We start from the raw sequence: 58,862 nt of genomic DNA, 5'->3' as shown, positions 1-58,862 counted from the left end.
TACCCTAGGTCAAGGTCTTTTGCTAGAGTGTGTGCGTGACTGTATCCGATCTATGATTAGTAAAGTTAGAAAATTTCTAAGGAAAGTCTACTATTATACCATAGCATGTTTTCACATTTAAGCACAAGTTCATTACTCCCATTTACTTAACACTTAATTAATTAGTTTTTTAAACATTGCTACGAAGGGAGCCAGCTTGTCACAACTACCATCCCACATTCTAGATGAATATGAGCATACCTTCCATCCCACACGCTAGTCAGGCAGAGTCACCATGTGACTACTTTCATTCACTCATATACCTATGGCTGCCATTTATTAAAATGCGGTATCCAGGCAATGCTATGGCAAAGAGGAGTGTCCCTCTAAAGTTATGCCGAAGCATTTATTCGAAATTAAACATAATTCACAAACATAAGAGAATTTAATTGAACAATTAATTTCATTCACAATAATACACACTAAGGCATTCAAGCTTTCGTTCCATAAAAAATTCTAAAATTCCTAAGCATAGAGACATACAGTCGTGCAAAAATTAAGAGGACAAACAACCAAGTCATAAAACAAATCCTATCCAACTCCAAAGTCATGTACATTTAGTTCACATTATCCATAAAGAAAAAATATCATCATCGGGCTTCATCAACTTATTCCAACAAATTGTCCTAAATCCTACTAATGCTATGGCAAAATAATTCAGCTAACCCTATCATGCAACTGACCTAATAAAAAAATACATCCCCCAAACTTGAGGGTGCATTGGCCTCAATGCAATAAAATAAAGTAAAAACTAAACTACATGCTATGAAATGCTATGCAAGGTACCTCAGCTTAACTACTATGATGGTGGTGTTATGGCGGCGGTGTTGCGCGTGGTGTGTTGCCTCAACGGGGGCGGGCTCAGTTCTAAGTTTGAAACAGGCTCAACGGGTAAGATTTGAACTCGGGTAGGTTCCTCAGCGGTTGGGCTCTCTATATGCCATGTGGACCTCTTCAGGCGATGTTTGGTCTAACGCACCAAGGATTGTTACAATATTTCTAGCTGCTCGGACATATCTCCATGGGGCTCCTCGGTGGTAGTAAATGCCGGCAGGGATTGCTCTGGTTCCTCTTGAGTTGGCGGCTGAAGGTCTTGTTCTAGCTCTTCTTCCTCGGGCTCTAGGTTGGTCTGGTCATTATCTTGCAGTTCAGGCGTCGAAGCATTAGGAAATGCCAATGCATTTTCATCATCTAGCAAGATGGACTTAGGGAAAGCAGGTAGATCTTGGACCAACTGGGAGAACAATTCCTTAAAGTACAATTGAATAACAACATTTTTTTTATTTATATAAGTAAAAAAGATACGGAGATCACTCGATAAAGCATTCAGTTGTTATCTCATCTGCCTTGAAGACTCAGTAACAACAACCAATTTTGCTACGACATTTTCCCTTGCATCGATTTCTATAGTGACTTCAGGCTTATCCTCATCAAACCTTAACAGCATTGTCAACATGTCTATTGTGATTCCCTTCAAGCCCGAGATGATTTAATCATAGCCAACTTTTATGACCTGTTTCTTTTGGCATAGTGTCATGATAAGGTTTAGAAAAAGAAGAGTACTAGCTGATCTCTTTAAACATACATGGGCTCCATTGACAATTATCTTCCCTACATCAATAGGGCGTCTCGTGAAGATCAAATGCAACAACATCATTTGAGGTAATAAGAAAACGGTGTTGTGAGCTGAAAGCATCAGTTTATGCTTCAAAAAATGATTCCACAATTTCGTCTTGGGTTGAAGCCTCTCTCGATTCATTGATCGACGATTTGCTTAAGTGTTGTTCCCCTCTGAGTTAGCAAAACATAGGTCTTCCTCAACATCAAGATGTGTCTCAAAATCAGTGTCCTCCTCAAATATTGTGTGATGATCAAAACCCTTTGGAATTTTGAAATATCGGTTAATGGCAGTAGACGAAAATTGAATGTATTTACTTCTTACATAAATTGAACGTTGGGCTTGGAGATGATGGCATAGAACTCTCGAACAAGGGAAACGTTGATGTTGTCGAGATACCAAACAAACTTTTCCCATTTATTCCAGTGGACAACGTCCATGACATCCAACCCAAAGCCACCATCGGAGAAGGTGAAGCCTTGTTCAAAGAAGACCTTACAATTCTTAATAGCTTGAAACTGCTATTTCGCTTCATCGACTTTGAAGAGTTGAGGAAAAAGTGTGATATAACCTAGTGGACGAGAATGTACCATCGCTGTTTGAATGGACAAAGAAGGAAAAAAAAAGCTTGGAGCTTTGGGTTGTTATGGACAAAGAAGAGTGAAGAAGATGAAGAGTTGAAAGGTACAAAGGAAAAGAGAGAGTAATATAAAAAATGGTAGGGAGGGGGTTTTAATGAAGATGATCAATTTAGTTTTTTTTCTTAAAAGTTCAAGATGCTCGCTCTCTGGGAATGCTGCGACAATCATCCATGTTCTCCCTCTGCTTCGTCGATCTCCACATCACCAGTAAAAGCACAACCTTCCCCGTAATATAGCACAATTTACAAATAAAAATGCCACGACAAATCCAAACCGTCAAATGCAATTAAATGATCCTAAATGTACCTAAATGAACCTATATGAGCTCTAAGACAACCAATAACTTAATTAAAAAACTCTAAATGTAGCCTTTTTATGGAGTTATCAGTATCCACTATAAACAGTATAAATCCCTACTTTCCCAAACTTTAAACTCGATAGTCTTCCAAAGAGAATCTCAAAATCGGTATTGTTAGAATATTCTCAGATTCATCTTCGGTAAATATGGGTGTGATTAGGTCCAAATTCCAATGGTTTGTTTCCCCATCAATCAGTTCAGACACCTTATTTACTAAAGTATCAAAGGGGAACTAAGCCTTGAGCTCATGAAATCGCTGCTTGGTAAATATTTAGCTCAAAGAATCCTACTAACTAACGAGGAATGATTTGATACTAGTCTCTAGCCCTGCTTCGTCTATAGGGATATGTTAAATTTAGCAATACCGTGAAAGTCAAGACCACCCGCCTCCTTTAACATAGATAATTGCTACCATCCGTACTATTGGATACCCCATTTTTTTATGACTGTTGCTACGACTTAAACTTTCCTTTATATTCAGAAAAACACCCTTCTTGTTCCTTCCCACAATTGTTGGGTGTCCCAGATACTTTATCGGGGTTGATGAACTCTCGACTAAGTATTCGGTACACTTCTCTAAAGTTCTCATTGATAACATTTGAACTGAAGAATAACCCAAAATTCTCAAAATTAATAACTTATTCAGGAATTTCTCCATACACTCGAAGGTGCTCTTTTAGAGTAGCTGCCGTCGAAGCCAAAGCTTCACCAAAAATCAAGTTGTCGTTTACACAGAGGAGACGAGAAATCTTTGCAGCATATTAGTTAATTTGAATAGCCTGAAGACCCTTTTGCTTGCCGTAATAAAGAGGAGAGTCCCTCACTACACAGTAAAAACAAATAAGGACTCAACGAATCGCCTTGTCGAAGCCCTTTATAGGCAGTAAAACTCAGACCAACCAAGTCGTTCACAATGACTGAATAAGAGATATAGCACACATATCGTTTTATCTTATCATTCCAAAACGACAAGAATCTCAAACGCATCATTATTTTCCAAAAAAATTACATTCGACTCCGTCATAAGCCTTGCTCATATCCAGCTTTAAATCAAAATTGCCCTTTCACCCTCTCGTTTCTTAAGGAAAGATTGAATCAACTTATAAGTTGTTATTATGCTATCTTAAATTAACATGTATGCCATAAAAGCACTTTACACTTTGTCGATACAATATCCAACAAACCCCGTAAACAAAAGATAAACATCTTTTAAATGATATTGTAAATTACATTACAAAGGCTAATAGAATGAAATTGGCACAGTTTGTTTGAGGATTCAACTTTTAGGATGAGTACAATGTGCGTGTGATTAATCTCCCTAAACTCGAAGCGACCCTGAATAATTATGAGGTAATAATCTGTTACATCTTTCCCTATTATTGACCAAAATCTATTATAGAGTAGAGCTCCCAAACCTCTTCTCACGAAGATCCGAAGAGGACTTAAAGATTTAACTGCTGCTACTACCTCTTCTTGCGTAAATTCACGTAACAAAGCCTCATTCATATCTTGTGTTATCTTCGGTAATACACCCTCCATAATTTTAGGATCAATCGGGAAAGAAGAAGAGGTGAACAACTCTTCAAAGTAACATCGAGCTATAGCTTATATGCCCAAGTCATCCTCAACATGAGTTCCATCTTTATTTTACAAAGAAGAGATCTTATTTCTCCGTTTATGTTGGGATGTGTAACGATGAAAGAACAATTATATTTTAGAGTGCTAGTCTGAAAAGGTGGAAAAGATTTGAAGAGGCAGCACGTCAATTGCACATTTCAACAGCAAACAAGTTGTGTTTATGTTAGAACACGATGGAATTCTACCTTTCTTATGCTCCAAACAGCTTTGCCTTACAATGATGTTTTTCCTCGATGTGTGCAATTACATTGTGATCCTTTGTACAAGTATTTGTCAACTGATGATGATTGGACTTTTGCATCGATGATTTATGATAAACTTAAGATATTTTATGAGATCACCGAATATTTGTTTTCCGAGTATTTGCAAGATTAGGGTAGCATTGAATTAATGGGTTGCACATAGTAATATCACCATTTCATGAATGACAAAATGCATGTTGGAAAAGTTTGAGAAATATTGGAGAGATATGAATGGTATTATGGGAGTTGCCACACTTTTAGACCCAAGGTACAAAACAAATTTATTGGAGTATTATTTTGAGAAAATTTATGGGCTTACTGCCGAATATGAAGTTGAAAGAATTGTGCAACTATGTCGGGATTTGGTCACAGAGTATCAAGAAAGATTGATGTCCTCAAAGGATAAACCTCAATCCTTTAATGGTGCATCACTAGATAGTGTTCCAGTTGATTTGGGAAGCCCAAGTGATTTTGATGCTTATGTTTCAAGGAAGAAACAAAAGACATTAAAAGTCAAATCTAAGTTAGATCGATACTTGGAAGTGGATGTTATTCCTAAGACGTCGGACTTTGATATATTGACTTGGTGGACGACAATCAAGCCACAATTTCCTATCACGCAAGCTATTGCTAGAAATATTTATGTTATTCTGGTTTTTACTGTTGCTTCATAGTCTACTTTTAGTACCGGAGCGAGATTGGTGAATGCACAATGTAATAGACTTCATCATTCAACTATACAAGCTTTGGCATGTTGTAAAAATTGGTTATAGGCAGAAGAATGTACATACTTTACTTTTGACTTAATAGATTTATCGATTATTTTTTATTACTTTTGGTTTATGTGTTTGATTATTATTTCTTACTAGATTTTACTTTCATTTATGTTTTAGGATCAAATTCAAACAAAGGAAGCTTTTATGAAGATTGTAAACTCGAGAAAGATGAGATAACGATAATTAATAATTTTATATTTATTATTTTTATTATAATCTTGTTTTTATATAATGATGTATAAATTTATTTTATAGGATTTGAGTGGTTAGATAAGATTGAAGAATACGAAGCCGGTGATAATGAAGGATTTTTTTCATCGGACGTTTATATTTATGCCTAGTGTATTAAAATTTATGTTTGAACTTTAGCTTATTAAACTATATTATGGATTGTAATTTTAATTATGGATTAGTAGCTTTAACTATTAAGTATTTGAACTCGTTTTTTTTTGGTTAGATTTGTGTTTTCAACTTCTTTCTATTTTTTTTATTTTTGAATAAAAAATTAAACCGGGTTGGGTTCGGGTCGGGTGAATTTTTTATTTCAGGTCGGGTTGCGTTTCGGGTGGAGGAGTTAAATTTTTCAAGTTGGGTCAGGTGTGTCAAAAATCTGACCTGACCAGACCCATGGCCATCTCTACGTTTAAGGTGTTTGGGTACATTTACATTTGCATATTATTTGTGCCATGAATATTATTTGTACTTTAGAGATACACTAAACTTAATAGTTTACAACCCGTAGTTTCTCTTTCATAAACTAGTACTTAGGCCTACTTCCAGAGTTGCATCGCTTTTCAGATTAAATTATTACATACATTATAAAATTTTATTCAGTTTTTTTAGATTTTATTCTTATATTCATTTGATAATTATCATTATTTATTATTATTATAATTATTTTTGGACTGTTTTTGTATGACTTTGTGGATATTTATCATTTATATCGATTTTTTTTCGAACACTTATATTGAAGTTTGAAATTGAGGAATGCCTTAAGTTTTTTATACATGGTAGTTTTAATATTTAAGCCAATCACGTATTTCTTGAGTGACTAGTTATGTAGTAGATTCTCTGGAACCGATCTATTTCTTCTAGGTATGGGGATTACAACTAACATTTTATTTTAAGTAAAAAGACTATTAATGTTTGATTGAATAGTTAATTTAACTTTTTTTAGAGCATTATGACCCTCAATATTTCATTTTGTGAGTAAATGGTCCCTATTTGGGAACATTAATTATTTATTTAACTATGGTGTCAAAAAATCATTTATTAACTAATTGCTTTCATTTGCAATATAGATCCTTTTACACTAAAATAAAATATTAAAGGTTAAAATATTCTAAAAGTATATAAATTAAAATAATTATTTAATCAAATATTAAAAATATTTTTTAACATTATACTCTCTATTTTCCTAACGGCAAACTTGCATAGGATTCTCAGAAGATAATCAAAACAAAAGTAAACTTCCAGTTCGGAGGCAAAGACAAAAACTTCACATGCAAATTGAGGAAAACATAGAGCGCGTCATGAACCAACACTAATTATTTTATTTTTAAAAAAGAAGAAGAAGAAAATATCCAATATTTGGAAGCCAACCTCCTGCGAATGCAACGCACCACCGCAAAATCCTTTTATGAAAAATAGTAATAAACTATGATGGGGACCGACCATCATATCTTAATCCAACGGTCGAAATTTATCCTTTTACCTTATGATAAAGATAAAGCTGGAACAAACAGATCTTGTGCTCGTTACTTATCCACGTTCTGTGACAGCTGTGAACAACGTGAGACCAATAACGTTGCTCGGTTCTGCCACGTCATCTTCATGATGATCGTTGGCTCCCGTGACCCCACACCATGTCTTTTGTTGTTGGACTAGAGTTGTACACCGATCCAAATTAAGATAATAAATCTCAATGAAATCTGAATTATTGTCTGAAATCTAATATTTGGTCTTTCCACTTCCGGTTTGAGAGCAAGGGGAGAAGTTTCATGTTCTCCAACAGAGCATTGTTTTTCAATTATTTAGGCATGTAAATGAACCGAATGCACACAAACGGAGATATATTTATGTTTGTTCATTTAATAAATAAATGAATATAAACGAACAATTTTTTTTTTGTTCATGTTCGTTCATTAAGGAATATAGCTTGTTCATGTTCGTTCATTTAATAAATAAACGAACACGAACATAAACGAGCACGGACATAAATGAACACGGACATAAACGTTGGAGACCCTACCTTCCATTGTTCTTTCATGAAAAATAGTCGACAATGCAAATCAACCAAATCTACAATGATAAATAGCGTAAAAGCTGATTAGCAGTGATGAAATGTTTGAAGATATCAGATATTTCAATCGATCTTTTAAAGATGTTAAGTGATTCACACAACTTTAATTTAACGCTATAACATTTATCTTAGTGGTCCATGACTACATATGAACAATCATTTTCCACTACGTTATTCTAATAAATTCGCCGGCTAAAAGTTTTGTGACATCAATGTTAGGCTTTAGTGAGATTTGTTAATAATGGTCATTTCCATTGGCAGAGTAGAAAATTTAACAGCATGGAGATTTCGAACGGTACAAATTGGACTACAAGGCAATAACATAGATTCGAAGTCCCTCTTATGCTACATATCTAACTGATATTATTGCTAAACCACCATTCAAAATTTTAACGTACCTAAAGTCTACTCAACAACTAAAGGTCACACAATAACTATGAAAACAAAAGTTCATTGTCAAAGTGTATTTTCTACTTATTAATGTGTTCTTCCTAGAAAAACCATTACTTCCATAATAACTTTACATATCAACTATTAAGCCAAATAAAACAGAGAAAGAGATGAAAAACAAACCTGTAAAACTTCAGATTGCACTATAATATAACTTGTTTTGAAGCTTTCACCGATCGTCTCCACTCTCTAGTGAACACTAGGGTTTGGGAAAAAAGAGGGGAAATGAATATATGTGCGAGGTGCCTCACAGGTTAACATATTAGATTTAATCTCCAAATAAAATTGGGTTAATTATGGAGTTGGTCATTAGAATATCAGATTAATTAATATTTTTAAGATACTTACAAATTGGTCACCAAAATTGATTTGAGAAGATTGGGTTAAACATAAATGAACGAACATAACCGAATGTTCACGAACGTAAATGAACGAATGGGACCTATGTTCGTGTTCGTTCATTTAATTAAACGAACAAAAAATCTTGTTCATGTTCGTTCATTTAATAAATAAACGCACATAAACGAACTTCCAGCCGCATGGTTCATGAACGGTTCATTTAACGTTCAGTTCATTTATAGGCCTACAATTATTGTGTAGGTTGCGAAATGACATTTATGGGTCTTTGGAGTAAAACGGCTTTGCTTAAGGGGGTAATTAAGGACAAATTTAGGTGTTAAAAGGATATCAATGCCCACTTAATTAATTAAGATTAAGATGGGATTCTAACGCTCAACCTGTGGTTGGTGAGTTAGGTCATTAGGGGCTAATCTTCCTCAACCCGTTACCAACACTATTCCATTTTCATTTATTCTTTTTGCACTTTCTACGATTTAAATCTAACTTCAAATCTCTAATTTATAATTGAATTTTATCTTGTTAATGTTTAACATATATTTAATTAGAGAACTCATTAAGTGATATCAATGATCGAAATGAGTGTTATTCTCTCGAGAGATCCTGAGTTCAAGCAATTATGTCTGTGGGTATGTGTACGTTGTCAGGGAATAAAAAAATATTATAAACAAATAATATTTTATAATCATTTTAGGCTATTTAAAAAGTATACTTAATTATGCCTTAATTATGTTATGCTCAATTTTTTTTGATTCAATTAAGATGATTACAAAATAGTATACGTTCTAAATACTCTCAATAATTTAACAATGAACGCTCAATTCATCTTGTTGCAACTTGCTGATGTTCGAACCCGTGACCTCTAGGAATAACAATGATTCTTTTATATACAGAGATAAATTAATTCGTACATCTTATACTCAAATTATATAAATAAGATTAAGAATTTGGTAATATTAAAAAGAAAGATCATTCAATACAATAAACTCTTAAACATCACAATGCATCAAATCTGTATATTTTTTTGTCACTCCTTGACAGCCTAGTTTCCCTAGATTATTTCACAGTAAGTAAGAGTCAAAGAAAACGTTTTCATCATTAACCAAGTTTTGAATGCTCGTGAGTTGTAAGATTCTTGGTAATATTATTTTGATAAATCATTTTGAAACGTAATAAAATAAAGAAGTGTGTTTAGAGGATGAATCACACTTGCACAAAAATTAAATTATTTGTTGGGATTGAGTTTTGGAAAAAAATATAATTTAGACTAATTTAATTGTAGGAGTAAATTTAAAAGAAATAATTTCATTAATATTTTTCGTTACGACACTCTAATAGATTTTAATTTCTAAAAGTTTAGGTTAAAGGTGGTTCCTTCAGTCCAGGAGCAGGACATACTAAAGATCAAATTGGGATTTATATAAGAATTTACAGATTGTCCTCCAAGAATAACGGTGGTAGGAGATGATATAATGTAAATTAAGTATTTATTTACATGTCATTAAAAAAATTGTTCCATGTCACCTTTCTTTCATTCTTCGTACTTTGCAAAATAAAATATTAACAAAGTGTATATTATTAATAAAAAATAAAATATTAACAAAGTGTATATTATTAATATAAATCATAAATTATCTTATAATCACTCTAAATTATTAAAAAAATAAATAAAAAGATGAAATTATGTTTGAGGAACGAATACAATTTTATTATTATGTTTTAATAATAAATACAAAATAAGTTAAAAGTTGGAGGAGAGGCCCCCTGCCTCTATTTGTCCCTTAGTTACATCCTACTCGATTGACAATTTAAAATAACCAAATATACTGATTTTATTTTTAAATAATAATAATTTCATTTTTTAATATAATCAAAACAAAATATTATTTTTAAAAAAGTACATCTAAGATTAAATAATTTGATTATTCAACGTGAAGAGAGGGAGTGGGGATGTCGGAGCTTGTTATGCTCAAAACTGACCAAAGCTGAAGATTGGACTGCACATTCATTGATTGTACCATACCACATTGCCGTTCAACATGTTACGTTGTTGCCTCAACCTTCCCCACCCCTTTCTCACCATCTATCCTTCACTCTTGTCTTGTCATTTTCTTATTCAATGCTTTCAATTTTATTGTCAAACATTCATTTATGAATCCCTTTTCACCACTTATTACTAGATTTGGTAATTTGAAAAATATGACACATCTAATAAATATAACAATTATGTATTAAATTCAATTGATACTCGTACCATTACTACTTTTTTTCTTATTTCAGTTCTAAGGTTTCGTCCTGACTAATCTGGACCGACCCTGGTCACACATGACTTTGACAGGTGAATCTCTCAGTATAAATTTTCTGCATATACAAAAACTCGAATCTGAAAGTGATAACAAGCTGCTTACTACTTAAACTAACACCGTTTATATACCATTACTATCTCATGCATGTTTGGTATACAAAGTAAAATTCTAATATATTAAATGTTTTGTATATATAGTCTTAATTTGATGGATATCATTGTTATTATAAACACACATGATGATGTAGATTCAAATATTTAAATATATTTTTTAATTTATGAATTAATTTTTTAGAATATTAAGATATTATATAAAAATAGGTACATATTTACGTGATAAACATATTAAAAAAACATGAAACATGGAATGCATAATATTTTACTAGATTTGTTTCGAATGCTAAAAGGTAAAATTGTTTATTGAAAGTTTGGATAAACATTTATCTATTACGAGCTATGTAGTGAAAATTGGATATCTTAATTGTTACAAAACCAAAGAGATGATATAAGAAAATAAATAAGATCTGTAGAATGGAGTCTGAAAACGGGGTAACAATGGAGGAAGATATAATCGTCATTGAAAAAACAGAAGTTGAAGAATCCGCTGCAGAAGAAAAGAAAGAGGAACCCAGTGCTGACACTAATGGTGAGGGGCCCTCAAATCTGAAGGAAGATTCAAAGCAGCAGGGAAAAAAATCTCAAGGCAAGGCAAACAAAACTCCTGCAAATGTCTCAAAGATCTCAGAAACCTCAAAGGTACCATTTTTCATCCATTCAAGCTGTTCTATTGGTGTTGATCACTCATATAATTTCTTATAGCTTAGAGTATTTGTCCATTTCGATGTGTAGGAGCATAGTAATGTGAGTGGTGGTAATGCAAAGAACATTAAGGTGACAAAGGATAAACCTCATCTGAGAAATGCAGTTCCAGTTACTCGTACTCCGAGGCCTGTGCTGTCCCAAAGTCATTCATTTCCTGCTAGAAGAGTCCATGGGGATGCTCTTGTGAAGAGCATTGATGGATATAAGGAGAAAGTTGACCCCAAACATGGCCAGGAAAAAAACTCTAAAGCCCATGTCTCTTCTTCCAATGGATCAGGTCTTTTATTGTCTCGTTTGAGTCATCCCAACAGGCGCGGATCCCTCCATGTCGACTCAAAGAACGTGAATGGCGCTGGAACTACTTCTAGAAGGGATACTTTAGCATCTTTGCCTGGCAATGAGCAAGCTGTGGTATGAATGTGGGATATCATCAATTTCTATTTTCATTTCTACTTTTTCACTTTCTAAATGTCTCTTTCTGTTTTATCTTTGTGTTTACTTATCAGCCTGCAGAATCTGGTCATGGTAATGCGGCTGCTAAGCCCTCTTCATCGTCCGAGTAAGTCTTAGTTGCCATATCATCACTCAGATGCACACTATTTAACCTCTTCTACTTTGGTTGTATTGCATATTTATTTTAATGCATTTATATTCAGGGTAAATTTGGTTAAAACTTGGATGCAGAATAGATCCCTTTGTTCCTTTGAACACCCCAACTCCATTGCAATTAATAAAAAAACGAGCTCGGGGTTGGCAAAACAGAGAGGGAAACAATTATATACTTATTTAATTATGCTGTGACCAAATCTTGTATGATTGCAGATCAGCGGATTCAAAGCCGATAACAGCTGCAGCGCTGAGCAAAGAGGACGAGGATGCTCATTCCACTACTTCGTACTGTCATTATTTTTAACTTCCATTTGCCATGCTAGTCATTTTGTTAATTCCTCTTCTTTTATTGATATGTCTGACTTTTTATCGTGACTATTAGCAGTGCCACTTCTCGTAGCACTAGGAGGAGTAGTGGTCCAGGATTCACCTTTAGATTGGAGGAACGTACTGAAAAGCGGAAGGAGGTTGGAAATATGGACCAATCTGTTATTTTCCGGTCACATTAACTTTATAAATGATTGTTCATGAACTTCTCCTGCAGTTTCTTTCGAAGCTAGAAGAGAAGATCCATGCGAAGGAAGTTGAAAAGAATAACCTGCAGGCAAAATCAAGGGTCTCGACCATAGCTTTATAGCTATGGCCTATTGCTTGAATGATCATATTTTTCTATTCTATCAACTAGTTATGGTTTCCAAGTTTTCCACTTCAATTCATTCTATCTCCGTGCCGTTTCATTAATTTTTAGGTTTGTCGCATCCTGCAGGAGAACCAGGAGGCAGAAATCAAGCAATTAAGGAAGAGTTTGACTTTTAAAGCTACACCAATGCCGAGTTTCTACAAAGAACCTCCTCCAAAAGTTGAACTAAAGAAGGTAATTTGATGACTATTGCTAATACATTTATTCTCTTCAAAGCCACATTATCCTTAGGATATTTGAGATATGCCTATTTTTCTTATCATATCGATTGATGATTTTTTTGTAGTATGATGTTGATAATTGTGATACCTATTCCAAAAACTTTGAATTGTTTTACCACTATTAGGGCAGTAAACGAGCCAGTCGAGCTCGAGTATTGCTGAACTCAACTCGGAAACTTTAAAATAGAACTCGATTTGGCTTGAAATCTCGCGAGTCTAAAATTTTCAAACTCGACTCGAACTTGAAATCATGAATTGAAGCTCGAAAAAGATTGAAATAAAAAAAAATCTTAAATCTAACTCGGTTGAAGCTCAAACTCAAACCTGAACCATAAGCACATGAAAACCTTATACTGTATTTTTTTTAAAACATCAACACATAAATGTTAATATTATCAATAATTTTTTTTTTAAAAAAAATAAAATTTTAATATATTATTTTTTTCGAGTTACTCGAGAGCTTTTCGAGTCAAGTGTCAAGTAGTTCGTTTCGGCTCGCTAAGAACTCAAGTTGAGTTCGAACTCGAGTCTAGTCCATTCGAGTGGAGTATTTATCGAGTTTTGATCGAGTCGAACTCGAGTATCTTACTATCTGTCTCGTCTCGTTTACAGCTCAAACCACTATACCATGAATGATTAGGAACTACAACTTTCTCAATTATCGTTTATTGGTTTTCTTTTGACGATTGCGAAAACGACTGGTGTGTAGATAGAAACTGCTGTAGGTGAAGAAAATACTTGGATCCTGCAGGCTGTTTACTGGGATTTTAAGAGTTCTATGTTTGATTCAAGTTAATGCTCTGGGATTATTAGGTGGCTTTTTGCTTGAACAAGAGAACTTTTTGTCAGTTAAGGTTTTATGCTTCTACTTATCCTTAACACATTGGTAAAATGATGCATTATCCCAGTAAAACTCGAGTGCTTTATCTTTTGATCGAGCACTTCAACACAATCAATGTAGTTATGTGTAATAAGGGCGGATAACGAAGGATAATGGGCAGATGAACATATCGGTACACTTGTAGAAATGGATCAAGTTTATTTATTTTACAGCATTATATAGTTCTCTCTTAATTTATTGTTCTATCTTCCGTTCATCTCTACTCCAATTATCTGATATCTACTGTAATTTTCACAGATACCTACTACACGTGCAATATCCCCAAAGCTTGGGAGGCACAAGGGCGGCGCTGCTGAAACCAACTCTTCTAAATATACTTTCTTGCATCTTAAGCAGTACCACATGGTTACCTTAATCATCAAGTAACTTCTAAATATGAATTTTAACGCCAATTTACACTTAACAAGCATTAGATACCCGAATTCTATTACATCAAGCAATACCACACGGTTACCTTATTCAAACAAAGATGGTATACTTAGAATCATAAAACTAGAACACTTATAATTTGCTATTATATAATGTAACAAAATGTATCCCAACGATACATTATTGACACACACAGATACTCGAATTCTATCTCATCATCAAAAACACACAAAAATCATCACCCATCCGTCTCATCTGGATCGTAATCTAAATATACAACATCTTTTATCTCGCCAAACATTAAAGTCTATTCAAATCTAGTACAAAAATGTTGTGTAATCTATGACATGCTAAATATATCCGAGACTTAACTAAATGAAAAAGGGTTCAATTTCATAATCATCATTTCAAGTAGCATATCATCGTTTTCAGAGCATAACATAAAATAACCTTACCAATTCCACAAAATTGTTATCTGAAGTGCTCTATGTGAGCCAAAGCATATAGTTTACCATAATTATACATAACAACCTGTTGAAAAAACAAAATAAGGTGAATTCATTGATGAAATTAATAATTGAATTAAATTCTTATCTTTTAAATAATGTAAATTAAAATATATGTATTATCTCTTTAAATTTGAATATTAATATGATAATTATATCCTTTTGAATATTTCAAATTAAAAGGTATTTATTATCTATTTAAATGTAAATATTAAAAATATGACTACATCTTTTTAGTTATTTTAAATTAAAAATATCATCTTCAGAATTTGAATATTAAAGGATAATTATCTTTAGTAAATCTCTTATGAAAATCTTGTATAAATATTGTGCTAACCTTCTAGGTTAAACACAATTCATAATTCAAGAACTTGAAACATTTTGAAAATTCTTTTTCTCTTCTTCTAATTTTTTCAGATGATAGGCGAACTTAAGGTATAGTTGACGATCTCAACAATGGTGCTACTATACGCTGATCATTTAGTAGTTGTATCTTGGGAGACAAACGAACTACGATTTCGAGCACCTATCGATCATAGAGCCTATCATCACATCAAATTAAATTGTTTTGATAAAATAATCAATTTCATTCATATGTGGGTGGAAAAAATGAGTTGAATTCATTTTTGAATTTAATAATGAGATTAAATTTATATCTTTTGAATATTAATAGTATAATTATATTTTTTTGAATATTCTAAATTAAAATGTATTTATCATCTCTTTAAATTTGAATATCAAAAAGATATTTTTCTGTATCCTTTGAATATGTCAAATAAAAAGATGTTATCTCTTTAGAATTGGAATATTAAAGGATAACTATCTTTAATAAATATATATGAAATTCGTATAGAAATGGTCATGAGAATACGAAGGATTTCAATTATTTATTATATGTCATGAAATTTATCACAAACAACACTACGAAGTTCAAAAAAAATTATAACAAATAATCTAGATCTCCTAATTTTCTAACACCTATATTTTCTTAATTTTTAATAGAGAAAATCGCCTCAGTGACCAAAAAAAAGTTATAATATACGATTTTAACCAACTTTTTTTGGATTTGCCAAAATGACCAACAAAATCGCAACGCGAAATAAAAATCGCAACGCGATCCCCAGAATCGCAAATCAGTTTCCAAAATCGCAACGCGATTCTTGAAAATCGCAATGCGATAGTACAAATTCGCATTGCGATTTTCCAAAATCGCAACGCGAATATGAAAATCGCAACGCGAACACATAAATCGCAACGCGTATCCGTAAATCGCAACGTGTATCCGTTAATCGCAACGCGTATCCGTAAATCGCAACGATAATACATAAAATCGCAACGCGTATCCGTAAATCGCAACGCGATATTTAAAGCGCCATTATAATCGCTACGCGTATTTTATTTTCAAATTACAAAAACGAATATTAAGACAAAATCCCGTAATCGCAACTCATAACCTAAAACCTAAAATCACAACTCAGTCCCATCTCCATCTCTCACTCTCTACGGCGAAGAAATCCGTCCTTATCTCCGAAGATTTCCGTCCCCATCTCCGGCGAAATCCCTCACAACCATTCACGGTCAGAAATCCCTCACAATATTCAGAAATGGAAAATCAACCTCCGAGGGTTAGTTTTTTTAATTATTTTTATTTTGAAATGTTTGCATTATTGTAGGTTTTTCATATTGAAACTGATGATAAGTTTACTGGTCATTTCAATAATAGATTAACCATTTCACTTAGATTTCATTTCGCGTTACGATTCTGTCGTTGCGATTTTCATTTCGCGTTGCTATTCTCTCGTTGCGATTTTCAAGTTAGTATTTGTCTTTGTCTTTGTTCTGTCTTTTGGTTGAAGTAATGCAATCCATTCAAGTTTCAATTTGCAGAAGAGTCGCAACGAGATAAATGAAAATCGCAACGAGAGAATGACTGTCGCAACGAGAGAAATGAAAATCGCAACGAGAGAATCGCAACGCGAAATGAAAATCGCAACGAGAGAATCGCAACGCGAAACCAAAATCGCATTGCGATTTTCATTTCGCGTTGCGATTCTCTCGTTGCGATTTTCATTTCGCGTTGCGATTCTCTCGTTGCGATTTTCATTTCGCGTTGCGATTCTCTCGTTGCGATTTTCATTTCAACCAAAAGACAAAACAGTGTTGCAAATTTTAGTTTCAAGAATAAACTACTACTTTTTATGTTTATTGTTTTTGGTATATCTTCACAGTGTAGATTTTGGTATATCTAACTTGGTATGTTTATTGTTTTTGTAGAAATTTTTTTCGGCTCAATTGACCTTGAGAAATAAAGTCAGCCTGGCCACTACAATTGCTTCGAAGCTTTCACCTGCTCAAAGACAATTGTTTGAGGAAACCTGCTTCGGGCCATGGCTGAGAGTACAACATCCGGGTGGAGATGCTAATTTGACCCATTTGTGGCTTCAGACCATGACATCAAATCTACCCGACAGTATACAACGTGGTGAGGAAGAGATATGGTTTCATTTTCCACCAGCGTATACTTGTTTTGGGCGGAAGGAGTTCTGCTTAATCACTGGTCTACGATTCGGACACGATGATATAGGCCGGTACACTCGTCATATCGCCCGCCCATCATGGTTATCCCGGGTTTTTCCGGATGAGTCAATGGAGAAGCCGAACCTACATGTCGACGACCTGAAGAAATTGTTTAATAAGAAAGCTGGTTTCACTCGGATGGATGACGTCGATGTTGTCCGAGTATGCCTTCTACTACTTGTGTATGCCGGCTTTTTAGGCAGAGAGGCCAGACAACCTATTCATCGGGAGCTAATAATATTGGTAGAGGACCTCTCGTATGCTTGGCGTTGGAGCGTTTGACGACGGGAAGCATCAAGTATCTACCTCCCACCGATAGAGATAGAGCTGCAGTAGGCTTGTGGTTTCGGCATTATATGGCTAAATCGATATATACGAGACGCTGCCTACCTGCATCCGCGTTATAAAAATGTCCATAAACAATTGGTAAGTTTATATACTTTTGGTTTGAAAATGTTTGGTTAAGTACCTAGAATTCAATAATTTGCTGTTTGTAGGTTTTAGATGTGTAGAAAGTGTTGTTTGAGCAAATGTTTGGTTTCTGCAGGTTAATCTCAGAAGTGAACTGCGTGAAAATGATGTATGGCTGCAAAAGTTGATTCAATAGTTTAATTGATTGTTTTTTGATTGTTTAATTGATTTGTAAAAGTTGATTCAATAGTAGATGATCGGAAATAAGAATTATTGCTTATTTTTTGATTGTTTAATTGATTTGTAAAAGATGATTTGTAAAAGTTGATTTGTGTAATTGATGCGAATATAATTCTTATTTGTGCTTGTTTAATTGATTGAAATGTAATGGTTGATTTTGTTGATTTCAATCTGCATTATGTTGAAGGCAAAATTGACTATCGCAATGCGAAATGAAAATCGCAATGCGAAATGAAAATCGCAACGAGAGAATCGCAATGCGAAATGAAAATCGCAATGCGGAAATGAAAATCGCAACGGGAGAATCGCAATGCGATTTTAATTTCGCATTGCGATTCTCTCGTTGCGATTTTCATTTCGCATTGCGATTTTCATTTCGCATTGCGATTCTCTCGTTGCGATTTTCATTTCGCATTGCGATTTTCATTTCGCATTGCGATTCTCTCGTTGCGATTTTCATTTCCGCATTGCGATTTTCATTTCGCATTGCGATTCTCTCGTTGCGATTGTAATTTCCGTGTTGCGATAGTCAAATGCATGCCTAATAGTGATAACAACTGAATAACAAGAGTTGGTTAAGTCAAAATGGTTGGCCTGAGTCATTAATTCAACTGAAAATGTTAAAAGTTCACACATAAAATCCACATAATACAACGTTTGCATTTAAAATCACCTAAGTTAACAGTCCCAAAAGGTGAAGCCAATTGTGATTGGGATTTTAAAGATGATTGCCTTTTGCTTGACACCATATGAGCTTTGGATTTTGATGAGGATCCATATTTTGGTAGAGGAAAAGATGATTTTGATGGCACTGGTGATCCACATGTCAACCTTGTATGACCACTTTCCTTGCACCGACTACATGTCGATCTCTTCTTCTCTTCACCCTTAGACGGTATACGATCGTGACTTTTTGGTCGGCCAGGTAGCCTTCTGTCCATGGCTGGTGGCAAAACTGTTTGTAAGTCATCTGGTATGTCCCACTCAGAAGGATGTGGAATAGGGTAGACAATCTCGGCATAAGTCTGTCGATAAACTTCTGTAGTGTAGCAATCCATAGCGTATGCGCTTGAATCATCTTGGTTTAAATGAAGAGAAACTTTTATAACATGGCCACACGGATAACCAGATGTTTGCCATTTCATACAACTACACGTCTTTGCATTTAGATCGACTAGCCCATTTAAGTTATTATCCAGTACTTGAAACAAAGTGTTTGAACATGGTTCAACTCTCCATGACGTTGACTTCACAACACGTTTCGTTATCTTTTTTCAGTCCATGGTGTAACACGATGTTCCAATGTTCCTGTAAATTTAAATAAACAATACTTAGTAAAATATATAAATATGATAAGTTACGAATTCAAAGAAATAATACCTGCATGGTTTCTTTTCTTGTAGTACCACTGTTGAATAGAGGCTCGAAAAAACTCCATTAACATAGTAATGGGTAATTTCCGGGAATGACGACTTAGAGCGTTGATTGATTCTGCACTATTAGACGTCATGAAACCATATCTTGCTCCAAGTTGATGTACTCTTGACCATCTTTCAAACCCGACATCTTCTAGTGTTTGAGCACACTGAGGCAAAACACGTCTTAAACAATTTATATGCTTATTGAAATCCACTTCCCGATAAGCTTTTACAGCCTTCCAGTATGTCCATTTGTGCTTTTTTATACCAGCAGACCTTGATTTTAGATTTCTATACAAATGAACACCACAAAGTCCATGAAAAGCATCTGGGAAACACCTTCTAACAGCGTTGTCAATTGAGTTTGCCCTATCGGATATGATTGTCAGATTGCTAATAGGACCTATGCAATCCCTAAGATGCCCCATAAACCATGTCCATGAATCAGAGGTTTCAGATTTGCCAACCCCGTAAGCTATTGGCAATATCCCATTGTTAGCATCCATGGCTACTGCTAATAAGTTTACTCCAAGGTATCGACCTTTCAAATGTGCTCCGTCAACTATAATAACTGGGCGCATGCAAGTAATAAACGAACGAATCTACAAAATAATATACACAAGAAATATAATCATTTAAATGTGAAATGCATGTAACTAACAAAATGAGTCAACAAAATTATATTGATTTACTAACCGTAGCACCAATGGCGATAAACAACAACTCAAAGCGTCCATCTCTATCTGTTTTGATATGAGTTACCGACCCAGGATTTTTCAGCTTTAAATTGTGACAATAAGCCGGCAGTTAGGCAAACGATGCTTCTGGCGACCCCCTCAACAATTCCAAGGCATAACATTTGGCTCTCCAAGCTTGAGAATATGATATACTAATCTTGAACCGAGCATTCATGTCAGTCATAATTTCATGTCCCCGATATACCCTGCCATTCAAAAACATTAACTCAGCCAGAAAACCACCCAACACCTTTTTGTTTGCCTGTCTATGGTGAGGAAAAACTTGGGTTCTTGAACATGTATGTTTATCAATAAAAGTCCTAACTTGAAACATTTCGCAATCTTTTATTCTCTTTGCAATCATACGCCACATACAGTTTTTGTCAATCATACACCTTGTTTCGAAACGATCTTTGCTTGATTTGTTAACTTTTAGTTGATAGCCATCTTCCACACATTTCGTATACAAAGCTATCTTCAAGTCTTTATTTGTATCAAAACAATCATCTTTCTTGATACGAATAACTTTTGTGTAACAATCAACTGCTTTCTTTACCAACTCTTCTTCCGGTATCTGAAGTAATTCTGGCATATTCCAGTTATACGCCCGTGGCATTTTCTTTTCTTCGGGGATTTTTTCTTCTTCTTTTTCTTCTTCAGGATTATATGAATTACAGAATGGATGTTCAACATGTTCATTCACAGTCGTAACTTCCTCCTCATTATCATCAACAATACATTCTTCGGCAACGGCTGTTTCATCATCAAAATTCGGGTATTGACCAATATCAAAATCATTACACGCAGGGTCTGTTTCTTCTTCTGAAACATCATCAAAATCCGTGTATTGACCAATATCAAAGTCCGGATATTGACCAAGACCAAATTTCGAATACTGACTAGTACTCACAATTTTTTCTGTTAGCTCATCATCGTCTAACTGGTCAATACGAAAACCGGAATTTGGTGCTGAAAGTTGATTGGGATTTGGATTAGAGAAAGGTTGTGGGTTTTGAGAAAAACTTAGTTGATTACTACCCGCTACTGACCCAACAATACTACTTCTAGGTTCAACAACATACAATGTAACATCATCTTGTGAAACACTAATGTAAGCAATGAATCGTTCAACATCTTCATTGTCGGTTAACAAATAAACTTTACCATTTCTCTGATAAGATAGCCTAAATCCACTTAGGGGCTCTAAATTCAATTTATTTGAAACACGTAGCATTAGAGTTTCATAAGTTAACTTTTGTAAAGACAATTTTAGTTGAAGATTCATGGGTAAAGGCATATATTGTAAAACACCATGAACATTATCCCATGACCCTCCAAAACACAAATCTATCCAAACATGATCAACATTAGATGATTTCATGGTTGTAAATTAATTTACTAAACAGACGAGCTGCGAAACTAAAACCTGTTGCCGGATTGGGAAGGATGTCGTTGGATATAGGAACGGATGTCGCCGGAGAGAGTGATAGATGGAGATGGAATGAGTTGCGATTTAGGGATTTAGTTTATGATTTCAGTGTTATATACCCAAAATTTCAGTGTTGTGATTTACAGATTCTCGTTGCGATTTACGGATTATCGTTGCGATTTACAGATTCTCGTTGCGATTTACGGATTATCGTTGCGATTTACAGATTCTCGTTGCGATTTACGGATTATCGTTGCGATTTACGGATACGCGTTGCGATTTTATGTATTATCGTTGCGATTTACGGATACGCGTTGCGATTAACGGATACACGTTGCGATTTACGGATACGCGTTGCGATTTATGTGTTCGCGTTGCGATTTTCATATTCGCGTTGCGATTTTGTAAAATCGCAATGCGAATTTGTACTATCGCATTGCGATTTTCAAGAATCGCGTTGCGATTTTGGAAACTGATTTGCGATTCTGGGGATCGCGTTGCGATTTTTATTTCGCGTTGCGATTTTGTTGGTCATTTTGGCAAATCCAAAAAAAGTTGGTTAAAATCGTATATTATAACTTTTTTTTGGTCACTGAGGCGATTTTCTCTTTTTAATATCACCCAAGTAAAATCCACCATCACTACTCAATGGTCTAATCATACAAATAATCCTTCAAATTTATCATTCTTTCACTTGGGCACCAAAAAATCAATGTTCAGACTTTAGCCCCTAAACCTTTAATGTTTAACATTTAGTCCTTAATATAAACCTAATCAAATCATAATTTAACTGAACTAAACTATCTCCATTAGACACACATTCAAAAGCTTACAAAAATTAAATAAATTTTCAAAAAATATTTTTAAAACTTTTCTGAAACAATTTTTTGATTAACCTCGAGTGGGTACAATTTTTTTTTATTAATTCTGAACCAGTTTTAAATATTATAATGTGACGACCGAAAACCAGCAATAAATGACCGTGGGATGATAGAAAATAACCAGGAAAAAGAGAGAAAATGAGCAAGCAAAAATATAGAGAACTTGACTAATCACGAGTCGAGAGCAATTCAACTTTTATTATCATCATCAACAAAATCCATTTTCAATTTTTTCCCATTCATTTCCAGATATCAGAAAATCCGAAAGTGGAGTTATTTATATCCAGATATCAGAAAATGAGCAACAAATGGTCCAAAAAAGATTTTTTTTTATCTTCTCCATCGACAATTAGAAGGACTTCTCCAAAATCCACTTCCGTAAAACTTTTTCAACATCTCTTTTTCCAGTTCCTTGACAGCTTTCTGACTCTCTTCCGAGCTATCCACCCTCTCCACAGTCTGAATCTGAAAATCCCTATCATCATCGCATCCGCAACCACAACCGCCCTTCCGGTTGCACGGCTCAACCGACCCCTTTTTCCTCAACTTTCGCTGCTGCACCTTACTGATAGCACGGCTGCATATCCCTGCGGGGATCTTGTAAATCGCTAAAACTAAAACCTTGGCTGTCTCCAAAGGGAAACAGCAGCAAATAACCGCACACTCAGCTGTCGCCCTCCGACAAACCTCCCCGAAAGCGGAGGAGCTCCTTCTGCAGCGGACGATGGAGCAGGAGAGGGAACGGAGTGACGGCCATGAACGCCTTCGTGGAACTGAAGTTTGGTTCATGAGGATATATTATATGGTTGGAATTTGGAAATTAATTGATGAATAAAAAGGTAGGCGGAATCATTTTGCTTTATATATATTTGAAATGACAAGTTTCAGTTATGATTTTGTTTTGCTTGTCATGCAGTTATAGTTAACAAGAGCATATCACCATTCTGTCGAATCTCAACAACCCACAAGGATGTAAGAACTAAATAAACAAATAAACTGCAGTTTTTGCTGCATGAACGTAAGATTTTACCCTAAACTGATATGGTTTTGATTCCTTATCAACCGCCAAACCATAATGCATTGAACCATTTATGTTATAATCATAAGAAAGATAATCGTAAAACCGGAAAGTTTGGTACTTAGATGATCAATCATAAGACAGAATAGTGATTATCCTGTAGGCTAGCTCCGACAGACGATTCACAAGAGAAAATTCGCCCAAAAACCAGAGAAAAAGTCTATAAGGTTTAATAAAATATTATAAAATCAAAACTATCCAAAAAGCAGTCCACAAGCTGGACTGTTATAGCAAAAAAATCGTCTTTATTCGAATTTTGCCAAAAATAGCAAAATCCCGAAAATCACTCTAAATTGAAATTCGAAATAAAATAAGCAATCTCTCAAAAATCCGGCCTAAATCGGATTTAAATTGACTTCCTAATTAACAATCGAAATATTACCATAAATAGTAAAAAATAACTAAATCTAGTGATTCGGAGGAAAAAATTGGCAGAATTTGAGGTTGAAAAAAAGGCCACATGGAGCGTAGCTCAAATGTAGAGAGCGTGCGCGTCGAAAAGAGCTTTCCGGATTGGGGTCTTATGCGCGATTCTGACACCTGTAGCCAAAGTTATGGCCAAAAGACTGAAACATACTCAAAACGACCCCAATGAGGAACATGTCACAATCAATTCCCGCCTTTGCGCTGATCTGCCAACTCATGGTATCTCAGTGCCATCAACGTGCAATCTGACAGCTCAGCATCATCTGTCTCGGATCCCCCTACATCACTTTTTGAGTTATTTGAATTCTGTTAAAAAATAACTTAGATTCAGTTCAAGCATCGTGAAATTCAAACAAATTGAATTCAAGTATTTTAATGTATAATTAGAATGGTCCGTCAGTTTACTTGAGCATTCCCTGATTTTATTTTGTTTATTTATTAGCCATTTATCTTTAAATTAGACCTCAAGCTTAAGTGTAAATAATTGAACTAGGATTTTTTAAATTTATAGAATAAATAAACTTGATCATACAACTTTAATATTTAAAAAGCTAAATATAAAAAATATTAAAAAAATTATATTATTAAATTATTTAAAAATCAAATTTAGTCGATACATAGAGTTAATAATAATCATCCGAATCACCAAGGTTTCAGGTTCAAGTCTTTGTGTATGCAGAAAATCCCCGCTGGGAGACTTATCCACCAAAATCAGGTGTGCAACTCGGGTCGGTCTAGATTAATCAGGGCTAAGCCTTGGAACTGAAGGGCAAATAATAAATAATAATAATAATCATCCTAACCAAATTAAATTTTAGTCGATATCTTAAAGTTAATACAATATATAGAGGGTAAAGTACACAAATGATCCATTGACTATAGGACATTATTTTTTGTAGACACTTTACTATTAAAAGTTATTAAATTATCCCTCGACTATAGGATGACATTTTGTTGAGTCCTTCAACTGTTCATATGTTGAAAAATTGATAATTTTTTGAGTTAAATGTTAACTTGATGATTGCGTTATGACAAAATCACACTTTAATTATGTCTACTAGCACTGTCATTACTTTCAAACACTACCTCTAGAACATATTGTTTCAAGAACTGGATGGACGACATTATGTAAATGGAAACTCGATCCAAAATATAGCTCAAACGATTTTGTGATCAGATTTTATCATGTTTCAATCAGCAGGTTAACGTCTAACTTAGAAGGCTGCTAATTCTTTAACGAAAAAGAATGTGTTTGGAAAATATGAATAGTTGGATGATCATTTTGTAACTTTTAATAGTCAAATGACTCAACAAAGTAGTGTTCTATAGTCAAAGGACTATTTTGTAAATTTTAATAGTCGAAGACTTAACAAAATAACATCCTATAATTAGATGACCATTTATGTACTTTACCCATATATTTAATACTAATATGTCAACAAATAAGGGGAAGTACTACGTTACTAATGGTGAAGAATTTCTTCAACTTTTTTATTCTATATAAGCTTTGATTTATATTGATGGGGGTAAAGGGTTTATGATATGATATATCTGTTCACTAGGGAGTGGGGACTAAAGACATCCTCATATCCGACGCTTTCTTGCGAAAAATGTGGTGCAAATGTTTTTTTTAATAATTTATAATTTATTGTTAGCTTAATACAAAAATAAGTGATCAAATTATGTCTCAAAAAATATTTTAGTGTTTAAATATTTTTTTCGTTAAAATTAGGTGTCTAATGTTTTCTTAATTATACTTTTAGATGTCTACTATTTATTTTTAAAAAAATTTTAATAATAAAAACATTACTTTTAATTAAAAAAGCAAAAAATAAAAAAATGTTTAATTTATTTATTAAAAAACCTAATTTGTTTTACTAAAATTATAAAAAAAACCTTAAAAAACTAGAACCTCTCATTTTAACCCCATTTCCAACCGTCATTGACCATCTCCGGCTACTATCGTCATCGTCGAATGGTCACCCACCTGTCGCAACCCACCCATTGATAAATTCATCGTCCTTACTGTCACAAAAAATCCCTAAATCTAAAATCCACAATATCCAAATCCCTAATTTCCAATTTTAATTTCCTAACCAGATTGTCGGCCATTATCATCATTGTCGAACGGTTGAGTTTTTATCAGAATTGAACAGTGGTTTGAATAGTGGCGGTAGTGTGGCTTATGGATGTTAGAATCAGTCGAAATTGACGAAGAACAACGACAATATCCGATAAACCTTTGAACGCTCATCCACGACAAATGGTGACATATTACGACGAAAGGCCAACGAGGGTTTGGTCGGGGGTCGATGTCGGTGTTGATGATGGTGGCGGTGAAGGCCACGGTTGGTCAGTCGACAACTATAAAAGGAATAAGACGGGGAAGGGGAAGGGGAATGGGTTGTACACACATATTTCGATACATAATTTAGGTGCTTATTTTTTTATTAAGTCTTTATTATTTTATAGAGTATAATATATTTTAAATTTTTTAATAGTATGTTTAATATTTTTAGTAAATATATTTAATGTTTTTGAGTAATTTAATTTTTATTTTTTAATATATTTATATTTAATGTTTTAAATACTTTTTATTTTAAAAATTATAAAATTTTTAATTCAAAATAATTTTATTTTTCTATAAAATGAAATAAATCATTTAATTTTAAAAAAAAATAATTTGACCCTCGAAATCGATAAAAAAATCAATATATAAATCTATATGAAATCATCAAGCAACTAACCCATATATTGTACAAGTCTACAAACTAATCACTTGCAAAATGATCAGCTGACTTCAACAGCCGGATGATAAGCATTACTTATTCTTGATTAGGTATCCATCAATTGTTAGATTATTCGATGATAGATTGCCCGGCCAACCATATATTTATTATTTTCACCTTTATCTTTCATTTATATTTGATGGTTTAAATCTAAATTAATCGCATCAAATTAAATGAACTAATAAACTATAATAAAATTCTCTTATCAAATATTAAAATATTATCACATTCTATTTCTTTTAATATTTAATATGGTTTTCTCCTTCAAAAATTAAAAAATTTATTTCGATTATATATATTTTTACTTCAGTCTTATGTCTTACTTTCCTGTGAAATTTAAGTGTATTACTTACTGTATGCTAAATAATTTTGTTTTTAAAAACTACGAAATATTTCTACCAATAGTGAATTTCTGGAAACAAATGAAAGTTTCTGGTATATTTGAGGATGTTTGAAGTTGAAATTATTTGTAAAACAAAACAAAGTTGGTTGACGTGGTTTAAATAGACCAAAAAAGAAAAGAAATTAATGAACTTGACTTTACTGATCAAATTTGTCGTCTTCTCTTCGTGTTCAACCAAAAGGTTTTAAACGAAGTTCTTTTGAAAAAGCATGGCCGGCAGAGTCTACCAAAATTCCATAGACCGTTTCAAATCAAGAGACCCAGTTTTGTAGGCCATTTTTTTAGCAATCCTGGTTGGACTCCTTCTTACTTGTGCACTACCAATATACATATAAGTTCAGTTCAGTCTTAGAAGAAGAGAGAAAACAAGATGAGTTTTAATAGTGAAAGTTGCGAAATCAAACACTCCACTAGAGGAAGATCTTCGATGCAGGGTCCAAGGCCTTTTCCGTTAAAGGTTAGCGATTCTTCATTAATGATCAAGAAATCGTCGCATAATAATATTCAAAATAGAATCGGCAGCAGCGGCAAGGTAAGTAAGCCTGTGGTGATCTATCTGAGGTCGCCGAAGATCATCCATGTTAGACCGGAGGAGTTCACGAGCCTGGTGCAACGCCTGACGGGGAAGGACTCATTACCGAGGGACAGATCATATGATCGACCGCCCTCGTCAACTTCTTGGAGCATGGTAGGGGATACTGATGAATCCATGGCGGTTGCTCCACCGGCCAAGGTGGCTAAGAGATCAGGTAGTTTGTTTGATGCAGAACTGTGGAAGCTGGCTTTTAATGGGGTGGAACATGGTGATCAAATTCTTCAACTCTCTCCAACTTGGATGCGTTTCTTAGCTTGCGTATAGATTGTTGGTAATACATATAATTCCACATTAAGTAGAAACCATTTGATATGCTCCGGTTTGAATTTTGTGTTTTTTCTTAGTCAAGTTCCTCCGATAAAATATTATCGAACTTTATATTTTACAATTTCCAACATTTCTTAGCTTGTGTATATATTGTTGGTAATACACAGAATTCTACATTGAGCAGTACGGCTAAAGTTGATTCCAATTTTTGAGTGCATGAATTCTTGGAGAGAATGTATTAACTTCAGTTGTGTTTTTCCCTTATAGTAATTACACATGTCAGGACGAATTTGCTTCTAAGACAATTATTCATCATGATAAAATTATATAATTTTGCTCTTTATTATTTATTTATATCATCATGTAACCCCTTTACCCGACTTAGAAGAAATATGTTGGATCAAGAGAATTCGTATTGGAACTTGTTTCTCACGGATAACCATTATTATTATTATTTTTGATGAAACAAGAGGAAAAAATACACGAATTAAAACGCTGGTGTCAAAACACAGCCAGCAGCTTCTTGTTGCACAAAATCGACGACCTCCATTGGCGGAGTAGTGAAAACCATATGGACTTCACCCCTCGCTGTAGCTAACTTCGCTAACGTATCAGCCACCTTGTTTGCATCCCGATGAATATGCTTCAAAACCACATTCCAATCCCGATGTATCAACTCCTTAACACAATCAAGAAGCGTGATGATCGAAGCTCTTCTATAACTTTCCTGCAACATTCGAACAGCCTCCAAACAATCGGTTTCTACCATTACTTTCCTCTCCCCAAGATTCCAAGCATGAGAAAGTTCTTCATGGATACCCCACAATTCCGCTTCAACAATAGAACAAATACCGATCGCTTTAGAGAAACCAATCATCCAACCACCATTCGAGGATCTAATGACACCCCCACATGTAGCAAATCCATCACCTATTTTTCGTGAACCATCAGTATTAACCTTACACCAATTGAGAGGAGGCGGAATCCAAGGATCAAACGTATTCAACAAACGACGAGAAGACTGAGCTAATGATAAGGCCGAATCTAATGCACTATTAGCTTCACGGCTTAGTCGCCTACCGCACAATAGCACAGAATCATTCTCAATGTACTCCGGATAAAAAATCCTCCTATTCCGGTCTTTCCAAATTAACCACAGAATCGATCCAAACAATAAATCCCAATCCCCTTCTTCTCTCGCATAAAACCCCGGGGAAGCGATATTAATCTGTAACCATTCTCTAAGATCTCTTGTGAAAGAGTCATCTAATTTTTCAGTTTTAATTAAAGATGCCCAAATTACCATGGAAACTTGACATTGGCGAAATAGATGATCCGTTGTTTCACTTGAATGCCCACAAATTCCACAACATGAATGAGATACCATATGACGTCTTACTCTTTCCGTATTCGTAAGTAATCGATCCTTCGCTAGTAGCCATAAGAAGATCTTTATCCTCTGTAACCCTCGGTACGTCGCTATTACTACCCATACCTTATGCGTATCGTCATCTTGACATTCATGCTTCAACTCATAAGCTGATTTAATTAAGAAATGTAGATCAACACTCCATTTCCAACCCAGCGTATCTTTTCTACAATTCTGCTGAGGAGGCATCGTTGCAGCAATTCTATGCACAATATCGCTTGGTACTCTATCGATAATATCCTCCCATCGCCATTGCCCATGCCCTTCGACTATAGCAGCTACCGAGCTATTCGAAAGATTGGCTCTCTCAGCTTGATTCACAATATATTTTTCCAAAGGCCCCATATCACTAAGTCAATCATCCCACCAAAAATTCACAATACGCCCATTGCCAATATTCCAAGCCAAGCTTTGTCGAACATCTTGCCATACGTGAACGATGCCCCTCCAAAGATGCGAGCTGCCTGCACGATTAATGGATTCGAGGATCAAATCCACCCATTTATACTTAGTTCTTAGCACTCTAGCCCACAATTGGTCGGGGATTAACTACTAATTTATAAGCTATCTTAATAAGAAATGCATCATTTTGAGTGCTTAATTTCTTCATGCCGAGACCACCCTTAATTATTGGATTGCAAACAGTCTCCCATTTAACAAGAGATACTCCTCCTCCGGATTCAGTACGACCCCAAATAAAACCCCGAATTAATCTTTTGATCTCATCACAAATCCCTTTCGGAAGCTTAGTAGATTGCATGGAATAAAAGGGAATCGACGATAGTACTGCTTTTGCTAATGTGATCCTTCCTGCCAAGGACAACGATTTTGCCTTCCACTCTGTGAGTTTATCCCGAACTCTCGAAACAATATAACTATACGATGCCCTCATAATCCGAGAATGTTGTAGAGGTACTCCAAGATACTTCCCCAAATTTTGAACTTCTTGGAACCCGAAAGCTGAGTTGATGGAATTTCTTAAATCCAATGCCGTATTCTTCGAGTAATAGATGGTAGATTTCTGAATGTTTATTTTTTGACCCGAAAACTTGCAGAATAGGTCCAAGATATTCCGAATAATGTTATATTGCTCCATAGACACCTCCGCAAAAAGTACCAAATCATCCGCATAGAAAATATGAGAGAGAGCAGACCCATAACAACATAGACGAATAGGCTTCCATTCCCCATTATTGACTGCTCTCGATATCGTATGTGACAACCTCTCCATGCACATCACGAATAAATAAGGTGAAAGTGGATCACTCTAACGCAATCCTCTTTTGGGAGAAAACGAATCCAACATAGCACCGTTCCAAAGTACCTGGGTCGAGACAGAAGTTACACAACGCATAATAAGAAGTCTTAGGATCTCCAGTATGTGAAGTTCTCTTAAAGTTTCTTCGATGAAAGGCCATTCCAGTCGGTTGTAAGCTTTCTCTAGATCGATTTTTATGGCCATGTAGCCTATCCTTCCTTTTTTTTAATCTCATGGAGTGCACTACCTCTTACGCAACAATAATATTATTTGTGATTGACCTATCTGGAACAAAACTCGTCTGGGTCTCCGATATCTAGTGGCTCATCAGAGGATTCAGTCGATGCATAATAATCTTTGTAACCAACTTATATAATACCGAGCATAGACTAATAGGGCGAAATTGGTTAAAAGATTTAGGTGCTTTAACTTTTGGTATTAACACCAAAAGGGTGCGGTTGAATTCATTATCAAACATCCCTCCTGCAAAAATATTCTGGATCAATCTACACACACTGAAACTTACAATATCCCATTTCCTTTGGTAGAAAAAAACATGTAGCCCATCAACTCCAAGCGCCTTTAGCGGACTCATGCTAAATAGGACGTCACAAATTTATTCCGTGAATAAAGGTCTCGTAAGGTTGCTCAACTTACAATTAGAAATTACCAGAAAACACCCCTGGACCGAGTACTCAATCTCATAATCATTGGTACTAGTGAATAACTCCTTGTAAAAATTAACTGCCATCGAACAAAGCACTTGTGTATCCGACACCCAATTACCATCCGATGTTTTGAGCGCACCAACATAATTATACCGATGTATCATCACCGTGCATGCATGGAAAAATTTTGTGTTTTTATCCCCCTGGAGAATCCATTGATTTCTAGACTTCTAAAACCACAAACTTTCCTCATTTTGAAGGACTTCTTCCAGCTCACTTTTCAACTTGGAATGCAAGTCCACCAATCGCCGAGAATAAACTGAGTCTAGGGCCTTATCAATACCTCGTAATCGTGCCAGTAATTCTTTTTTCTTCCTCCCAATATGCCCAAACACCTCCAAGTTCCATTCGATAGCTTTTCTCTTGAAGGAATTGATATTGGTTAATACATCTACATCCTGATTCCAAGCTTCTGAAATGAGGCTCTTGAATTGAGGATGATGTTGCCAAGCGGCAATAAAGTGAAACGGCCTGATTCCATGTATTCTCGAGATATTCTGTATTTGCAGAAAGAGAGGACAATGATCCGAACCCACTCTGTCAAGGTGCAACACCATAGTACCCGGGAATGCTTCAGCCCAACAACTATTCATAAGACGACGATCTAACCGTTTACAAAGATTTCATCTCCTCCACGTAAACGGAGATCCCCTATAGTCCACTTCGATTAATCCCATATCGAAAATAAAATCTGCAAATGACTTATTTACTCATGATCCACGACTAGAGCCTCCCTCCCTCTCATCAAGGTGAAGGATGGAATTAAAATCACCGCCCATGATCCAAGCTTCATTTTCGCTGGGAGCAAGGTTCATAAGATGTCTCCATACTAAGCGTCATTTCTCCACTTGAGAACTCGCATAAACTGCCGTAAAATATAACCATCTAGATACTTTAGCAGACCAACATCTACCATGAATAAATTGATACGAAATTGTTAGAATTTCAACATCAATCCCGTCTTTCCGAAGAATCCAAATTCCGCCACTAATCCCATGCGCTTCAACTCTAAACGAATTTTGAAAACTGAATGCCCGAATAGCTTTATCTGCAGTCATTCCACTAATACGAGTTTCCAACAATGCAACAACTCCAGGTCAACTTGTTCGACAATGTTCACGAAAGTAGCGCCTAAAGTTAGAGCTTCCAGCTCCTTGACAATTCCAAAAAAGAAACTTAACCATTAAAGAAAAAAGAAAAACCGAGAGCACACCATTACTGGGGAATATTCGGGTTAGCATTCTCGCTATCTGGGAGTGAGAATTCTTCCGTTACCATCACCGAATGCTCCACTGCTGGCGGGATTCCTTCATCCATTCCTTTTTCACGCACATTAGAGAAACATCCTCCTTGTTACGTTCTATAATCACGTTGAGGATTCAACATCGTATTCCGCAACCAATCCGTCAAAATTGCCGGGGAGAACTTGAAATCTTTGTTCTTTTTTTTAACCTTCAACCCCTTGCTACTGTCCCCCACCTCTCTTCTATTAACCTTAGTACGATTATTCTGTTTTGCACCTTTGTTTCAACCATCCTCTGAAATGATAACCACCGCATGGTTTCCTCCTATGAATGCATTATGATGTGCAGTGACTTGGGGAATCTCTCCATCCTCTATGGCTACTACGTTGACATGTTGAATAAAAATCATATTGAAATAATATTTTTATCTGAATAATGAATGTGATTCTCCAAGTATCGAATATCACAAGTTCGAGTATCTGAAAAACAAACTAAGGGGTGTAAGCTATTAAGCTTAGTGCGTCTCTAAAGTGCAAACAACACACAAGTACCAGATCACAAGTCATATTCATAATTTGAATCAACAATATTTCAGGGTATAAATGATATGCAAATGGAAATGATCCCGATATGAAATGGTTCCTCAGAATCACTCTCTACTCGCACTATCAGAAGTGAAGTCCTCCTTGAAAGGAGTCATTGATAATCGGAAGTGAAATTCATCCTGAAGGGTGAATCCGCTGAAAATCCGAAGTAAAATTCATCCCGAAGGGTGAATCCACTCAAAATCTGAAGTGAAATTCATCCCGAATAGTGAATCCACTGAATTTCCCCGATCATAAATATCCAACCCAATGTGATATATCAACCAATTAAATAAGTTTCCAATCTGATTTGAATGATTAAATTTTCCTGTGTATCTAAAAGCATCACATAACTATCCGACAAACCAACATGAATCACATACTAAAGAATAACAATTATCATGTATTCTTAAGTCACATCCGAAGTGTATACTAATCAATAAACATGCATATATCATTTGAATAATCCGAATTCAAACATAGATCATGCCAAGCAATTAGAAAAATACACCAAACAATTTCTATAGCACAACAAGAGGCACACCATAACAAAATAACTCTAACAATGAATGCGACGGTTTCCACGATCGACTCTAATAGCGGGTCGAACTGGATCAGCTTGGTTTATTCTCGTAGCCTGATTCGATTCAAAATGAGTTGGCAACGGCGGGGGGCTGTAACTTAATTTTTGGATTGACGTCTCCTTATGTTCATTGACGGGATTGAAGCCATAGAGATAGAAACAAACGCCGATAATTTTTTTTTGAAGAAGTATCTGATTTCAACATAAGATCGAAAACCAGCCTTTACAGAGAATAATTGTAACACCCTCATACTGATACGGGAGACCAGATTCCATCTAGGTGCCACATTAGGGCCATCAGAGTGACTCATTCTCCGAGAAAAAAAAATTTTAACCAATCAAAATTTGAAATCATAAATTAATCTTAATATATAAATAAATTCAGACATTAAAACATAATTCAATAATACATAGTGTAAAAACAAGTTTCAGACTGATATGAAAACAATTGTAACCTACATGTCTCCTAATTACATATGTCGTACTCCACAAGCAACGCTGGAGGAACTCCCAACTAATATCGATAAGAGCACAAAATCATTTCCTCTAACTTGAAATGGTAAGTGACATAGTGGGCTTTGGGAAAGCTCAGTAATACATAACTACCAAATGATGCTAAAGGACAAACAATTATATGGTAATATAAGAAAATTTCCATAACGATACTGGTATTTACAGGCTCCATAAAAGTCTTTTAAATTTATTTATTGATCCTCAAAGTAATAGTCGAAAAGTATCTAGATCAGAAGATGTCAAACAAAGATATATCTTAGAGGCTAAGTTGAAGAGTTTGAAGAGTTTAGTGTGTTCCTTCAGTACAGAGAATAATGTACATGTAATTTATTTCAGTAAAACAAACTTTTAAAGGGACCGTAAATTTAGTTGAAAATATATGATTGCCCTCCATCCAAACAACATAAAGTGTAGGTTCCTCGAAACCATACACCCACATGTACACTCGGTAAGGACCTGATACTGATAGCCTATGATCCTACGGTAAGGACTTACCCTATACACAAAGTAGAGGAGCTTGCGGTAAGGACTTACCCTGTAAACAAAGAATAGGAGCATGTGGTAAGGTCTTATAAGTCATAGACTATGCCTGAGACACTTCATCCAATAACCAACCCCAGAATAGTAAAACGATAATATCAGAAAAATCATGATCTAGACATAATTGTATTAGAAAACATAAATAAGAGATTGCACTTATATTTCATATAATAGGGTCATACGTTTAAAATCAGAGAAAACTATCTCATTTTTAAATCAAAGAAAATAAAATGAGCATGGAACACACTAGAGGGCCCAATTTATTTCTTAAGAGTACTTGATAGTTACAAGAAAATAGTAGGTAGAACTTAGTATAGATTTCAAACTGATTTCACGATTGAGATATCTATTAAAGGGGGAGATAGCTAACAGATCAAATCAGACATTCGAGAGCTGATACATCGGTAATTTAGGATTCATATACATCAACAGAGTATTCAGGAACTGTGACATTAGGGCTATTCACAATTTTAGATATATAAGAAAAAGGTTCCAATATTCATACATGAAGGGGCATTTTAATCACTTTGATTCTTGAAGAAATTCTAGCAAAACGACTTAATAAGGATAGACGAAAATTTGTTGTGTTTGAGATTTCTAATAACTTAATCCACTCCCAAATCCAATCGAACTACATAGGTATCATCATTGTGGTATATACCCAAAACTCTTACAGAAACACTTCATGGATGTTGATTCCTTAATTCCATCTGCACCTTGAAGTTGAACATTTTATATTCTTAAATTCCTTACACATAGCCCAAGGGGATTCATGTGTATTCTAACGTTATTTATTTAACTTTATTCTTATATTGGACATGTATTAGGAATAACTGACATAACTAGGTCGTACTACATAATCCTTGTGGCCTTTGTAACACTTAAAGCTTTACTGATATTTTTAGAACTTATCCAAAGTAATTCACTTAATCCAAGTCATGAGGGTACTTAGGACATTTCAAAACTCGAGGGTATTTCAGTCAAGTTAAAGCTCGGGGTCTTTTTTTATTTTTAATAAATTCATTCATATAGAATGCTTTAAATAAATAGTCTTCAGGAGTTGCTCAAAAATAAAAAAAATTGGATCGTACCTTTTCAGAGGTTAAAAAGTCACTGCTAGAAATTTCCCAAAAAAATTAGGAGTTTAACAGGTAAATTGGTAATCCTATTAGATCAAATCTTAATTCTTAGATTATTTCCACCATTAGAAGAAATCCACGTCCTTTTTAAACCTCAAGGGTATTTTCTCCATATATCATCAAAATATTTACAGTATAAAAACTCTTAATAGGGAAAAATCAGAATTTAAGGTTTAGAGGAACTTTATTCAACTTAAAATTATATTGGTCCTCTAGTTCATTTTACGGGTTATTCGAGTCTTAATCAATTCCTTAACATTATGACGAAATCAAAGTAAGTCAGATTAACTAACCATAATACCTATCCAACTCTTATTTATTCATACACTAACTAATTACCAACATATACCATAAAATATGCATAGGGTAGTAAAGTATTATCTCAATTTCTGTGCTACGTCGGTCATTTATTTAACACTACTTGATCACTCTTGAACTTGAATTTAATGTTCCATAATGTCTCAGACACATGGCCAAAAGAATTACATCATAAACGGAGCTTAAACATGAAAATCAGATCGAATAAAAAAATAAAACATTGAAGAACAACTTATCGGGTTTAGATTTGGAAGAACATACCACAAAAACAAAATCAGAACATCAAAAAACCTCAGGATAGGTGGTCTTGAAAAATGTCAACGACCAATCAACGCTCAGTTAACGCCGGTCAATGACTCGACGTGGTGGCTTCAACTCAGAGGTTTGACTCAGTGACTCAGCCCAGCTCGGCTCGGTGGCTCATCTTAGCAGGTCGATAGCTCATCTCGGCTCAGCTCGATAGCTTGGTTTGGCTCGACTCGGATTAGTCCAGTCGGTTCAGAGAACTCCCTAGGCGGCAAATGAAGCCCACACTTAGGGGGAGGCGTGTATGGCGCGTACGACAGTCTACGGTGGTTAGACGACCACCAAAATTTACATAATTAAATTTTAAAGGTCAGAGAGTCACAAGTATTTTTTTATGACTGAGAATTGTGGAAATATTAAAACGCAAACGACCGGATCTTTACTCTTCTCACAATTGCACAGGTCGATGACAATGAAGATTCCAAGGACATTGGTCGACTCATCACAGCTCAAAGAACACAATGATGCAAACGATGTAGCAAACGGAGAACTAATCGACGGTGAAACGACGATGGAAGTTTTCTTGAAGTAGAGAAAATTTTAAAAGTGTAGAGAGAGAAAACTTTCTAAATTAGGAAAGTATGAATGCCTTTCCAGATTAGGGGTTTATAACCTAACCATAAATAAAAAGGTAAAATCATCCTTCAAGTCCTTGATTTTTCCTCACTTATGAATTCGATTTAAAATTTAAGAAAAATTTCAATTTAGTCATTGAAAAGTTTAACCCTAAATTGAGGCTTGACAATAATAAAATAGGGTAATTGAAACAAGATCGAAAATTTTATTTCTTTGAAAGAAGAGGAATCGACGTAAACAAAATTCTAGAAAATAATAATATAATCTATTGAATTTGAGAATTAAATGTGAAAGTGAAGGATAAAGGGGGAGTTTTGGGGTTTTACTTACAAATTTTTTCAAGGGAGAGGGGCGACAGGAGACACGAGAAAAATGAAAAGGAAAAAAAGGTACATTAGGGTTTGATACATAATAAAAATAAAGAAATTACAAGGTTAATCCCTAAATTCTTAGGGTTTTCTAAAGAGGCCCAAAACTTTACTTGTTTTATAAAATGGTCACTTAATTCTTTGACAATTCAATTTAGTCCCAAGGTTCAATTTAAGAATTTGAAGAATTAATTCTCAAATTTTAGAGTTTTGAATTTTGGAAAAAATTGGGGTATTACAACTCTCCCCTTGTTAAAGAAAAAATTGAGCTCAAATTTAACTTGAAGGAAATAGAATGAATAAAGAAAGTACCCGCAATAACGTGTGGGTCGTCCCAATCCTTATGTTTTCACGTAGAATACACCAACTCTAGTTGCCCCACTGTTGACTTACTTGAACCTCTAATCTGAGTCAGTCTAAACCAGTAGGTCTACCTTGACCATGACTAGTCGCTAAACGAGTACTCGTACGAATTGACATAGAGAACTATCTAGAAAAGGTTAAACCTAAGATCATAATTGGTACTTGGAGTTCCGATTTAAAACATTTATTTACTCTTTAAAAATACTAAAAATAAAAAAGAGAAAAAATATAATTTTATTCTGTAAATCTCATTTTCTGCCCGAAAATATTTGTATGTAGGTAAAAATCATTTTGGTTAAAAATTTTATATGGTTGAGCTCACCGTCCGAGGAATCGGGCTTTGATACCACTAAATATAACTCCGCTTACCCAACCTAGAAGAAATAGGTCGGATCCACAAAATCCGAATTAGAACTTGCTCCTCATGGATATCCATTATTAAATTAACTTCTAAAAAATTATCATGTTAGAAATTAGAAAACATTACTTAAGTTTAAATCCGAAATTTCATTAAAACCAAAGTTTAAGAAATATTCTAAAATAAATAAATCTTGGAAGGGTTATTATTCTATGCATAAGCGTTATAAGTGTTTAGATTCTACTGGAAGAGTCTATATATCTCGGCAGGTCAAGTTTGGAGAATCTATTTTTTCCTATTTTAATAAGCAGTCTGTTCTAACTGATTCACATTGTGCTAAGAAGAGTATGGGTAAGCGTTCTTTTTCAATCCATGTGCTAACACTAGTCAACCTGTTTTAAGTTCTTTTTCTACTAATGGTTATTTGCAAAATATGTCTTCATCATCTTCACCTCAGGGAAGTGCCTTATTGTTGAACCATGTTTTATAATAATTTGATATAACAAATTAAAGCAAAATGTTTTTGGACTTGATTGAATTTATTCAAAGTTTTCAAAAATAATTCAAAGTCCATTAAATTAGAATTTGGGCACAAAACAGGTTTTCTGGGTACGTAGTACCGATACTGTTCATGTGGTACCGATACCAAAGGTAAGAGAAGTATCGATACTCTCTAGGTAGTATTGATACCTGTTGTTTTCCAAATTGCTCATTTCATAATGCAAAATAGGTACCGTTACTACTTTACACAATGGTATCGATACCATGAAGCATAGTATCGATACATGTGAAACCCAACGGTCTTTAACAACTAGTTTATTTAAATATTACAAAGGTAGTATCGATACTCATTAAAGGAGTACCGATGCTCCCTGTCCTAGCAGTTTTATTTTGTAGAAAATTAATTTCCAACGGCTCCAAAACATCCCTAACGGCTAGAAACAGCCATAAACTCATTCCAATATATAAAAACAAGTTGAGGACACTTGAAGAAGGTTGGACAACACCTATCCAAGCAATCAAACACAAGAGAAAAACTTTTCATTCTTATATTCCTTTATGTTGTAAATATTTGTGTTTTGAGCTTATTGCAAATCTTTTATTTGTTTTCTTTTGAGCTTAAATCTTTGTAAACACCTTCCTTTTGAGAGGTTTTTCTTGTTGACATTTATTTACCTTTGTAAAGGGGATTGTTCCAGCTTAGCCTTTGAAAAGCTAGGGAGTCGTAAAGGTTATCTATTTTTCCTAGAAAAAGGAAGAACAAATTAGTGATTTTGTTAGAAAATCCTTAGTGAGGAGCAAAGGTAGTGGATGTAGACTTGGTTGAGAAGTCGAACAACTATAAATCTATGAGCAAATTATCTATCTTTTTACTCCTTACTTCATAATCTTAAAAGGCCAATACACCCTCTCTTGGCAAATTATTTGGTTCTTCATTTGAACTTCATCGAAAATCCCAACACTTACCAACAACATCTAATCAACAGTTTCACTTTATGCAGTAAGCAGCTGACCAAGTTACCCTCTCATTTTCATCACCTCTATTACATCCATCTCCTTCATCTCCACATATCACTACTTCTACAAAACCACCTCAATTACATTCATCTTCACAAAATAAAACTTCCACAAATTGATCTCCATCTCTTTCATCTCCACATATCACTACTTCTACAAGTCCACCTCTATTACATCCATCTTCATAAAGAAACACTTCCACAAGTTCATCTCCATCTCTTCCATATCTACATATCATTACTTCCACAAGTCCACCTCCATTATAGCCACCTCCATTATAGCCATCTCCACAACACAACATTTCCACAAATCTATTGTCTTCCACAAATGTTCGCAATGCTCACCCAATGGTTACTAAGGGAAATGTAAGGTGTTCAAACCAAAAGTGTTTGTAGAAGAAGTTGAAAATAGAGAACCGAATGATGTTTTTGAAGCCATTGAACATCCTGGGTGGAATCGTGCTAATCAGGAGGAGTATACTGCTCTTTTAAAGAACAACACATGGGAGCTACAACCCTTGCCCTAAAATCGTAAACCAATGGGATACAAATGGCCTTTTAAGGTCAAGAAGTTGATGGTTGGGTAGACAGGTTAAATGCTCATCTGGTTTCCAAGGGATATTCTCAGCAAGTTGGGACTGACTTTAGAGAAACTTTTAGTCTTGTTGTTCGTGCAGCAACAATTAGAATTGTTTTGGCCACTACTGTTATCAAGCATTGGCACATGCGTCATATCGATATTAATAATGTTATCTTAAATATACAACTGGATGAAGAAATTTATATGTAACAACCTTTGGGGTTTGAGAGGCATGTGAAAATGGGTGAGAAGCTGGTCTGTAAATTGAACAAGGCTCTGTATGGTCTTCTGCAAGCACATCGAGCCTGGTTTTATACTCTCAAAAGTTTTCTTGTTGCAAAGATGGGTTTATTGGCTACTAAAATAGATTTTTCTTTGTTTATTCGTGGTGATCACAATAGAACTATGTTGTTGATGGTTTATGTGGATGATATCATCATCACTGAGAACAACACAATAGAAGTGAATGATGTGGTTTAAAAAATTAGTGTTGAATTTTCATTAAAGGCTTTAGGAGAGCATGTACTCTTTTTGGGTATAAAGGTGCTACATACCAAGTCTGGGCTAATCCTAAGTCAAAAGAAATACATTGAGGAATTGTGAAAGAAGGCTGATATGATTCATGCTAGGCCTGCTCCAACACTTATGGTTGTTACTCTCAAGCTAAGTGTTGATAGTGGGCAAGCTATTAATGATGCCCATCTTTTTCGAAGCATTATTGGAGGGCTTCAATATGTCTTCCTTACAAGACCAGATACTGCATATGCGGTGAATAAGGTAAGCCAAACTGGTTACTGTATTTTCTTGGGGTTAAGCGTATACTGAGATATTTCAGTGGAACTCCTAGTTATGGGCTTGTGTTCAAAGAAGCAGGACTGTTTAGTTTAGTTTGCCATACAGACGCTGACTGCACCTAGTCAGTTGAAGATAGACGATCCACGACTGGTTATTGTATTTTCTTGGGGTCGGATCTGGTTTCTTGGATTTTTGTGAATAACAAAGCATGGAGGTAGATATCATGTTGGGTAGGATCTACTAAGCATGATTGGGTAGTCAACATGTGAGGGTAGGTTTTATTTATGATTTTGATACTTATTATTTTGTTTATAATATGTGTACTAACCCATTTTGGTTTTATGTCCATTTTATTTTGGATTTATTGCATTTGCATCTTCATGTCATTCAAAGGTGTTAATTCACAAGTGATTGACTAATAAAAAGACTGGTCATAATGAGACAAGAAAATCTTAACCATGTAGTCAAAATCGGGAAATCCAAAGATGTTCAAACGATTCATGAAGAAAGACATCCAATGAATGAATAAATTTGAAGCTGATTGAAGACTTCTGGTAAAGAATCGAAGGCCAATATATTCCCTTAAGAGACGAGGAGACCCTTCACAAGGCTGAGATATTCCTTCATGATATAGATGCAATCATACCAAGGAAGAGAAGACTATTCAAAAAGACATGAAGACCACTTTGCACTGAAAGTAAAAATGGGGGCATCCGACGTCATCAAAGGTGATAGAGTATGCCGACAACATTAGGGTGTAATGTTAGATTCCATGAAATGTACGGTTTAAGGAAATGAAGAATTGAAGAATCACAATTGTATTTTGACTACATGGTGTAACAAAATCTTGTTGTCTAAATGAAGGTTGTTCTATAGTGGTCATTTTAGAAATTAACACCTTGTGCATTTACATTTGCATTTGCATTCTTATTTTACATAAACTTATTAATTTATTTATCTTGCTATTATTACTTTTTGTCATCTTATATGTACTAACTTGTTTGTTATGTTGTTTTTCTCTTTGTCTGCATTGCATGATCTTGACAAAATCAAAAGGTGTTGATTTGTGAGTGTTCATCATAGTAAAAGGTTTTCATGACGGACAAATGGTTTCGTGATCAAGAAAGCTATAACACAGTTAAGAAGTGGCATCATGAAAAAGCTTCGAGAATGATGGATGGATGTTCACACAAAGGTCACATGTCTAACGAATAGCAAAGGGAGATAAGAGAGATAAAAGAGCAGATGTCTAGGATGATGGATAGAATAGATGCTTTGGCCAAAGGAAGTGGGACTTCTACAACAGAAAAGAAAGAGCTCGACGAAAGCAACCTTGAGGTGTCAAATATACAAGAGACTACTTTAGAGAAGCCACACACAATCACTGTTTGTATCAACAAGCTGTTTGGAAATGCCAAAGAAATAGTGGTAACTTTAGAAGTTCAGAAGGTTAAAAAAAAGCCATGTATTATGTGAAAACTCTGCAACCTCCATATCAAAGTTGGTATGACATCAATGTTTGTTGTGAATATCATGCTGGTATTCTAGGACATTATATTGAGAATTGTTCTGCCTTCAAACGTCGAGTCCAACTTCTTCTAGATCATGGAGTTTTAGAGTTTGAATTGAAAGGATAACCCATTTTGGCAATGGATTATCCTATTGAGTTTGAACCAGAGGTGACCAAAGGTAAGGGTATCAGTGAGGACATCCAGGAAAAAGATTGTTTGCAAAATACGAAGCTTAGATTTTTCATTTAAAGAGTGAAAGTGATAAATTGAGCAGAGAGATGGAAGCCATGCGAGATATATTTCAAAGGATCAATCAAGCCTTTAAATTTGCTGGTATATGAAATGTCCCAGAGAAGTTGATAACATCGGTCGCTAAACTGAAGAATGATGTTGAATAGTGGAGAAAGAATTGCAAGGTGCGTGAAGGTCGAGCCGATAAGTTTTCTCATGATTTGCAGATTGCATAAAGAAGGTGCAATATAACTATTGATAATTTGGGAAAATATCAAGCCAAAAATCAGACGTTGAATTTGTTCATAGCCAACATGAAAATTTCATATCAACACCACAAGTGGGAGAATAAAGCATAGCTAGAAGTGACTAGAGCCAAGAACAAAAAGTTGATGAAGATGGTGGACGACTGTAGTGACCTTATGCAAGAGTTTCATAACCACAATGACTTTCTTACAAGGAAAAATCAACAGCAGTGTTTGCATCTCCGAGAATCGACACTCAAGATAGAGAAAAGGGACAAAGTCATGAAATAAGTTATGACCCAAGCAAGTAATGTGACTCACAAATGGTTTGATTTAGCTGGATTTGCAAGATAATTGAATCAGATTGACAAGTCGACCCCTGAGCATGAGTGGAAATTAAATTGGATTTTGAAGAGATAGAAAAATTCGGAGTGAAAGTTATCCATTATATGTAAAGTTTGTTTGATGTATTGAGACCTTTGTGTTCAATGAAAGTTGTTTTAAGATGGTCACTCTGGAATGATACCTTTTGTATTTGCATTTAGCATTTGCATTGGCATTGCATGTATTTATTTAAGCATTTTATATGCATTAATTATGAAAACATGGAAATAACTTATGAAAGATTATGTGACAGTAATAACAAGATCATTCATTCATACTACTTCCTCATCATCATGAACAAACAAATAGAAACAATGGAGCAATCTAATGAGAAATCACAAGATCATTTGCAAGAGCAGTTGGTCGGGTTACAACAAGATACGAGGAATCAAGCGTCGGGTTCTCTGCAAGGCATATCGAATCAAATGATCCAGGTACTGGTACCACAGGGTAAAGAGAAAGTGGAGGATAAAGGAAATCAATGTCATCATACTAATTCATCAAAAGTTATAATCTTCCCTATAGCATCTAACTCAGGCCTAGGGAAGAGCCTCATCAATTATAAGCAATTTAAAGATGAATTCAAGTGGTTGGATGAAGCCATTAAAGATACAAAGGTCATTAGTACCTCTCACAAGGAGTTAGAAGCTATAAAACTCAGTTTGATCCTTGATTGGTCATCCCACATGAATTTAGGGTGTCTAATTTAGAGATATATGATGGCACCAGTTGTCCCTTAATTCATCTGAGGATGTTTTGTAGAAAGAGGGAAGGGTACTTAAATAATGATAATTTGCTGATTCATTTCTTCCATGATAGTCTTGTTGGTCCAGCTGTAGTATCAAAGGTTTTTTTGGGGAAATTTTGATATATTAAAGGCTTAGCCCCAAAATGTCATTACCTTCAAAGGATAAGGATGAAAACTACTGAGAGCTTTAAAGAATATGCCCTAAAATGGAAAGGTGTGGCAGCACAAGTTCAACCTCCGTTGTTAAAAGAGGAAATATCGTATATGTTTCACGATTTTCTTTCAGCTCCTTTCTTTGAGTTAATGCTGGGAAATTCGACGAATGGATTTAAGGATATTATGATGACTGGAAAGTTAATTGAAGATGTAGTCAGCAAAGGAAACTTGCAAGTCGCTTCTAAATGTCCAACCGATCAAAAGGAAAAGGTTGATGAGGTGAATGAATGTCATATCTAGAGCTCCCACAACTGTAAAAGAAAAGGGGAAACATGTTACTCGAGTCGTCCAAAGAAAGTCCCAAGATCAAAAAATATTTTGAAAGTGTTTCAAACTTCTATCGCGAATCTATATCCCCTATGGTTAAAGGTCAATACCTCACACTGAGGCCAATGAAAGTGAAACCAAACCCTTCTTCTCATAGCTATGATCAAGATAGTGCCTGTGATTTTCACCTAGGGGCATTGGGGGTATTCTATAGGGAATTGTAGGCCGTTGTTGAAGGAGATAGAGATGCTTGTGGAAAATGGGACGTTTACACAAGAATTGGTGAAACAATGGATGACGAGCTCGAGTGGAGCGTCAAAGCACATAATGTAACATCTGTTTGGGTCGGGTGTTTCTACATTAGATGAGTAATGAGGCATCCTTATTAGGAAGAAGTCATTTCATGGAACTTTATGTCATTTGTAACATCTTGTTTGAATATGTTTTTTGGGACTTTCTCATCAGTTTTTTTATAATGATATTTAAATTAATTCATGTTACTTTAAGGGTGGTGAGCATTAAATCAAATTTGCAACTTCAAATTCTTTGAATATTAATTGAATCAAAAACTCTTTAAATGATTAGAGTTATAAATCTTTGACAAAATGACAAGGTTGAAACCTGATAAAACAAGGACATTGACTTTATCCCCAGAAGATACAATCGAACACCATACCTTTCTATTGAAGGGATCGATATACCTTCTCCTCTTATAAGGAAATGAACAATAGGCTTGGTATTCAGGTATGCATAGGAGCTGACAACATGGGGCATCTTTTGTGTATAACATCACAAAACTGTCTAGACCATACTTTTGTTGACGACGTTCAATGATGATTATGATCTTTACGGATGGAATAGTCGAGTAGGTGAATCTAGTTTAGGTTAGTTGCTTAGAAATTGAACTCTAACGTTGAGATTTTTTGACCTTCAACAAACACCGGGACTATAACAGGTTCTCCTCGACAAGATTAAGAAATAAAATCCGTATACCAACATATATATATATATATATATATATATATATATATATATATATATATATAATATGTGTATACAATAAAGCCGAGCTATTCCGCCAAGGCAATTAGTTATAGAGGAAACTCGAAAGCCCTGGCTTTATGAATAGATTATATTCAAACCATGACCTTGATCGAGTACTTGGCAATTCGTTTTAAGCTCCACTGTGATTGTCAAGTCAAAGACTTTGTGATGGGATGAACCCTTCCGCTAGCCCGATAAAGGAAAATTACAATAAAGCTGATTTCAGCTAGCCAGACAATGGCAAATTAAATCAATTTTATAAATAAGGAGTTTAGGTAAATATGGACTAAGGGAGTTAAGAAACACCTGTTATTGTCAATTTCACACGAGCACTCAGGAATTTCATTTTTAGACTGATATTTCTGCATTGCCTTTGTTAGAAGAGTCTACGAAGCTTGAACAAATGGAAGATTTCAAAGTACTGAAATAGAAGTGTTCTACAAAGTCTAGTAATTGATTATGCTAGTTGCGTCATTTTATTCGCATCCGATTAAAATACCAAGCCAAGAAACAAGGGAATGTTCGATGTTCACAATGATCAAGAAAAAATGACATTTTGGTGGTTGAAACCTTAGAAAATATGAAGCCAACCCCTGAATTTTGACACTTGTCAAAGAGCCATAACCCTGAAAACATTAAAGAGATATTGATTCTTTTGATATTCTGTGAACTCATATTTATGATTTGATACGATTGTGAGCCTGAATTAAGGGGAAATTTTTATAAAATTCTTCTATTCTTTGATCCCTAAAATAAGAGAAAAGGGGAAAATATTTTCAAATATGATAGTTTCAAATGTGAAAGGCCCTTGAAGTTGGCGAGGCTCATTATGCATATATTGGAGAAGAAGAATAAGCAATGCTAGAACATGAAATATTCCACAATCTTGAAGCAGATGGTCTAAGAGAACAGAATGAATGAAGAATAGAACTTATAACATTTCCTTGTGACGTTGTCAATAACCCATCAAGAAGAAGATGACCTCATTATTTAGAAGGGGTACATATTACAGCTTGTATAAAATGCAAGACATTTTGTTAGAAGAATTGATCACTTCTTAAGTGTTTATAACAATGTAAAGAGACGCCCTCAAACAACTTGACAACACTACTGTGTAGAGACACTAGAATGAGAACATTCAAGTTAGGATATATTGGGCATGAAGAAATCCACGAGTTCCCACTTTAGGGCATGACCAGAAATCCAGATCATGTTGGGATGACAAGATTCAGGCCAAGAAGATATTGAGAATGAGTCTCACAACTTGAAGTGTCAGGGGAAGACCGTGAATTTGAGCAGAGCTTACCTTGTAAAGCAAACCAACCGATCATCAATCAATGGCTGAGTCCCAAAACAACAACTCGGAAAGCGTCATTGAGTCAAGGACAAAATGGGGCATTAAGATCATAATTCTGACTATGACAAGAGTTCCACAAACGAAACATTTTTTTAAGGCTTTAATGAAAAAACACAAAGATGCAAGTGGATCAGATGGTTCATCAGAAATGCCAGCTTGAAATGACATTTTGACTAAGTGAAGGAAAATCGAGTTCACCACTTTGAAGTCAAATGAAGATTGCATCAACATTTTTGCATTCATAAGAACATCATTTGCATATAAGAAAATCATACATTACATTTAGATACATATTCATTGCATTCATGCATCAAAGCATAATTTTACAGATTTTTCAAGAAAAAAAGAATGAAAAGATATAATTCAAGCCGTGAATGAAGGGAATTATATTCCGAGTGGAAGAACCTCAAAGAATTGAGGAACCCAATACACAGAACAATCATCATTTTTGAAGTGGGGCATGTTACCCAACTAATGTGTTTTAAAGAAACTAAGTCCGATTTTCGGAAGTTTCTTGATTTTTCTCAAATGAATTTCAAAGAAATTAACCTTAATTTTTAGGGATTTTTCTCAAAAGTGTTTCTAGAAACTAAGCCTTCGGGGGTTTCTTGATTTGTAAGTCCTTCGGGCCATCCATAAGACCTTCAGTGCAAGATGTTTTCAAATGAGATTTTAGAAACTAAGCCTTCGGGGGTTTCTTGATTTGTAAGTCTTTCGGGCCATCCATAAGACCTTCAGTGCAGGATATTTTCAAATGAGAAACTAAGCCTTCAGGGGTTTCTTGATTTGTAAGTCCTTCGGGCCATCTATAAGACCTTCAGTGCTGGATGTTTTCGACATTTTCGTTGCTCGATTCACGACATTTTGAATCAATGACTTCTCGCTTGAGGGGTTGACATTTCCAATTAAGAGTTCATAATGAGAAGAACTCATCCGATAGAGGGAGAAAAAGTTCATAATGAGAAGAGCTTGTTTGACATATCACTTGATTCACGACATTTCAAATCAGTGACGCCTCGCCTGAGGGATTGCCATTTTTAATTGAGAGTTCATAATGAGAAGAACTCATCCTACAGAGGGATAAAAAGTTCATAATGAGAAGAGCTTGTTCGACCTATCACTCGATTCACGGCATTTCGAATCAGTGACGCATCGCTTGAGGAATTAACATTTCTAATGGAGAGTTCATAATGAGAAGAACTCGTCCTAAAGGAGAAAGTTCATAATGAGAAGAACTTGTTCCTTTCAAATTCACCACAGAAGGAGGTGAACCAATATTTCCAGAAGAGTTCATAATGAGAAGAACTCATCCAACGAGGAAGAAGAAGTTCATAATGAGAAGAATTTGTTCAACCTTGCATCAGTATTTCCAATGAAGAGTTCATAATGAGAAGAACTCATCCAACAAGGAAGAAGAAGTTCATAATGAGAAGAACTTGTTCAACCTTGCATCAGTATTTTCAATGAAGAGTTCATAATGAGAAGAACTCATCCAACGATGAAGAAGAAGTTCATAATGAGAAGAACTTGTTCAATCCAATGCTTTACAACGAAGGATATCCAAATCAAACGCTAAAAAAAGAAGACCAGACAAAAAATGGTTGTCTTTTTCATCTTTTCCATATTCTAGTTAACACAAGAATATGCAAAGAGGGGCAGCTGTAGACACCCATTTTTGACTGGGCTTAAAAAATATTATAATATATTAGTATTATTATTATTATTAATTATTTTATTACATTTGTTGGTAGGCCAAGTGTATCCTCAATTTGAGACCCAAAACAAATACAAGACAAGATCCATTACAAGCTCGACCTGGACCTGAATGCATCAACCCGACCCGGGCTGCCCATGCCTCCCATGTACAGCTCGGCCCCCAACCATTGCACATGCTACAACATCTCAACTATCACGTGAAATCCTCTCCAAAGTTAACAAACACAATTAGCCACCACCAAATGCTTCTAGAAGTTGTCATCATCTGGCATATCAGCAAATGTGACAGGATCAAAACCAATGCCAACACAAAAAATTAAGTTTACCTAAACCTTTGAAATAAAGAGAAAATCCCGAAAATTACGAGATTAAGGATACCTGCTTCAGCACTAATCGAAGGAAAAGGTGGATTCAAAATAACCATATATAGAGGGAACCAGAAAACGGAAAAGAGGAGGAGAAGATGTCACAAACGCAGAAAAGGTGATTTGGATTTGGGGTCATTCAAAAATCATCAAAAAAAAGGGGGAATTTCAATGGGGGTTCTCGGTTTTTCAACAGGAAACCAACAAGGGGAGTAAGGAAAACAATGGTAACCGGGGGTTTTCAAAAGCAAGAACAGAAAAGGGGATTATGAGCGAAATAGAAAAAGAGAGCATTTTGTAAGGGGGAGCAACGAGAAAAAGAAAATCAGAGAAGAAAATGTAAAAGGAATTTTTTTATTCGAAATAAATACAAGAAAAGTTTTTTTTAGATTTCTCTCTTCTTTTGGTTTGAAAGAAAACAGTAACATTTGTTAAGATACTTTCCTTCTTCATTTCGATATCCAGTAGTTTTGTGTGAGGGGTAGCTAATTTGAAAATAAAAGTAAAATAGAGAGAGTGATTGAGCTTACTTTAGTGATAAACCCTCGTCACCGAAGCTAGGGTTGTTGTCGGAGTCTCGTCGGTCTCTGGTTGTCTAGGACACAAGAAAGAGGTCGAATCTTTAGACCGTTTAGGGCGTTCGTTTAGTATTTAGGAATATTTTTTTAAAAAAACATTCTCATCAACAAGAAATCCACAACCATAATACCCAAAATGAAAAAGGGAGAGAACCCATTCGAGATGCTTACCTAAAGAGAATGAAGGGGTCAATTTACCTTAATTGTCTTGAGTTACCTTGTGGGTTCGGATCCAGTGTCGGGAGGAGAGCATCCATGGTTTGGTTTCGATAGGTGTAGGGTCTGTTTTTGGTGGCTAAGGTTTTGCAATCGGGGGCGAAAAATAGGTTGAGGAGAGGGTTCTCGGCCGTGGAGAAGAAGAGGGGGCAGAGGAGGATAGAATGACTGTTGGGGTGTTATTTAGGATTAGGTTTAGTTTGTTAGAATATATATTAAATATTTTTAGGTAAATCATGTGTGCAAACCTTTAATATTCAAAGTATTGCATTTTGGTCTTGTTGCCTTTTGAGTTTCTGTTTATATCTTCAAAATTTACGCATTTTCTTTTTAGTCCTAGGCTAAGGCTATTTCGATTCCATGTGGTTTTTACATTTGAACTGTAATTTTGTGGATTCTTGTTTTAGTCCTACAATATTATTTAGTCTTGCATTTTAGTATATATGTCTTTGTTATTTCCTCTTTTAGTCCTTTATAATTTAAAATAACTATAGGCAATTGTGAGTATTATATGAACCAATGGTGACTTGTTTTGTTTCATTTATGGGTAGTTATTTTTATATTCGAAGCGTTTATTTCCTCTAGTATATTATATGGTGTTTGTGTAGCCGTATATATGTATGCATTTAAATATTAAATAGGATTTAATTTTTTATCAATAGTTCATGCATATACTAGTCATAACGTAATAAACATTTTTTTTCTTTAAGTTGTGAAAAAGCATTAGATATTTATTACATATTATAATACATGTAATACATAAGTTTAACCATTTTAAAATATCGATAATCCATTAACATGTTTATAAAGTAGATGTGTATATATATATTACTATTCACATGTGCATGTATTCTTTTAAAATTTATTAGGTTTAAACATGTATTCGAGTATGTTTTTTAGTTAATATGTATGTTATCCTCATTTGCATAACTCGACATTATTACATAATTGAATTAAGGGTAATACCCTTTTAATTTAAAGTTTTAAGTGTGTTGTCTTAACTTATTCGAGGTCCGCTTTTAACGATTTTAAAATAAAAGTGTATCCCATCAGTGACACCTAAGAAATTGACTCATCACTTTAAAATTTGGTAATAGAAGAAAAAGAAATGTTCGACTATTTAAATTTATTGAGAAAATGTTGTTATAACTATTTAAGATATGGTCTCGATATTTTTAAATAATCGGATATTCTTTATCTTTCTAAAGGCTATATAATTTTAACTTAATCAATCTGGGTGTTTTTGAATATGGTAAAATTCATATGTTGTTATTTTGTTGGGATCATAAATCAAATTAAATTCACATTTGTAAATTTTATTGCAAATACATTAATTAATCGACTAGGTACCGATTTAGGACACTGTGGGGGTGCTAATCCTTCCCCACGTGTAATCGACTACCAAACTCATTTTCTGGTAACGTAGACATAAATTTGTCGTTTTAATTAAAAGTATTTTTTATTTAAAATGACAAAACGTTTTTGGGTGTCCAATCACACTCTAATCAAATATTGGTGGCGACTCATCGAACCATACTTTTTATATTAATAAAGGAATCTCAAATTTTTCGAAACGAAAGATTTTCTAAAATCACATTCACTTTTTAATTAAAAGTCAACCAATTAAAAGTAAAGCTAAAACACTGCATAGTTGAAGAAAGAACTTAATTTCTTCGTAGTTGACAAGAACACCCTTGTGATGTTTGAACGAATCTTCCACTTCATTTGTCTTTATTTTTGTCATTTAACCAGTTTTTAAATGGGCAGTTTTGTCCATGGGAAAACTCCACTATTTGTAGATTGACTGAACTGCCTCTCTTCTATTCATTTTTTAGAGATTGGAGATTCTTTTGGAATCGGATCCTACAAAGTATTCGAATATGATTGGGATGTTGAAAAAGGAAGAGAGTGAAGGGAATGCAAGAAAGGGCAGCAGTTGCAGTAAAGCCTTCCCCTGGCTTACCAGGTAAGCAGAATATAGATATATGTAACACATGAATATTTTCGAATTTATTTCTTTATATATAGAGAGAAGGGACCATGCATCATGCCATTACCACGAATTTATCCATAGCTAGTGAAAATCTGAATAAAACTTTTCTCGAATAATCTAAACTTGTTTACTGTTGATTCAGCTTTACTTTACCAAAACATGCATTGGACACGAATTCGAAACAGAGGTACTTCAAGAAGAATGAAAAACCAAACCAGCCTTTTGTCTTTTGGGTCTAACATAAACTCGTTTCCCTTTCAGATCCATGGATTTTATGGTGGCTTTGTTACAAAGATTGGTGAGGGAACCTGAGCAGAACATGGAACAAGCAGTTCAAGAATCCTATAATGTTACTTTGAAGCCTAGGCATGGATGGATCTCGTCGGCTGCTTTTAAGGTATCTAGGCATTCCTGCTCCAGTTAACAGCAACTGACATGTTTTTTTAAGTAATGTTTGAACATTTTCTTTTAATTTAACATGAACCAACAGAATTCAAGTTTACAGTTAGCTCTAAAACTGGTACCGGATAACAAGATATTTATTAGTCTCCTCATAAAAAAAATCAAAATTACGATAACCTTAAAGAGGATATGCAGACATTGATCTCATTACTTGTGCCTTTACTAGAACATATCCACTCTATTCTGGTGAGGATTATCAATCGATGTTTGTAGACGCATCATCCAGCTTCTTCATCGTCATTTTAACACTTTATTTTCTCAATATATGCAGAGGTTTTATCGATTGGATAGGTTAAAGTCTAGCTGAGGAAAACCTTTTCCCCTTAGCAAGAACAGGCATACGAAGTTCAGTTCCTCGTTTGCTGGACATATACATCAGTACATAGCCTGATAGCCTTGTAAATTGTACGCCAAATCCGCTTTAACAGCTACCTTTGTTTTCTAACGTATTCTTGTAAATTGACGGATTAATAATGAAAAATATAAAATAATGAAATGAAGAATCCAAAAATAAATATTACTTCTTTTACTTCTAATAATTAATAATCTTATGTGTGTGTAAACTTGACAACGAATGTAAATATTATTTGTATACTGGGGGTGTATATAGTAACATTATGATTTTCACCTGTTCATAGGTGTGTTGTCTATACATTTACCAAACCCAGCAAAATTTTGCAGTTTTAGTAGGGGTCTTGCTCTATACATTCTCAAGTTAGAAAAGTATGGAGATCATGTTCCCCCTCACCCCTTCCCCCAACTTCTTTACCCTAGAAACTGTTGAGTTAATCGATTGACGGAATAGGCCAAGAGGAGGGTGAATTGGCAATAAAAATTTTGGTGGAAGCTTTTGCAGAAAATTGGAAAGATTTGCACAGCGATTTAGAGTGGTTCGACTTTCTCAACCAAAGTCTACGTCCACTACCTTAGCTATCCACACTAAGGATTTTCCACAAATTCAGTAATTTGTCTTTCTTTTGAGGACAAAGAGTAACCTTACAAACCTTCAAGAATTATACCCCAAATTCTTGAGAAAACTCTCTCCCAAAGAGAACAATACAAATTTGCAAACTTACAAGGAAATCCTCACAAGGTAGATTGTTTGCACAATTCTAGAACAAAGAAAAGAACACTCAAGAATGAATACAATTGAGTACAAAAGTGTTCTTAAAAGCAAAATGAATATTGAATGAAAAATAGGCTTGAAATGCTCAAACTTGAGGTTTGATGCTTTCTCTTTGTTTCTCTCTTGATTCTAGTTGCTTGATGATTCTTGTTATTGATCAATGGCTTCTAAGCTTATTTAAATACACCTTGAATCACTTCTGAACGTTGGGGATGATTAGAGGAGTCAATAGAGCTGTTTAAGTGTGAAAACAATTAAATAATACAGTTAGGAGCGTCAGTGCATCGATGCATACCCATGGTGCATCGGTGCATCAATGTAAAATTCAAATATTTTGACCGTTGGAACTTTAGTGCATCGGTGCACTAAGAGTGCATCGATGCATCAAGTGCATTCGATGTTTTAAAATAGCCCGAGTGCATCGATGCATGGCTGGTGCATCGATGCATCAAATGGATTCGATGTTCTTATAAAATCCTCAGTGCATCGATGCATGGCTGGTGCATCGATGCATGGATTGGTGCATCTGTTCATCACTCTGAAAAATTGATTTTAGGCTTGATTTTGGTTCAAAATACTTTGTGAAAAATGTTTCAAAAATAGTTTAAGTATAAATCACAATTTTACACATTTAGTAAGGATTAAAATTGTTTTTGAAAGACTTGGAGTAATAGTTTGACATTCGATTAATTTGAATCGAATATACTTAGAAAATCATTTGTAAAATCTTAAAATTCATTTAAACTTAATTTGTTATATCGAAATATCAAAATGTTTTCAACAATCTCCCCGTTTTTGATATAACAAAACATTTGTGTTATTTTAAGATTTTCTAAATTTGAAATCAGTTTTGAAAGATTACTCCCTCTTACTAAAACACTTTTTCCCCTTTTAAAAAACATTTCAGCACTTAACATTTATTTCAACACTTAACATTTCTCCCCCTTTTTGTTAAATCAAAAAGCTTCGAAACGTTTTAAACAAGTTAGTGAAAAACATAGCCAATTAATATTATATTTATATTAGGATGCTAAGATCACAATCAAAAGAGAGATTAACCATTAGTTTCATAATCAATATTTATAATCATAAATGGATAATCAGTCATAATGCTACTATGATGATGCAAAAATTAATAACCATTAAGCTCAAAAAGAAATTTCAAACCAAACTAATATATATTAAGTAAAATTCATAAAATAACCAAATCATATATCCAAACAAAGTCAAACAAGGTAAACAAAGTTTAACAATAAACGTTCAAGACGATCCTAAAACAAGATCTACTCATCCATAGAAGGATCGGGAGGGGGAGGAGGAAAACGGGCTTGCATCTCAAGCGAGAGATTATCCACGCGTGCAAGCATCTCCCGTTGAAACTCCATCTGTCGAGCATCCAAAGTGTCTAAACGTTGATTTACTGCTCGTGAGTAGCAGTCAAGTGTGATTCAATGGAAGCATATCGTAAATCAAATGTCTCCAAGAACGATCGAAAATATGGAGGCATTTGATCCTCTTGTGGAGCTGGTTCCGGTGTAGGCTCGTCATCGGGTACGTGATCATCTATGTCTTGCATAAGCTGTTAGAATTCAGGATCATCGTCATCAGCCGGAGTCGAAGTAGGAGGAGGAGGAGCACGACAGGAGCTAGGAGCATCTCGAGAGGAACTAGCTCCCAGAGGTTGCTTGCCGGGTCTAAAAACCCATTGACCGGTTACATCATCTTGTTTTCAATCCGCTTTCTTCAAGGATGTGAGATTTATTTGATTTTGGAGTGGGATAGGATTGTCAAGAGAGACGTCTAGACCAAGTTTGATAAAGAGGTTACTAAGAAGATAACCATAAATCAATGTTTTGAAAGAACAATGTTTATGATGTCCACTAGTTGATTGAAAATAATGTGGGGCAGATTTATTTTGATTTTATTTTTGATACAATACATCCACCATAAATCCCTGGCATGAAGTGTGGAGTACCTACCTCCGGATGGTCTAAACCACCAAGATATCATCAAATGGAGAAAACGATCGTGATGAGATCGTAGAGTACTAACACTTGAGTTTGGAACATAGGGATATTCCACATTTTCACTCTCATTATAAACACCACTATCATCTAACCCAAAACGGAAAGTTATAGTCTCGGGGTCAATATTAATATATTGGCCTAAGAGATAGGATCTAATGGCTATAGTTCCACATTGGGTTTCATTTTGAATACACACCGCATTGGAATAGAAAATACGGACCAATTGTTGATAGACTATGGGTTTAAGCTGAAACAGTTTATCAAACTTCCAAGTTTTAAGAATTGGAAGGTATTCGAAGTCAATGTCAACCATGGCTTGAAGCGAAGGAATACGTTCTTCACGAATTCTATAAGTTTGGAAAGAATTTCTGTACCTAGAGTACAGGTCGTCTCTATGATGCTCAGGCATGTTAAAACAAGAATCTAATAGGCTAGTAGGTGATGGAGGAACATGATTTGGCGGTTGGTTTGAACGAGAACGACTAGACGAAGTTCTAGGACGTTTTGGATTAGACATGATTAAAGGAAACAAAATAAGAAATATTACCTGCAATTTGAAACACATTTATGCACAATCAATCCCAAAACTAAAATGAGTCCTCAATAATTCAAGGTTCTCTAAACCATATCCTAATGGGCATGTTTTGAAAACTATTAAAATATTTGATAATCATAATAATATAGTTTTCATGAAAACAAAAACAATTAAATAAAAAATCTTACTAATTTTTTTTTAAGTTTCGAAATCCATAATTTTTTGAAAAAATGTTTGTTTTGGACGAAATTGGTAGTAAAATCTAGTTTAGAACCAACAAACAATCAATGCCGATATAATGTACATCCTAGAACTAATTAAAACTAGTTCTAAAATCATAAATTTGTAAAATAGAGGTTTTTTAGAAAAATACCTTGAAAATTCGGATTGAGAGGGATGAGGAGTTGTTTTGCATGATTTAATGATTGAAGCAGGTTTGAGAGTTGAAAAGCTTGAAGATTCCGATGAAAAATCGTTGATTTTGAGCAAGAATGGAGATTTTAGAGAGAGAGAGACGAACGGCTTTGAGAGAGGGGTTTTTAGGTTTTGAGAAAATGAAGAAAATGAGGCATTTTAACCCAAAACCTGACGGATGCATCGATGCATGACCCCGTGCATCGGCGCATCAACATGATGAATCGATGCACATTCAAAGGTATGCATCGATGCATTAAATGCATCGGTGCATGAGGCACAAAAATGTTCAAATATCTGTTTTAAAGACTCAAAATGCTAAATTAATTAGCTCTAGTGGTCTTGGCAACTCATATATTGAAAATTAACCATGTTCAATCAATCAAGTTAATCTCTTAAATAATATTTGAACATAAAATTAATTTTCGCCAAATAACATAAACTCCCCCTAACTAATAGCAAAGAATGCAATCAAAAATTATCATTATAAGTATTTTTCATTTATTCTTAAAAGTGCTAAAAACTATTTTAAACACTAAGTGAAGATAGGTCAGTTAAACCTAATTCTCTCTTAAGTGTCCAAAATCTTTCTTTGTCTAAAGGTTTTATAAAGATATCAGCTAATTGGTGCAAAGTATCAACAAATTCTAGAACTATATCTTCCTTAGTGACATGGTCTCTAATGAAGTGATGTCTTATTTCAATGTGCTTAGTTCTAGAGTGTTGGAAGGGATTTTTAGTGAGACAAATAGCACTAGTATTGTCGCACTTGATAGGAATTGTACCTACTTTAATTCCATAATAAAAAAGTTGTTGTTTTATCCATAAAACTTGTGCACAACAATTACCGGCTGAAATGTATTCTGCTTCAGTGGTAGATAATGCAACACAATTTTGTTTCTTTGAAAACCAAGAAATCAAAATATTTCCAAGGAATTGGCAAGTACCGGAGGTGCTTTTCCTATCTAATTTGCATCATCCATAATCCGCATCAGAAAAAGCATGCAAGCTAAAGCTAGAGTCTCTAGGATACCAAAGTCCTAAACTAGGAGTGTCTTTAAGGTATCTAAAGATTCTCTTAACAGCTAGTAAATGTGATTCCTTAGGGCATGATTGAAATCTAGCACATAAGCAAACACTAAACATAATATCCGGTCTACTTGCAGTTAGATAAAGTAGAGATCTAATCATTGACCTATATAATTTAACATCTACACATTTACCTCCTTCATCTAAGTCAAGATTTGTTGAAGAGCTCATTGGAGTGTCATAAGGTTTGCCATTTTCCAGTCCAAACTTCTTGAGCATATCTTTGACGTACTTAGCTTGATTGATGAAGATGCCATCTTTTCTTTGCTTGATTTGGAGTCCCAAGAAAAATGAGAGCTCCCCCATCATGCTCATTTCGAATTCACTTTGCATTTGCTTGGAAAATTCTTGGCAAAGAACATCATTAGTAGAACCAAATATTATATCATCAACATAAATTTGTATTACTAATAAATCTTTACCTTTATGCTTTAAAAACAATGTAGTGTCAACCTTCCCTTTTGAAAATCCTTTTTCAATTAAAAAATTTGACAATCTTTCATTCCAAGCTCTTGGAGTTTGTTTTAAACCAAAAGTTCTTTTGTCAATTTAAGAACATGATCCAGAAATTTTGAATCTTCAAAACCTGGAGGTTGTTCCACATACACTTCTTCTTTTATAAAACCATTTAAAAATGCACTTTTAACATCTATTTGATATAATTTAAATTCATGAAAACATGAAAATGCTAGTAACATTCTAATTGCTTCCATCCTAGCTACGGGAGCGTATGTTTCATCATAGTCTATACCTTCTTCTTGAGTATAGCCTTGTTCCTCACTATATTACCACTTCCATCAAGCTTATTTCTAAATACCCATCTAGTACCTACAGTAGTTTTATTACTAGGCCTTTCAACTAATGTCCATACTTTACTTCTCTCAAATTGATTTAATTCTTCTTGCATAGCCATAATCCAATGTTCATCTTTTAATGCTTTTTTGATGTTCTTAGGCTCTATGCATGAAATAAATGCAACATAATTACAAATATTTCTAAGAGAAGATCGAGTTGTTACCCATTTGGATGGATCA

General features: G+C 34.7%; 3 protein-coding genes and 1 pseudogene across 3 annotated transcripts; 3 read left to right on the top strand and 1 right to left on the bottom strand.

Moving 5' to 3' along the window:
- The first annotated feature begins 11,242 nt into the window (after positions 1-11,242).
- LOC120126161 (protein WVD2-like 4) lies at positions 11,243-14,360 on the top strand. Its single transcript, XM_039144432.1, has 8 exons — positions 11,243-11,482; positions 11,576-11,959; positions 12,055-12,107; positions 12,371-12,442; positions 12,543-12,624; positions 12,702-12,773; positions 12,924-13,031; positions 14,217-14,360. Exons 1-8 carry the CDS (start codon positions 11,258-11,260, stop codon positions 14,343-14,345), a joined length of 1,125 nt encoding a protein of 374 aa, XP_039000363.1. The 5' UTR covers positions 11,243-11,257; the 3' UTR covers positions 14,346-14,360.
- An 8,517-nt stretch (positions 14,361-22,877) lies between these two features.
- LOC120126218 lies at positions 22,878-23,336 on the bottom strand. The gene has a single exon (XM_039144471.1). The coding sequence runs from the start codon at positions 23,334-23,336 to the stop codon at positions 22,878-22,880; it is 459 nt and encodes a 152-aa protein (XP_039000402.1).
- A 4,277-nt stretch (positions 23,337-27,613) lies between these two features.
- LOC120126103 (VQ motif-containing protein 8, chloroplastic-like) lies at positions 27,614-28,102 on the top strand. The gene has a single exon (XM_039144398.1). It carries the CDS (start codon positions 27,614-27,616, stop codon positions 28,100-28,102), a length of 489 nt encoding a protein of 162 aa, XP_039000329.1.
- A 13,022-nt stretch (positions 28,103-41,124) lies between these two features.
- LOC120126217 lies at positions 41,125-52,963 on the top strand (annotated as a pseudogene).
- Positions 52,964-58,862: the final 5,899 nt, after the last annotated feature.

Source organism: Hibiscus syriacus, unplaced genomic scaffold (assembly GCF_006381635.1).
Source record: "Hibiscus syriacus cultivar Baekdansim isolate YM2019G1 unplaced genomic scaffold, ASM638163v2 tig00110450_pilon, whole genome shotgun sequence".
NCBI lineage: Eukaryota > Viridiplantae > Streptophyta > Magnoliopsida > Malvales > Malvaceae > Hibiscus > Hibiscus syriacus.
Note: the sequence above shows the minus strand (reverse complement) of the source record. Positions and strands in the feature narration are given on the sequence as shown.

Coding starts and splice junctions, on each gene's coding strand:
- LOC120126161 (XM_039144432.1), top strand. CDS start 11,258: ATGGAGTCTGAAAACGGGGTAACAATGGAGGAAGATATAATCGTCATT. Junction 11,960..12,054: donor CTGGCAATGAGCAAGCTGTG/GTATGAATGTGG, acceptor TTTACTTATCAG/CCTGCAGAATCTGGTCATGG. Junction 12,774..12,923: donor ACCTGCAGGCAAAATCAAGG/GTCTCGACCATA, acceptor CGCATCCTGCAG/GAGAACCAGGAGGCAGAAAT.
- LOC120126218 (XM_039144471.1), bottom strand. CDS start 23,336: ATGAACCAAACTTCAGTTCCACGAAGGCGTTCATGGCCGTCACTCCGT.
- LOC120126103 (XM_039144398.1), top strand. CDS start 27,614: ATGAGTTTTAATAGTGAAAGTTGCGAAATCAAACACTCCACTAGAGGA.